General features: G+C 35.1%; 4 protein-coding genes across 9 annotated transcripts; 1 reads left to right on the top strand and 3 right to left on the bottom strand.

Moving 5' to 3' along the window:
- Positions 1–2,092: 2,092 nt before the first annotated feature.
- LOC142618474 (peptidyl-prolyl cis-trans isomerase PASTICCINO1-like) lies at positions 2,093–17,351 on the bottom strand. Its single transcript, XM_075791418.1, has 21 exons — positions 17,212–17,351; positions 16,895–16,983; positions 16,434–16,518; positions 16,082–16,151; positions 15,463–15,560; positions 14,973–15,095; positions 14,477–14,509; positions 13,320–13,378; positions 13,110–13,194; positions 12,638–12,796; positions 11,253–11,310; positions 10,826–10,974; positions 10,343–10,440; positions 10,097–10,166; positions 8,675–8,734; positions 5,994–6,050; positions 4,254–4,322; positions 4,024–4,101; positions 2,833–2,934; positions 2,682–2,753; positions 2,093–2,587 (listed from the first exon to the last, which is right to left on the bottom strand). The coding sequence occupies exons 2-21, from the start codon at positions 16,966–16,968 to the stop codon at positions 2,318–2,320; spliced, it is 1,869 nt and encodes a 622-aa protein (XP_075647533.1). The 5' UTR covers positions 16,969–16,983; positions 17,212–17,351; the 3' UTR covers positions 2,093–2,317.
- A 14,595-nt stretch (positions 17,352–31,946) lies between these two features.
- LOC142620065 (uncharacterized) lies at positions 31,947–39,585 on the top strand. Of its 4 annotated transcripts, XM_075793500.1 has the most exons (9): positions 31,947–32,131; positions 32,312–33,278; positions 33,509–33,882; positions 35,814–36,959; positions 37,054–37,212; positions 37,351–37,702; positions 37,834–37,904; positions 38,008–38,130; positions 38,847–39,585. In XM_075793500.1, the coding sequence occupies exons 2-9, from the start codon at positions 32,381–32,383 to the stop codon at positions 39,192–39,194; spliced, it is 3,471 nt and encodes a 1,156-aa protein (XP_075649615.1). In that variant the 5' UTR covers positions 31,947–32,131; positions 32,312–32,380; the 3' UTR covers positions 39,195–39,585. The 4 variants fall into 4 exon arrangements, 3 of the variants coding, with proteins under 3 accessions (XP_075649615.1, XP_075649620.1, XP_075649627.1); XM_075793505.1 differs by having other exon boundaries at positions 31,949–33,278; positions 33,554–33,882; XR_012841630.1 differs by lacking the exons at positions 37,054–37,212; positions 37,351–37,702; positions 37,834–37,904; positions 38,008–38,130; positions 38,847–39,585 and having other exon boundaries at positions 31,949–33,278; positions 33,738–33,882; positions 35,814–35,982.
- A 577-nt stretch (positions 39,586–40,162) lies between these two features.
- LOC142620084 (glucan endo-1,3-beta-glucosidase 11-like) lies at positions 40,163–44,424 on the bottom strand. 2 transcript variants are annotated; one of them, XR_012841631.1, is made up of 5 exons: positions 43,996–44,424; positions 43,350–43,877; positions 41,986–42,569; positions 40,676–40,843; positions 40,163–40,369 (listed from the first exon to the last, which is right to left on the bottom strand). XR_012841631.1 is itself a non-coding variant. In XM_075793520.1 (4 exons), exons 1-4 carry the CDS (start codon positions 44,045–44,047, stop codon positions 40,772–40,774), a joined length of 1,236 nt encoding a protein of 411 aa, XP_075649635.1. In that variant the 5' UTR covers positions 44,048–44,424; the 3' UTR covers positions 40,675–40,771. The 2 variants fall into 2 exon arrangements, 1 of the variants encoding a protein (XP_075649635.1); XM_075793520.1 differs by lacking the exon at positions 40,163–40,369 and having other exon boundaries at positions 40,675–40,843.
- An 8,111-nt stretch (positions 44,425–52,535) lies between these two features.
- On the bottom strand, positions 52,536–57,953 carry LOC142617716 (granule-bound starch synthase 1, chloroplastic/amyloplastic-like). 2 transcript variants are annotated; one of them, XM_075790671.1, is made up of 14 exons: positions 57,814–57,953; positions 56,384–56,744; positions 55,992–56,072; positions 55,783–55,881; positions 55,599–55,688; positions 54,875–54,938; positions 54,682–54,782; positions 54,474–54,583; positions 54,118–54,361; positions 53,860–54,036; positions 53,585–53,776; positions 53,386–53,472; positions 53,142–53,270; positions 52,536–52,981 (listed from the first exon to the last, which is right to left on the bottom strand). In XM_075790671.1, exons 2-14 carry the CDS (start codon positions 56,726–56,728, stop codon positions 52,865–52,867), a joined length of 1,836 nt encoding a protein of 611 aa, XP_075646786.1. In that variant the 5' UTR covers positions 56,729–56,744; positions 57,814–57,953; the 3' UTR covers positions 52,536–52,864. The 2 variants fall into 2 exon arrangements, with proteins under 2 accessions (XP_075646786.1, XP_075646792.1); XM_075790677.1 differs by lacking the exon at positions 57,814–57,953 and adding an exon at positions 57,501–57,628.
- Between the last annotated feature and the right edge of the window lie 13,887 nt (positions 57,954–71,840).

Here is a 71,840-nt window from a genome sequence, read left to right as displayed (position 1 = left end):
GTGCCACTTCTAACAAGAGTAAAAGGGTTTTCTCTTGTACATGTTCACTAAACCGGGTAGAGCACAAGGCCATAATAGTGCTAACAACTTGGATTTCTAAATGTGTTGTGGATGTTCTCATGTGTGTGTTGTTTCCGATTTCAACACATAAGAGTTTTGGTTTAAGCACCAAGCCACCATTAACTCTGTTGATTTCTTGAGCAATTACACTAAAGAGAGGTTTAAGTTGAAAGACACCTTCTATTATGCATGATGGGATATCAATCAAGTGAGACATATATTATTACAATCTAGTGGGGGATTGTTGTATATATATAGGTATATACAAGGATAGGTTGTAATAATGATATTTGAGTTTGGAGAATATGATGTTCATAAAGTTAAAATTCAAGTTCTGAAATTTTCTAAGTGAAAATTCGAAAATCTAAATTTTCTAGAATTTTCTATAGAATTTTCTAGTGACTATTTAGAAAGGTTGAAGAGGTTTCAATCTTTTTTAACCGTTTTATGAGAAAATAACTAACTCTCCATATGTGCATTTTCATGAAATATACGTGCCTTTTTCATGAATAGAGGCTTATGTTCACTTGAAAAATAACTGACTCTCCATATGTGCTTTTTCATGAAACATAACTCTATGGATATAAATAGAGGCTTATGTTCACTTGAAAAATAACACAAGAAACACAAGAAATCTTGTGGTCGTTCTCTAGAATTGCTATCTGTAGAACCCAACATCTTGGTTGTATCGTGGGGACAAATTTGTGGTAACCCTTTAGCAACAAAAGTGTGGGGGGCAAATATTGTCTAAGGAAAACGATATAGTACCTCCAAGTTATCTATTTTTTGTTTGTCTTTTGTATTAACCTTATTTTTCTATTATTACTTTGTGTAATATCCCAACAAATATAAGAGGATTCAAAACAGGATTGGCTGAACCCCTAGGCCATTTTGGCAATGGCCTGGAGCCCTTAAAGGGAAAAGGAACCCATATCTTACGGTGTTGCAACAAAAAAGATTAAAGCCCCTCATTTGGCAAATATATATATATATATATATATATATATATATATTAAGCCCCCCCTCTATTAGGCAATAAAACGTATTTTCTATTTATCTCAGTGTAAAAATTTTAATCAGTAAATATTATTTTAAAGAATTAACATTTTCAAATGTTGTGCACTATGTTAATAGGTTTTGCTTTATTTTTGGAAGTTTTAAGAGTGTAAATTTTCCAATCTCCCAAACACATGGAAGGTGAACAATGCTTTGTCTCTCTAGCAAAATTAGTAGTTTTCTAATCAAATTTATTATCCAAGTTCATTACCTGAAAAACATTTACAAGAGAGAGAGACAATGACTATCTCTATAAAAAAAATGCCAAAAAAAAATTGAAGGAAAAAAAAAACACTTTCTCTCCCTCTTGGTTTTTGAACTCAAATTCTTTGTTTTCCTGAACACCACTCTAGTTGCTGCTCTCCATTTTATAATCCTATTTAAGGTTAACTATGTCATAAGATTATGTGGATTGATCATAATATCAATTGAAAAGTGTTAAGTGAACTTGAATACAAAAACTTCATTAGCTATTTTGTATCTTAAAAAACAAGAAAACTAGATTTTAAATGGTAAAAAAATCAATTGAAAAGTGTTAGTGAACTTGAATACAAAACTTCATTAGCAATTTTGTATCTCAAAAAACAAGAAAACTAGATTTTAAATAGTAAAAATATTAAGATATTAAAAGATAAGTAAATACTGTTTAATTATTATATATTTGTAAAAAAAAAAACGACTCACATAAAGTTACCACTTTAGATCCCAAAATACATTAAGCGGGCCTAATTCTGACCAATATTTATGACAATGAAAATTCCAACATTGGTAGAGGAGAGTTAACAATCTCTGCTTCAAAATCCCTTTTTAAAGTATTTTTGGGTAGACATGATTGTGTAATTGTTGAAAATGTTGTTAGGGTATTTTAGCCCATGTCAAAAAATTGTACGGAGTAATTTACTAATTTACAAATTCAAGGTATCTGGTATTTAGGAGTTTAATAAGAATTCTTAAACTAGTAGAAGACGAAGAAATCTGTCACCCAGCTCTGAAATCTATCTACCACTACCAGTTCTTATTCGAATACATAAATCTAAAAAGTGCCAAAGACGGATAGGATAATCATTTATTTGCTACTTTCTATTTCTTGGTATATATATGGTAACTACACTATGATATTTCTTGTACTATCCCCAGCTCCACTGTAGCCAATGGATCACAAGTAAGATGTCCTAACCCCAGGATTAGTTTGCTACAAAAATCATAATATAGAACATCTTTGCAGCCCAAGAGCTGAAAATAGTCTTCCACCAGTAGGCCAGATGCGGGAGAACCAACCCATTTGATCAGCCTCAGCTTCAGCTTCACGTGATTCCTCTGAATTATTTTCATCCGAATCCTCCTTATCAAAATTGTTAGGGTTTTCACCTGTGTCATTATCTTCTCTCTCTTCGGATCCAGCAATAGCAATTTCCCCTGGTTTCTTGTCAAATAATCCTTTAAATTGTTTCCGAGCCTTCTTCTCAACTTCCTGCATATCAATTATGATGACATATAGTACGGTATAAAGCATTTAAACTCCATATCAATTTGTAAATAGGAAATTTGATGGTGTTTCAACCCACCTGCTCCTTCTGCTTTAGTTTAAGAAGAGCAGCTGTTGCATCAGCTTCAGATAACTTGTCGACTTTCATCATCTAGTAGCATCCAGAAACAACTTTTATAATAGGGTCCAGAATTTAATGCTCAACTACAAAGGTAAATAATAAGCATTACCATTTTGAAATCACCCCTTGCTTCCTCAAAATCTCCAGCTGCCATGTAGGCCATTCCACGACGGTAAAGAGCCTTTACGTGTGCAGGGTTTGCATCTAAGACCTACGTCGTTCCATCAGGAAAATATATCAAAAACAAAACTCAAGATAATCAACCTTGGCCTGTGAGAGCAGTTACAAAAACCAGTTAAACATCTACAACACAACGACAGTTTAATACTTATAAGCATGCTAAGTTTCTTTGAAATTCAGATGGAAGAATTTTCTAATTAATTACAACTCATCAGATACTGTTTCCATTCATTCACCAATCAATTAAAGCTACCAAGGTTAATTGTCATGTATAACATTAGAGGGTGATAAAGCGAAAGCTAAAGTATTTCTTGTTTGCAGCCCAAGCACTTAATTGTTAACAACTTATATATAATTATCCGTTAGGAAATGAGAAACCTAACTTGATATCTGTGAGGAGCAAACAACAAAAATAAAATCAAAAGAAAAGATCAAAGCACACACAAGAAGACCAGATTTACATGGTTCACCCAAAACTTTTCATTCTTAGAAAGTGTGGTCCCAAGGGGAGGGCGAAAGGAGAGGTTCAAATTAATGACCTCCGCTTCATAAGACGTGATCCCCGACCAATTGTGTGTTTCACCCAAACTAAGGTTACATAGAAGGAGTTGGTCCAGTTTTTTATTATGATGGTTTACCAAAATAAGTTATAGTGATCATAGGTATATATAACACCCTATTCCGCTGTTACTAGGGCATACACGAGTAAAACTACTGAAGTACTAGGGATTCTAATGCGCTCTTAAATCAAGAAATACCCCCCAAAATTGTATGGACACCCCCACAGACGGCAGTATCAATATATTTTCTTATCAAAATTGTACGGACATCATTGGGCTGGGGGACCAATTTAACCGAGACAGTAGATCAAGCTCCACACACATCTTATCACTGTCTTCCCAAAAGGGAGACGAATGGATGCAGGACTCTTTTTCTTGCCCCAAACTTATATGCAATGGTTTATTTGTTCAATAAATGGTGACTCCTTTTTTTTTTGATAGGTAACATAAGAAATTTTATACTCCTTTATTATAATTGCACATGCTAAGCTCTGGTTTCATCACAGTTTTCCCCGATAAAACAAACATGCCTACTCACATCTTGAAGCGACTACACATACCTTATTGCAGGTCTCGATGGACTTTCTGCATTCTCCCACTTTCAGTTGGCATGCAGCCACATTCAAATGTAATAGATTCTTCAAAAAAATACAAAAGGACAATTGATCTCAGATACAAAGTTAACCAACTTGAACATAGAGTGCTAAAGTGGTAGAAAATGAGAAAATCAAGAATCAAACAATCGCAGCTCCATTACATCTTAAATGGAAGGAACAAAAAAGAAACTTACTCTGGCATTTACAAACTCCTTCCCTTCGTCATCATCTTGTGGATTGACATGGTTAAATTCCCGAAGTACCTGTATAGCAACTAACATACAGTAATATATGACAACTTGAAAGCACAATTGATATGTTTTAAATATATTAGAGCAGAAATTCTAGTTCTTGATTCAGAGGAATATGTTTACTATTAACAGAATCTACAAATTTTCTTAATTTATAAGAAAAATTAGTTAAGAACTTTTGTTGATAAAGACATGCAAAATCAACTGTTTCCAAGGCATTAAATGCCAGGACATAGATCCCCTGAAAGCCTTAAATATTCTAGGTCACACAAACCAAATTATCACATAAAAGTTTCTTTGACCACAGAATAAATACTAGCCAAACTGGGAAACAGGATTGCTAGCTATCAACAATTATGGTAACTAAAATGATTATTAAAATAGCTTGTAACCCCTATATATGCACAGGTGCATTGTAATTTTTAATTTTATTATGAAAGTTTCTTAATGTAGTTTTTTAAATTGTCATGCAATGAATTATATTAATTTTTATTACATCATTCATGACACAGAAAAATATCATTGGCTTGTCAAATTATCTACGAGCTATGAAAAGGATTCTATACTTTTATATTTGCTATATTTAAATTATATACACATTTCCATGTTCTAGGATTCTTTATCATTTCTTTGAATCATCAGGTTTAGAGTTTACTTTGGTGATTTTTAATTGTTTCAAAAACGTCAACAACATACCCTTTTTGTGATCTCTTTCTATCAAAGAATCGTACAAATGGTTGATTTGATTCCTGAGTGATATAGTTTTGATCTTACCAATATTCGGGGGTTCCTCAATTTTCTCTCCCCCATAGAGGAAATAAGGTAATTAGATTGCATGCTATATTTATATGCATCAAGAACAACCATTCATCCTACATGCTTATTTTTTATTTTCCAATGGATTTACATCTTTCATTAATGGAATTTTTTTGATGTAGTGAGTACTAGCTCTGGTTGTTCACTGTTCAAGAATTCTTGTTTAGGCAGTTCAGATCATTCACACATAAGTTCCATATAATCCCTTGCGTGCAACAGATCCTGGGAGAAAAGTGTTACTAATCCACCACTTTGGTATCTTATTGAACAAAAATGGTGATATTGTTCCTTTGTTGATCAAGAATTTCAATTTCTGGGAAGTATCATGATCATCCAATAAGTAATGAAATTTAGTCATTAAGAGAATCTATTGAAAAGGCATAGTTGGTTATATGGAACATGCTAAATTTTTCATTGAAGTTTATACTTGAGTCCATGATAAGTTTTGGTCTTGAATTTGTATTAGTTTCAAACAGTTGAAAGTGACTTTGAATTGCTTGAAATAGTTTCAAATGGGTTGGAAGTACCTATAAATGGACTTGAAGTAGTCATAAATGGTATAAAAATAGTTTCAAAATGGGTTAAAGAAGTTTTAAATTGGAGATATAATTGGCAAAAAATTAAAGGGGACTCGAATTCTAATTTGGGGTACTTGGCACAAAATTAGAGTGAATTATCTTAATCCTTTATTATTGAGCTTCCACGTTAATACATTATATAGATTTCAACATGAAAAAACAATTTCATCCCAAAAAGTTGGATGAGACTAATGCAAGTTTCCCTTTTGAAAGATTATGTCTACCAAAAGCATGGAACAGAATGGTCAATCCAACAAAATTACTCAATATAAGGGGAAGAACATAATACCTTCTCATACTTTGCCTTAGCAAGTTCAAATTTTCCTTCTTTGAATAGCCTGTTCCCCTGACAATGAACAATAGCATCAAAGATCTAACTTGCCTTCGTCCTATTGTCCTAAGAAAAATGCTCACCAAACAATATTTAATGGGATTCGTCATCACAGAACAAGGATTAAACATGGGGTTCTATCGAAAACATGGGGCTCTATCGATAGACAACTGGGCACACATGTGCAACCATTGAACATATGCAAGTTTGGTGTGGTAATGACATAGGACAAAACCAGAACTTGATGCAAAGCCAAAATTGAAAATAAAATAAAAATTCAACTAGGAGTCAGCAACACCAAAATGTTGCATTATAAATCAAGAAAATAGTAAATTGTCTCCATAAAAGTACAATACCATGCTTATACAGACTACTTAAACTAAACCTAATTCTAGTTAGTAAACCCTAATTCTAATTGACTTGGGAAGTCTCAATTAATAAATTTGCGCTTCACCTATCATTCTCCCATACTTATTAAAAAAAAAGTTTTGAAGTCTTGAATGTTAAGGATTATGGCTCTAGATACTTGCTTTAGTTCTGGAATCACCTTTGATAGCACTGAGAAAAAAGAAGGCTTATCTTCCACCAAATCATTGAATTCTTCTAGAATTACAAAACAATATGTGGAATAAGCATTGCAACCATTAGAGCCTTATCTTGAACCACAAAAGGCAACATTGTATCTAAGTTTCCACTTCATCCAGCTTTTTATCTTCATGCACCTTAGAGGATTGATCAATAACAAAGGATTGATCAATAACAAATGCATCAAACTCATATTCCATATGTGCACCCTTGCGGAACTTTCTCCTCATCAAGTAGTGAGAAATCTTCCTTCACTGTGATAAGTGATTTATCTTTCTCTTCAACAGGCTTTATTATATCTGCTACACATTTAGTTCAAATATTTCACCTTACAGTTTAGTCTTTAGCACTAAAGTTAAAGCAACATTTGCTTGTACTTCTATTTCAGCAAAAAGTTTTGGTGGCCCATCATCATTGTCTCAATTTATGAAACTTCACCTTCAAGGTTATTGGGCAGCCCTTGGATGGAAGCTATCATTATGTCTAATCAGATATTCTGTTGGTCATACCTTCTAATGTGCTTATCTAACTTTGCAAATATGTTCTAGACAATTTTCACGAGCTTCTCTAGGGTTTGGTCCATGGTAGATTTATCAAAAGTGGCAACTGGTGGTGTGTTTGGGTTCGGCTAGGTCAGGTAAAAGGGTTTTTTTAATGGTTTTAAGTTTTTTTTTTTTTTTTTTAATTTTATTATCAGGTCAAGCAAAACTACGCTTGACATGGCTTATTTATATATGAGTCAGATTTAAGGGCTTTTAAGTTTTCTGTTTAAGTGGGTCAGGCCCAGAGACAAGGTTTTCATATAGGTCAAGTCTTTGTCCAAGGGGTATGTGTGACTTCGGAGGTTTATACCCTAGTGACAACAATTCTTGGACATAGCAAGTTGGAACTGGGAAGCACAGGGATGTTGGAAGTGGTGCAAAGCAATCTGGCGAAGTTTTAACAAGGCAATGTGCGTGGACCAAGGGTAACAACGATGGGACAATACTAGCAGATTCGTGTTGTGGTGGTCCTTGAAGTGGCGTGGTTTGGCAACAATGGGCAACATGGCTTCCAGGGGAAACTTGGTGGCAATGAAAATTTCTGATGGGACAGTAATGGACCAGGGGCAATGACCAAAACATGAGAAATCTTTGTCACCAATCAATGTTGAGGGAAGGGGGTTCGCAACAGGCATTAGGAGTGGTGGTTGTACTGGGGATGATGAAAACAAGTTGCCGGATTGAAGGAAGCTTGAGATTGTTATTTTGGGGTCTTCAAAGATTGTTGATTTTGCTTTTTGGTGGATTGCGCTGTAAGGGATTTGGTGGTTGAACAGGTTTCGGCCTGGGCGTGAATTGATGATCAAGCTTGTGGTGATTAGGTTGCGACGGCTAGATGGTGATTGTTTTAGGTTTTGTTGATGGTGGCAGAATGGTTAAGGAAGAAGACAGTTGGTGTCAGATAGGGTGGGTGATTTTTTCTTTTGCAATTCTAGCTGTGACCCACAGCGATACTTCAAATGGTACAGAATTTTGCCCTGATACCAAATTGTGAGGCAAAACAAAAACAAAACTTTGATGCTACACAAAAATTGAAAAACATAAAACAATAAAAATATATCCTAGGAGTTGGCACCAAGGGTTGGCTGAGGTAAACCCTAAACTGTTGGAAAACTTCCAAGATAGTTTTTTTATTAATCAAGCAAACTGTAAACTAACTCCATAGGAGTAGAATACTCTTTTTATATAAACTACTAAAACCAAACCCTAACTCTAGTTGACTTAGGAAGCCCTAATTCTCATTTACTTGAGAAATTCCAATTATTGAATTACAAAAATATCTTTACTCTAGAAAATTAAGTACGAATAACATAATTAACTAAGACCAAGAACAACCTATCAAAAAAAAAACTAAGACCAAGAACAAAATCCAATTGACCAATAAAAACATAACTGACTTCCAAAAAATTAAATAATACTTATTTCAATCAATATTTCTTTGCGCTTCAAGCATCAAATAAGTTGTGTTAGCTAGATAGCTAAATGCAGCAAAATTACAAGTTAACAACATACTGTGAGTCTTATCTTCTCTGCATCATCCATTATACTTTTGAAGTTCAAACCAGTCCAATCCTGCAATGTGGATTCAAATCATGTAAATGGTATAAAATTGACGCAATATAAGTATCAGATGCTTCATCAATTAACCCAGATAAAGATCCCGAAACACTCATGTGGCATTTGGTACGAGGGAATCCACATTACTCTTGGCATCCAGATTCCTAGGAACGTGATTCCTAGGAATCACATTCCTAAGAACGTAGCTATTCCTATGTTTGGTTTCATTGGGAATCTCTTAAAATTCCTAGGAATGTGAGATGATAATGTTTGGTTTATTCCCAGGAATCCTAAATGAATAATTTATTTTTCCCATTCTATCCTTAGATTTTAATGTTAACTACCAAGTCTTCTTAAAAAAAACTTCCTCTAAATAAACAATGAAAAACCAAATATAAACTATTAATTATGACAAATTCATTAAAATTATAGTCTAACATTTCAAAATGACAAGTACAATAAAAAAATAAATATTTAAATTCTCAAATGCTTTTATTCTTAATAATAATTTTTAAAAGAGTTTAATCCAAAATAATTTGCTTTATATTTTATCTCAATTGCTTAATCTTAAAAGGGTTAAAATTATCAATTTATAAAAAATACAATTTCCTTTAAACTTGAGAATTTGGATTCCCACTTGTTTTAAAAGGAATCCACATTCCTACTGAGAGGGGTTTAAGGGGGAATCTAGATTCCCTTAGCATCAGATTCTTTAGCGTGATTTGCAACCAAACATGGGAATCTTTAATCATTCCTGGGAATCCTAAAACATTACCCAGTACCAAACGCCACATCATGGTTCAATCAGGAAAGAACCTCAAAACTCATAGCAGCAACCATAATTAGATTATAGGTCCAACTCTCTTAAAGCAACTTAAAAGTGATAATTAACACTCAATATGCACCTACTTCCAAAGAATTTTAAAGGCAAAAGCACATTCGAAGAACAAAATCTAATAGGAATTTCCTGTCGTGAATAGTTTCTATATATGATGAAAAAGACAACTTAAAATTAGATAGATTCCCCTCTACTATCTGTATTGATTGTAATGTTCCCTAGCCTGTTTGTTTTTGTTCTTCCTCTTGCGGTAACAAAAAAAAAAAATCAAATAGATTCATATTTTGGATATCCAAGATTCCAAATGACCACTCAACAAGTTCACATCCGTAAGTAAAAACTAGTCTGATAGTCAACGATAGCACTTCCACAGCCATCTTAGAATATATGCAACAATGACAACCATTTCAAAAAGATTTTGAATCAAGTGCATTTCTTTATTTATTTATTTATTTTTAAAGGAAGATATCTCACATTCTTAACCAACCACCCCCCCCCCCCCCCCAACAACAAAAAAAAGAGGGTATTTTATAGATTACCTTTGGCATCTCAAAACCAAGAAGTTCAATTTCCCATTGAACATGAGCACCTTCAGGAACATTAGCTGGCCTGGTTGCATAGGGAAAAAAGTTGGTCATAAAATTTGAAGTGGAAGAAAGAAGAAGACGGACATGATGAATTGAGGATAAAAACAATAATCACACTCTCAATCTGCTTTACTCTAAATACATTTTTTGGCAAAACAGTAACTATCAAAGAAGGTAAACTAGATTTTTGAAAGTAACCTTGGGAACTTGTCGTATGCATAATCAGGTGGACATGTGACAAGAGCTATCTCACCAGGCAGCATCAAACGAACACACATTTCAAAGCCCTCGGGTACCTGGCATACAAAACTAGATTTTCATTCAATTGAATTGAATTGCAGAAGCAAGGGCTTAGAACAACTTTGTGAAATTTGTGTGATGGGGCATTGGTGGTTGGTTGATTGATATGATAATTTGATCATCAATGCTTTGAAAAAGACAATATATATATATATTCGATGTGAATAGATTCACCACTTGAAAAAAAAAATATATATATATAGAATTATCTATACACTCACAAGCCCTTCTCCAGAACTGAACTCCAAAGGCTGATCATTGTTATCAACTCTTGTATCATAGAAGACACTCCTTTCTTCATCATATATATATATTCGATGTGAATAGATTCACCACTTGGAAAAAAAAAAGAAAAAAAGATAGAATTATCTATACACTCACAAGCCCTTCTCCAGAACTGAACTCCAAAGGCTGATCATTGTTATCAACTCTTGTATCATAGAAGACACTCCTTTCTTCATCAAGAAGCATGCCCTTGTAATGGACACGTAATAGACTGTCATGAAGAGGGCAATCCATCGGAAAGTCACCTAATTGTTCCAAACAATTAAGAAAAGCATCATGTTATGATTCATAAAATAATAAATATAAATAGTACAGGCATGTATTAGATCGTAGAAGAGTACTACTAGAAAATGAAATATAGAGAGAAAAGGGAAAGAAGCTCAAATGAAAGCAGTAAATGGAACCTAAACTATGTAAAAATAGAAAAATCATGTAGATCCCTTAGTCGTACTTATCAACAACAAAAAAATGTTACCAACAAATACTAATCCTAATGGGAAAAGAGAAAATTCTGAAACCCAACCTTTCCCATCACGAATTCGGCGTTTTATTAGGCGCCCATCTCCAAGCATGTCCCGCACCTGTCAATGCATAAACAAAATCACCTTTTTCATTACAAATCCAGCTAGGTTCTTTTGCCTGATATCTGGGGGTGAACTTGATAAATACTGAATCAAACTACATGACATGTGATATAGAAATAGAACAGTAAGATAAATAAATAAAGCATCATAAAATAAGACTTCAGACTGAAAGAAAGAACCTAAGAACTTGTTTGGTAATGTTTTCCAAAAAAAGAAAAAAAAACACTGACCTCAGAAATCTGTGTTTTGGAATAAAAATGAACAACAGTTTTCTAATGTTTTTAAGTCAAAATACAACAGGAAAACAGTGTTCAGAGGACCAAAAACAAAGAACATGTTTGGAATAATTGTAATTAGTGTTCAACTCTCCTAATGGTGGACTGCATAACAACTGATTCAATTGAAATTGAGAATTTATGAAACTTAACTTAGAGAATCAATCTACAATTGTAACACCTTTGCTTCATTATCAATCTTCTGGTAACAAACCGATTCAAGAATTACAACCATTTAAACAAAGGAATACAACGGACTAAAGGATATGGCAAACTGTTCTGAACAACTGGATACCATCGAAATGAAAATGGAGAAGATATTGAAATGATTAATTGAGCAGAAAAGGGGAAAAAGGAAGGGGGTTAAATCAATTTAAAACTAGATAATGGAGAAAGAGGAGAAGATATTAAAAAATAAATTAAGGAAAATCGCTAGGAGTGTAAAAGACTATGAAGGTGAAATCAACAGGAGCAGCTTCACCTTTGTTGATTACTTGATTAGGGCAAGAAGATAGGGAAAGAGCATTTTCATATGACCCGTGGTAAATTGCACTGGACACTCAAGTGAGCAGTTTTCTCAGTGTTTTCAGGTGTTCCCAAACCAACTTTCTTGGAAACAATCAAAAAGATGTTCACTATTTTCCCCTGATATTGCATCTTTGCTTTCTGAAATTTGTTTGCAAAGAACATCTAAGCCAAACATGTTTTTTAAAGCACAAAGAGTTTTTGTTTTTAAAACCAGAACAGTTACCAAACGATGCCTAATATTTCACCTTAAATGGGGATATTTATCATTTAATTTTTCACCTTGAAGCACATGACAAAATATTCTGAACGACTCATTAGATTCAGGAAAGAAGAGAACAAGTTGTTCCTGTTAAAACATGTGATACACCTTTGCAAGAAAAGACATCATCTCTAATCCACTAAACTATTAAGTAGTTGCAAATTAAAGACTTGTAAGTTCAAGACCTCACTTGTTACAACAAAGATTTACATACAGATAGATTAAGGAACTCTATGATTTGCAAGGAGGAAGAAACTCAGACCTGAATGAAGTGGACAAGCTCCACCTCAAAGTGTACTTCTTCAAAACTTTCTATCACAGGGATCAATGGGGATTGAGTTAGGTACTGACTGGTGACATATACTACTGCCTTCTCTCCACGTGCCATTGTTCCAATTCCCATCTCAAGACCTTTAGGTACCTAATTTATACATGAACAATGATGAAAACCATATAAAAAAGGAGCATAAATTACAGGACAGGAAAAAATAGTAGTTCCCTCTAAAGCTATGCCAAATGGAGATAGTTTTCTATTCGGCTAAAAAATTAAATATTTTCCCAAGTTTATCTCAACAAATAAGTACAGTATGTTGAATTAAAACAGAGATAGAAAATATAAAACTCAGCAAATATTACACATGTCAGAAAATTCTAATAATGCACATTATTTCACTAAGAAAATTAAGCACACCAAGCAAATCGAAGAAGTAAATTACAAGAGATGTCTTACTCACCTCAGATTTTCCAAAAGTAAAGAAATATGGTTCTCCTTCCATATGTGACAGAATCAATTTGCCATCACCAGTCTTTGCAGAAATCCTGGAAACAATCATACTCAACTAGATACTTCAAGCATTCCAATTGGCAGTTTAACAAAAATACAGCAGCGAATACATACACAAATATATATATATATATATATATGAGCAAGAATAAGTTCCTACCAAGCTTTTACTTCATAAGGTTCCCTTGGTGATTCCCAACCCTGCCCTTCATTTATTACCTGTTCATGTAGGATTCTCTTAACACTATAGTTATTGCATTACTTACCCAAAAAAAAAAAAAGTGATACCGACATCACATTTATTTTTATGGACAAGGGATTAAAATCATGAATATTACAAGATACAGAACATCCACTCACGTGTAATTTTATTTCCATTTGGTGCAAAACATGTATTAAAATAACTAATGAAAAACTTGTTCACCATATTGAATTTTTGTTCCCTCAATTCTACGATCTAACAAGAAAATATTCAAAAATATTATCCTAGACCCAATAATATAGCAGATGAGAATGTCCTCAGGATTCTTCTTTCAGTTCAATATAAGAATAATGAGGCAATTTAACAATTCAGAACAGATACTCATTAGTGAACCAAAAAAGGAAGTTAAAAAACACAAACAAATTTAAAAGCTCTGTGAGCATCCAACAGAATAGAAACAGCCTTCTTATGCAGACAAAATAGTGTAGGAGATTAATCATGATAAAATTTTCACTGTTTTCATCATTTAGAAGCATATCAGATTCACAATATAACTCCCTAAGGGGTCATTTGGTTGGGGTGATTATCGGAGGAGGATGGATAAGTGCAAGGGGAAAATAGGGAGGATTTTGGTTTTGAGGGTTGTTTGGTTGGGAGGGGGAAGGGGGTGATTATGGTGGGGCCCATGTGTTTTCTCCCTAGGCCCACCAAAATTGCATCTCCCCCTGATTTGGGGAGAACATGGGGGGAGGAGAGGGTGTAGATGGGAAATTACCCATCTACTGTGCACCTTTTTTTTTTTAACCCACTGTATGTTTTTTATTTAACCTCCATGTTAAGTTTTTTTTTTTCTTATAAACTATTCATTTTTTTATGCCAGTGAGAGTAAATTTATACAAACTAAATTTTATATCCTCTATTTTTTTTCTCTCAACCAAATAAAAGAGATTTCCATCTCTTTACTTTTCATCCTCCCAACCAAACACGTTAGGGAAAACAAAATTTATTTTTCTATCCCCCACTTTTCCATCCCCCAACCAAAAAGAACTTAACATAATAAGAAAATGTTCCTATCAAAATTACAGTAATGCAACAATTCATACAGTTGCCAATACCTTCTTTACAACTCCCAAATCATCACTTACAACCTGAAAATCAACACATTAATGAAAATCATGATTAGATCTAAATTTTAAGAGAAGATGCATGCAATTTTTTTTTTCTTCAAAAGTAGAATATGATGGAAAGACAGAAAATGGGGTTGTGGGGAAACACTGTGTGTGTTGTTAGAGAGGTAACACCAGAAGGAATCTTCATGAAAGTTGGATACCATTATTAAACTACTCCTTAGATCTAAAATATCAAAATTAGGTATAATGTTGGTCAAAATATACCAATGTTGGATTTCAGATATTAAGGCCCACCAATTTTGGAGGTCAGTGATCTTGAATAAATTCTAATGAACAGGATTGAAATTGAAAATAATAACCCCATGTAATAATGAAATCAAAACGTGTGGCATGCCAGAAGTACAGTTCAACATGTTATGATTTTAAAGAATAATAACATGCATCATGCCTATGATAAAGAATTGAAAGTGGACACTCTTGCCTTGGCTTTGAAGAAATCTATCATCTCAATCTCAAAATGAAGTTCATCATCCTTCGGAAATTCATTGACAACCGAAACTGGACAATCATCCTCACCATAGTGCACTTGAGGTTTCATCTTGAACTGAGACAACATTACCACCTTGAAGTAAGTTATGTATACAAGAATAATTTTTTTTGATTTTGATAAAGTAAAATATACCAGCATAATCAAACCATCAATAAAATTAATTTTCACCCCCAAACAAATTCTGTATTTTTCTTTTATTTATTTTTATTAAACTTGTCCGTTGTAGAAGGTCTTTTTCCAGGAAAATTGTCAGATATGCCAGCTAAAAATGAAAAATTAATGGATTAAAAAAAGCCACATGCTTTTCTTTAAATATGCAATGTGTAAATAACATAATGACTAATTTGCTCCATTCTTTGTCATATCTTTTGCCAATTCTTTTGTGCTATAAAGAGAGTTCAGGAAACTAAGAAAGCATTACCATTGCCACTTCACCCTTTAACATTGTTGGCATTCCTTCTAGCAATCCCACTATCATCTTGCTTTTGCCCAAAACATGTCTTATTGGGGTACCCCTGCCTGTCACATAGAAGTAAATATTTAATCCAGACAATAACTGTAGCAGAAGGCATTTTAACATTGAAATTAATTTAGTCAAGGCCAAATTATTAAAGTAGGAATTCTCGATATTGTGTAGGAGGCCAAGGTACAACTTTCCTCCACAACTTCAGTACATCCATTACAGGCTAAATGAGAAGTAACAAACACAATTATATAAAGTTAACTAGAAATATGTTGGAGGCGCCTTTGGAGAGGAAGGGGGGGGGGGGGGGGGGGGGGAACCCTAACACATGGAGCAAAGAACTCAAATGCAAGGGTTAAAGCCATCATTAACCATGTGTTTTGTACACTGATCACAAGAGTATAGAGCAGCCTAAGCGAGATGATACAAAAATAGCTGATCATGTTGGCATCAGTGGGCATAGGATAAAAAGGCAATAAATTTTGAAAATAAATATACCATATAACCAGGAAAATAGATAAAAAGTGTTTTTTCTAGTTTTGCCAGAATGTGCTTAGATGCATAAAATCATACTGACCTCCATTTTCTGATCTAGTAGATTCAACAACAACTCCATCCAATGTTCGAATGGTGCAATGATATATGACCTGAAAAATTTATAAACCAACTTAGATTTTTCTGGCTTCACTTCCCAACTATGACCACCAATAGCCCAAGTTCCCAATGATAATACAGCCACTCGAGTAGTATAAGACATCATTTCAATTGCAAGAATGTCCATTAAACAGGCTTTAAATATATAAATTAAATCATTTACTGTCACTGAGATTCCCAAATTGAGCATATATAGTACTGCCAGTTAAACGGGTCACAAACGTTTAAGATTAAAAAGAGCAATCAAGCAGAACTAGAGCAAAATAAATGAATACCTGATCACCATCTGAAGGCCTTGAATCACCCCCACCAGGTCTTATCAAAGCTTTCATCAAACTTCCAGGCACAATTTTCTTTCTCCTTTCCATCGCAAAATAAAAACAAGTTTAAAATAGCATTTCACTCAAAATAACGAGGTTAGGATCAAGTTATACATGGTGCAAGTAACTCTTTGCAATGTCACACCAGTCCATAGCTTCTTTATAGGATTAATATTTTGAAAACCCAACGATTCTTATCCATTCTACAAACTCACCGTTTTTTACTTCAAATTTAAACATTTTATAATGAGAAAGTTATTAATTTCCGATCATCACGATACTTGGCAAGCATGAAAGGCACAATGAGATAATGCAATTCCAGCAACAGATTTCTCAAAAGTACTTCAGTGAAAATATATGGAGTAATGTAACATCGCATAGAATTACACTCACACACACACACACACACAATGTACCTCTTCTCATCCTCAGTAGGTGGTTTCTTGTTCTGTGGTGCAACCTCCTGTTCTGCATCTTCGGCTACTGCCATAGCTAATCACCGTGGCTGCAAAATTGCAAAGCGATTGATCAGAAACAACACGAAACCCTAAGTGTTCCACTTGCTGAGAAAGCTAAACAGAAGCCATTTTTTCAGTATTACATTAGGATGTCACAATTTTTCATATAGCATAATTCAAATGGTCGGTGATTTGGTTGGTTTTCTCGGTAACCAAACAGAAAGAAGGGAGAATTCAACAGAGAGAAAGAATTCAAAATCGGAGATGAGAATTACCTGAAACGAAATTTGGAAAGTTGAAGAAGAAAGAAGAAGACAAATCATCGGGACCGATTGTCGACGCAAAATCGTAAACTCCAAACTATCCAATAGCGTCTGCGTCAGTTTGTTTTATAAAAGGAATAGTATTCATCACCGTTCATTTTAGTGATGGATCCTTGGGCGTATCGATTGACTCAGTAGTTGGTTGCCCACCATATTACATCCCCGGACACGTGGTGAGTCATTACTATTTCATCTCCAACTGATCTGTTTATTGCGCGTAAAATGTAAATAGACTTTCTGAAAAAAAAATAATAATAATAATAATAATAATCCAAACAAATATCAAAAACTCCAAGACTTAACTTCAAAATTTAAAGAATCTTTAAATTCTACTTCAAAACTAAATCAAATTCAACAAATTTATATATAACATACCAAATAGAAATTTATCGTTCTCTAAGTTGAAAGACATAGGTTGCATTTTTTATTTTTCTCAAAAAAAAATAAAGATGCTTTATCTGCCACGATTATCAACATGAGTTTTTTTTGTTTTTTTGAGTCCTATCATAATTTTTTGTTTTTATATAAATTATTAACGTTTAAACTTGAGTTTAAGTTAGACTTATTAGAGATATAGAGTTTCACCCTTTGTTAAGTTTTGATTATAAAAATAATTTTAATGTAAAAAAATGATAATGATGAGTTTGAGTTTAAGTTGGACTTATTAAAGAGATAAAATTTCACTCATGGTTAAGTTTGAACTAAAAATAATAATTTTATTTAAATATTGTGCTGACCTGGAAAATTGTGAGAGTTTCAGAAGTTTTGGTTTTATATATATATATTAAGATTCCAATCAGTTTCTAATGATAATTCTTTATCATCATATTAAGACACCAATCAGTTTCTAGTATAAGCGAAGATTGAATCTCAGATCTCTTATTCAACCATCAAAAATTTTATCAATTAATCTAACTAGAACTCACTTATATTTACTATTTTAAACATACAATTCTTTCACTTCTACTATAATATGCAAATAGTATATAATCAATGCATATGCACAGTACAATTAAAAATAATTACAATCACACACATATATATGGGTTTAAATTATACATGGTGCAAGAGTTATATATATAAGTCAAAGATAAGTTTTACTCTCTCTCTTTTTTTACTAGCATTATTCATGTGCGATTCACAGATTGATGAAGATTCATATGTAAGCTAATTTAAAAAAAAATAAAAATAAAAACTAAATTATAAAATAAGTAGTAATTGTATGGGATAAAAACCGAGCACCCCGCTTGAGTTGAGCCTTTATCCGAGACAATTAATTTGTCAGAGTTGGGTTTTTGAACTAACAATTAAGAACTAAAAATAAGTCTCTTATAAAGAAAATGAACTTTAGGACGGCCTCAAATTGTAGACAAGAAATTTCTCTTTGTTTATTACACTTACCTCGTAATATATGAGGAGGGTTACTATTAAGCGAAAAATACAAGTTAAGCCTTTCTTAAGTATTATAATGATCTTGATCTCACTCTATCTTTTTTCTCCCAAAAAATTGATCCCATAACATGATGGATCTTTTCCTATTTATAGTCCTAGTGCCCTTATCTCAGGCGACCACTTGTAGAGTGGATGATCCTTTTGGCAAGATACTTGTCTTGTTCTTCTCATTCCCTTTTTTTGAGACTGTGATGAGTAAGCTGTTGGGACACTATTTAGAGGGGTCATTCAGTCATTAATGCTAATGCAACATATTTGTTTGATACCATGCATTTAATGCGAAGGGGACGGTAGCTTCGTCATGAAACTTCTTCCAAACCTTGCTTGGATTAGTTACTTTTACTTCCATCAATCATCATCCTAGGCATAGCTTAATAGTTCCCAATCCTCTTCTTAAGATTCCTAACCTCTTTCCTTCCTTGGCTTCTTCCTCAAATTCACACTTTCCTTGGATTACTTTGGCCCAATTCTTTTATAGGAACATCTTGATGGGCCATTTCTGATTCCAACCTATGCGCATTCTCCTCTAACTCATCTTGACCCATATAAGTAATAATAAATTATAAAATAAGTAAATAATTTTAATAAAAAATTACTTTAAGTTCTAATTTTTTAGAAAATATTTTATCAATGGTTATCTATTTTTATATTTGAAAATTATCTATGTTTTGTGTTAATTTCTTAATATAAGATGTGATATAAGTTTGATCATTCCTATTTGGACTATGTTTAATCTATGCCCTAGTCAGTACAAATAATAATAAATAAAATAGTTTGTCAATACCAATTTTTTTTCTTAGTGATAGTCTAATTAAAAAAACCAACACAATTAGAAATTAAATACTGTAGGGGCATGATTTGGATCCTAAGCCCAAGAAGTAACTGGATTAGGGCCTAAAGAGCCAAGACAATGAATTTGTAGAGAGTAGGCTTAAAAACTAGGTTTCAATGGATTGAGCAACGAGCATGGTGGATTAAAGACACTAAGAAAACAAAGAAAAACAAGTTTTATACAAAGAAATCCTTCCTCGGCAAAGTCCAAGGTGAGTAGTCCTTGAGTATATTTCTTTTAGACTTGAATACAATTTCAGTTCTTGTTGCTACAGTGTTTACTCCACAGATTCTCCGATCATGCCCCTCCTCTAAAGGATCTCTTACATTATATAGCATTTTTTGACTAATCTTGGCCTTCCACTTGTTGATTGTGCAGGACGCTACTTGAGTGCTAGTCCCATCAGACGCAGTTCCCAAATCTTTTGTGAGTTACGGCAACCAAGGCAGCACTATTTAGGGGTCTTCTCCAGATAAATGCGGCCAGGGGGTTTGGTGGGGTGCATTAAATGTGGTGGCAGCTATCATCTCTCTAGTCATGTCACGGTTAATCCCCTCTCCGAAGTTCTTCCTCTACCGTGAGGCCTCCATTGGTGATATGCCATTGACGTGGCCATGGCTCACCTCCCTAGCCTTGCTGTCCGAGGATATGACCTTCTCGGAACTGCACCGGCCTCTTCAGCATTAGGTATGACACATGGCATTATTACCATATTAAATTTCTGTATCCCACAAATAAAATAACCAAAACACAAAATCAAAATATACACAAAAAGAGTTCAAAATTTGAGAATATAAAAAAATAATTAAAAACATACATAAGAGAACCAAGAACTTAAATGGGTGTCCACTGTTTTACTTTTTTATAGTAAATTTCCTCTGGCATAATATTTTGCACGCATATTCAGAAGCAAGGAACAATAAGTAAGATGAAAATTTATTAGATTAAAACATAAGCGTAAATTGCATCTTGGGGAAAAAATGCAAATTGTGTGGGATTTAAGTTTAGAAAATTTTGATGATAGACTTTTAGTTTTATTTAAATTAAACAATTATTAAATGTTATCCTTTAATTATATTAAATGTTATCATAACAAATAATATAAAATTAATTTACTATTTTTTTTTGAGAAACAAATTAATTTACTAATTAGTTGTTCTTAAAATATTGATAATAGCTTTTAGTTGGAATAGAAATTAAAATGTTTTTTTTTTTTTGAAAAAAAAAACGTGGGTTGTTGTCTAGGATTTAACTTTATAATTTTTTAGAATAGACTTTCAGTTTGTATATAGTTTAAATTTGTTTGAATATTAAAGTTTAAAATTTTTTGATAATAGACTTATAGTTTGAATAGAATTTAAATTTGCAAAGTTTAAATGTATCAAATTAGTTTACTAATTAGTTGTTCTTAAAATATTGATAGTAGACTTTTAGTTGGAATTGAAGTCAAAAGGTGGTTTTTTTTTTGAGAAAGAAAACATGGGTTGTTGTTTGGGATTTAAGTTTAGAATTTATTCAATAGACTTTAAATTTGTTGAAATTTAAATGATAAATTTTTACCTAAATTAAACAATTGTTAAATATTATCTTTTAATTTGAAGAAATATATCTTAACAAATAATATAAAATTAATTCTACTAATTAGTGAGAGTAAAAAAATTGTATAATAGGCTTTTAGTTTGGATATAGTTTAAATTTGTTTAAATATTTAAGTCTAAAATTTTTTGATAATAGACTTTTAGTTTGAATAGAATTTAAATTTGTGAAGCTTATATGTATAAAATTAGTTATTCTTAAAATATTGATAGTAGAATTTTAGTTGGAGTAAAAGTTAAAACGTGGATTTGTTTTTTTTGTTTTTTTTTTAGAAAGAAAACGTGGATTATTGTTTGAAATTTAAGTTTATAATTTAGAGTAAATTTCACTAACTACCCCTGAGGCTTGGGTAATACCAAGCAGGTCCACAACTTCTCAAAGCTAACTAATTTAGTCCCAAGTACACCTTAAACTCTAAACAGACTTAACAGATGTTATTTTTTAACTCTCCCTTCTCTCTCTTCTCCTCTCTGACCCAAACACCACCACAAACGTTTCTTCTCTCTTCTCTTCTTTGACTCAAAGCTCTTTTCTCTCTCAAATCACCACTATAACCACCGAGACATAATCGGCGAGACCTACAGCAGAAGGTTCGGAATGGGCTTTTTCTTCTTGATTTTTTTTTCCCGGTATGCCGCTTCGTGAGCAAGGAGTGCCATGCATAAGCTTCCTCTGACTCACCGATCCGGTCGGTGATGTCAAGTTTTGCCAAGGATGTGGGCGAATCTTAGCGGTGAATCTTGGTTGCAAGGTTTGATTTGGTATTTTCTGTGTGGGTTGGATTTTTTTTTTTTTTGAATTGGTGGTGGTGGTTTTTTGTTTGTGGGTCTCATTGACTATGGGTTTGGGTTTGAGTTTGAGAAGAGGTGGGTTTTGTTGAATTTTCTGGTGTTTTTGGGGTGGGGTTTGTGAACCTTGAGTTTGGGTTTGTGGGTATTTTCTGTGTATGTGAACCGTGGTGCGTGGTTTTAGTGGTTTAGGTGGCTGAAATTGGTTTGATTCAGCCGTGGGTTTTTGAATTGGTTTGATTTGGGTGGCTGTGACTGTAAATCTGTGGTGGTTGGGCTCCTATTTATGGTGTTGGATTATGGTGTTGGGCTTTGTGACGATGGTGGTGAGGCGGTGGTTTTGGTCTCAACGAGTGGATTTGTGGGTTGTGGTGGTGTTTTTTTCTTTTGGGTGCGATTTGAGTTCGGACTTGTGGGTTTGTGGCATGAATCGGCGGCGTATGTGGGTTGTGGACCTGTGGTGTTGTGGTTTGGTGCTTGGGTTCTTGGTGGTGGTTTGAGATAGAGTGAGAAGAGAGAAGGAACGTTTGTGGTGGTGTTTGGGTCAGAGAGGAGAAGATAGAGAAGGGGGAGTTAAAAAATAACGTCTGTTAAGTCTGTTTAGAGTCTACAGTGTACTTGGGACTAAATTGGTTAGTTTTGAGAAGTTGTGGAACTGCTTGATATTACCCCAAACCTCAGGGGATAATTAGTGAAATTTACCCTATAATTTAATATAGCAAACTTTTCGTTTCAATAGAATTTAAATTTATTGAAATTTAAATGATAAAGTTTTACTTAAGTTAAACAGTTGTTAAATATTATCTTTTAATTTGAGGAAATATATTTTAACAAATAATATAAAATTAATTTGCTAATTAGTGAGAGTAAAATAATTTAAAACTTACATAAGAGAACCAATAACTGAAATGAGTGTCCATTTTTTTACTTCTTTGTAGTAAACTTCATTTGCATAATATTCTGCATGCAAATTCAAAAGTAAAAAATAATAAGTAATATGAATTTGTTAGATTAAAACATAAGTGTAAGTTGCATCTTGGGAGAAAAAGGTGGAAAAAAAATACAACAATGTGGAGTATATTGTGTGAGATTTAATTACATGGATGATTTTATTGGTTAAAAGAGATTACATTGAAAAGTCATGGCTTATATATATATTATTAAGCTACAAGACTCTTGACTAAGAGATAAGATTTAACAATAATTTAATTTAGATAAAATTTTATCATTTAAATTATACTCCATCTAATAGTCTACTCAAATTTTGAGAAGTTTCAACTGACAAATTATACTACACATTATACTTTCTTAAGCAATGTGAGACAATTATTATTTTTTTTAAGAGACAAATACACACACACACATACACACAAGGGAGAGAGAATGAAGTTCTAATACAAAATCACACCACAAATTTACTCAAAAACCCTAGTAATTTTTAATGGAGAGTGGAGCAAGTTATACTTTTAATTAGAAAGAGAAAATTTAGAGATTAACATTTTTCTTGACTAGTTATATTTTGCTTAAAATACAATATTTTATTTATTAAATATTTATTTGTCTCTCCTATAAATTTTTATATAATTATTTTAGCTGCATTGATTTTAAAAAATAGAACTAAAAGTCATCCTTATTGAAATATTATCAACTATGAGTCCGTTCGGATAGAACTTATTGCTGAAAACTGAAAACACTGTAGCAAAATAATTTTTTAATGGGTAAAAAAACACTGTTCACTCTTTTTTTACTGTTTATATGCCTTGGTGCACTGTTCATGTCCCATGAACAGTGCACCAAGCGCTGGTCTTTAAAAAATAAAAAAAATAAAAAACGCAAACGCAGCCTGTAAAACGGGGATCCAAACGGGCAATATTTAATTCAGTTGGTTCTCATAAAGTTTCTATATATGTCATTTGAACTTGGATCAAGCTTTGATTATGCTTTGGACCCCATGCATTACAAATTACATGTCAATTTGAAACTATCACAAAAAATGTTATTGAACTTTAATAAGATCTTGTTCAATTAGTCTAGCTAATCACAGTTGATGCTCATTAATTAATGTAATTGTTTTAAAGTACAAATATCCAACTAATTTGAGACACCGCCCAACCATTTATCAAACCAAAACTAAATTTGATGTCCATTGTTTACTTGCCAAGTTGCCATTGGAGGCCATCAAGAAGAAAATTTCTTCCCAACAGAATAGCTCTCGAAGAAGGAGAGATACAGGCTACAGGTCTCACGCTGGACATGCAAAAACGAATTGTTAGGACAATGAATAACCTGCTTCGGACATACGAGGGTTCCTATTCAACGGTTGCTCAACGAACCAACCAACCAACCCACTTTCACACCTATCTTTTGGACTAATATGCATTGTGAACTGATGATTCTATTTGACAGTGAGTTGATGTTGGCAGATTAATAGCTAGTTTGCTTTCAGCGAAGGCAGCACTATATTAGAGTACTCGGTTTTCTTTCTCATATTATCCTCTCATGTATATTTTTTTTAAGAGAAGCTCGAACCATTTCATATTAAGGAGATTGTAGTTTAATGTATTAAATATTTTTTGTGTAAAGAAAATTAAGAATTAAATCTCTCCATTCTCATTACTGTAACCATCTAATTATAAAAGAAAATTACCCTCACATTTATTATAAGAAAATAATAATAAGTATTATGTATTAAAAGAGATCTTATAAGTTGTATTTGTGTCAAATTGTTAATTTCTCTCTACGTTAAGTTGTTATACTCTTTTTATGTCATGGTCAAACGGTTGCCCTTTATTAAAAGTGTTTGTAAATTACATAATTTTAAGTCACACTTCCAAGGAACAAAAAATATCATGGGAAATTAAAACAAGTATTAATTAAAACCCATCTAAATGCCAAAAAAAACAACCCCATTCTATGTGAAATAATAAAACCTCTAGTAAACTACATGAGATTTGTGAAATTATATAATACATAATCAGTGATTTAGTTATTATCATTGATATATTTTCAATATAATTGATGTTGTATATTGGGAAAAATTCTTAGGTACTTCCGGAGTATGGATAAGTGGTGATTCCTCCTCTCACATTTATGGTGAACTCTACTATGAATTTAATGAATGGACCCTGTCATGAATGTGAGAGGGGGCACCATTCTGCATGTTCCGAAAGTACCTAAGAATTACTCACATACTCATATCTAAACCATATCATATTAAGTGTCTGTTTTGCATGATTAATTTTATCAGCTTATTTTACTATTCAGCTTATTTTTGTTATTATTTATAGGTCCCACTGCACTTTTTGGTACTATTTATCAGTCCTACGGTACTATTTCAGCTAATTTTTACTTTTATTTACAGTACTTTTAGTAAACAATTTTCAATTTCAGCAAAATAAGCAAATTTCAAATAAACCCTAAATGGACCCTACGCATTATAGTTAGCATCGTAGATGCTCTTTTCCTTTTTATTTAGGACCCCTTTTTTCTCGTTACATTACGTAGTTGTAGTCCATTATAAACACATTAAAATTAGGGTGTGGCTTGTGTCCAGTGGAAGTTTCCACTGGACACGTTGGATGGTGGACACGTGTCCACTTTTGGACACGTATCCGAATCCGAACGTGTCCAGTGGAAATTTTCACTAGACACAAGCCTTACCCTTAAAATTAATATAGTTGCTTTAAGTGAAACTTTTTTTTTTTTGATGGAGAAACTACTCTAAGTGAAACTTGATTGGCTATGTTTCAAACGAATTTCAAGAATAATAGTACTTCACTTAAGGTTCATTATTTGTTTTATATTATTATTGGCAAAAATGCACTTTTGATCCCTATATTTTGGGACAATTTCCATTTTGGTTCCAAAATTGATTTCGTTACTGATATAGTTCCTAAAAAAAGAAAATCATTTTTAAAATGGTCCTTGCCATCAACTCACTAACGGAAGCCTCCTACATGGCAGATGGAGTGCCCTGCTTGCTGACATGGTGCTGATGTGACCATTAATATAAATGAATTGGCATTTTTAAATACCATTTCCATTTTGGGACAATTTCCATTTCGGTCCCAATGTAGTCCCTAAAAAAAGAAAATCATTTTTAAAAATGGTCCTTGCCGTCAACTCACTAACGGAAACCTACTACGTGGCAGATGGAGTGTCCTGCTTGTCGACATGGTGCTGACGTGACTATTAAAATATTATTAAAAAATGAATTGGCATTTTTAAATACCATATTAGCATTTTAATTAATAAAAAACTAAAAAAAAAAGCAAGATTTCTCAATTTTAATTTTAATTAAAAAAATAAAAAACAAACAAAAAAAATTAATTTTTTTTAAGCTGTAAAGATTGAACCTCAAGCTCCATCGTGTTCTCATTGAGCAAAAAAAAAGCTCTCATCGTGTTCTCATCTCTCACACACACTGAACCCAAGCTCTCCTATCCATTCCTAACAAGAATTCCTCTCTCGGTCTCAAGAGCCAAACAGCATGACCACTTAAAATCAAGATCAAGAGAACCCACAATCTCATGATCCCTAATCTGACAAACCCTAACCCTTTTAAATTGAAGACCCACAAAACCCATCCCATAATCAAACCCCAGTAACCTAAGACGAATCAAGTCGGTTTGTATTAATCTCAATCGTGCCGATCTAGCTCAAGCGTTGAGGTTGCCTTTTCCGGTGAAGAAGAGCATCGCCGCTTCGGTGGTTTTGGTGAACTCGCTAGGGTTGGCAAAGGAGATTGGGTTTGTGAACGATTTGGAGACCAATTGGATTCGTCTCCACCACACACTGCCGATTTGACGCTAAACTCTCTAATCTCAAAATCTCATCTCCGCTCAAAACCTTACACCCAATATTGACCAACAGCTAGCAAATCAAGAGGTTGATCTTTGAGGTTTTGATCATGGAGTCCATGGGGTCTTGATGCTGTGAAAACAATAGGAAAAATTTGGAGTCTTGCATGTGGGTGTTATGAACACGGATCGGTGGTTGGATCTGCTGATGATTTTGGTTTGGGTTGTGATCTGGGTTTTGTTTGTGTTTGATCTCTATTTGTGGTCTGGGTCTGTGTTTGTGTTTGATCTCCATTTCTTTTTTCTTTTTCTTTTTTTCTTTTTCTTTTTTTCGTTTGTGTTGTTGTGATTTGAGTTTGAGTTATTAGTTGCTGGGTTTGTGTTCTTGTACCTAGGTTTGATTGGGAAGAGAACATGAAGAACAAGTTGTAACGTTCTTATGAAAAATAATAATGATAAGTAATAATTTTTTTAATTAAATTAGATTTAAGGTTTTTTTATAAAAAAATTTAATATCTTTTTTTATATAAATTTTATGACATGGTTTTGTTTAAAAAAATTAAAATGCTGATGTGGTATTTAAAAATTCCAAATAAATATTTTTAATAATATTTTAATGGTCACGTCAGTAGTATGTTAGCAAGCATAGGACTTCGTCTGCCACGTAGGAGGTTTCTGTTAGTAGGTTGACGGTAGGGACCATTTTAAAAACAATTTTCTTTTTTTAAGGACTACATTAGTAACAAAGTCAATTTTTGGACCAAAATGAGAATTGACCCAAAATGTAGAGACCAAAAGTGCATTTTCGTCATTGTTATTTTAATAATCAACCATAATTTTGTTGCTCATCTTTTGTACGTGGGACAAATACTCACTTCTTAGAAATATGGGATTTTGTTATGTTCGAAGATGTCCACGCACATCAATTTGAAGTTTGAAGTGAAGTGGGAAGAGAGAAATAAATATGATATTAGAAGCAACTTGAATTCTATATTAAGATTAGATTAGTTTATCACCAGATTGCTATTTATTTTTAAATTGCTTCAACAAATTTGCTGATATTTAAGTACGTTGAGTGTGATTAAAAAAGAAAACTACGCAAAATTTAAACCCAAATTTTTATGTTTCTCTCATGTTATATGAGGCTAGTCACCTCTCTTACAACGTTTTAAAATTAGGGTAATTTTTTTTGTGAGAAAGATCTTAATATTAGGGTATTAATTCTCTCATACTCATTAATGTGTTTAGTCCGTATAAATCACAAATTTAACGTTTTAAATGTAAATATCAATAAAAAAAAAGGATAATTACACTAAACCCACCTATGGTTTGGCCCGAAATCACTTTGCCTACCCGTAGTTTAAAAAGCGTCACTTTACCCACCTGAGGTATGCTCCGTTTGTTTTCCGTAACCCACCTCTGTTAAAATCAGGGGTAAATAGGTATTTTTGCTCAAATTATAATCTCTCTCCTCCCGAAACAAAAAATAACACAAAAATGCAAGAGAAACAAGATCAAAAAGTGGTACTGGTCTCTTTCTCAATTCACATAAATCTTGAATATGAAGAACATACCCAAAAAAATAAAACCCAGATCAACCTACACAAATAACCGAACAATACAATATTGTCCTTTAATCCACCGAACAATACACTATGACTTGTCTCAATCAAATATATTATATATACACGATTTTCTAATCTCATTTGTGGGTTTAGTGCAGCTTACATCGTTGAAGGAGATCTTGTACATAAAATGATGTTGATGAAATTCATAATTCAAATGGAAAGCTGTACCGAGCTCTATTGAACAAAGAAGCTTAGTATGTCGTAGTTTTGAATGCATTGATGATGAAGTGAGATAAGGTAATCGAAAGCTATGGTGGTGATATTCTATTCACTTATCCCTTTCCCTAAGTCTCTCTCTTCCTCTTCTGGCTTTCTTTGATTCGGATTAGAAGAAGATAAAAAAAAAATGAAGAACATGACTTTGCTCAGTGGAGAAAAAAAAAAAAAAACTTGAATGAAACCCAACGACAAATGATCACCGACAACTGACCATCAATAAAATCCACGAACCCAGAACCACTGTCAACAAACCATTGACCACATACCATCAACAAAAGCCATAAACCCATCAACAAAACAACGACATTGACATTAGCATTGGCATCAGTACACAAATCCAGAACTTTGTAACCATCTGCCACCAATAAACCCAGAATCAGTGATTCAAACCAAAACCCAAGATCAATGATTCAAACCAAAACCTAAAACCAATGATTCAAGCCAAAACCAAACCTAGAACTAGTGATTCAAAACAAAATCCACATAACCAAAACCCATAAACCTCCAAAGCTGACCCATAACAAAACCAAAATCCTCTAACACTGATCCTAACTAAAACCCATAAACCACTGCGAACCCGCCACTATAAAGGCGAAGAGAGGAGAAATTTGCAAAGTGAACCCTCCAAATCAAATATTAATTTTCACAAAACCCTCATTTTTGATCTTGTTTCTCTTGTATTTTTGTGTTATTTTTTGTTTTGGGAGGAGAGAGACATAAAATTTGAGCAAAAATACTTATTTACCCCTGATTTTAACAGAGGTGGGTTACGAAAAACAAACGGAACATACCTCAAGTGGGTAAAGTGACACTTTTTAAACCACGAGTAGGCAAAGTGATTTCGAGCCAAACCACATGTGAGTTTAGTGTAATTACCCCTAAAAAAAATGTGAACATTGCATGTGAAATTATAAATATTGTATGTACAAATATACAAAATGATATTTTTCTCAAAATTATCGCCATGCAACAAAAAAGTAGAGAAAGCTACACTCTCATTGCCAACCACTAACGAAAAGAGAGTAAGGTGCCAATGTAATTGGGCAAAGGATTAATGACTTAATTGTATAAGGTTGTAGTGTGCAGTGCAGGGCTCATTTGGAATTGAGTGATCCTAATTCTATTACAAATTTTATTTACTATAATTGAAGTGATAATTTTAGCTTAAATATATTGTTGATCCGTAAAATTTAGTACATGAGTGGTTTTATTCCCTAGAGTTTAAAGTAATCACTTTAATCTATTAGATGATGTGACAAAACTAAAATCTGACACATAATCACTCAATTACTAAAAGTAATCATTTTAATTATATTAGGAACTAAAATAAACTAATGTAGGTTTTTTAAGGACTAAATGTGATCACTTTAAATTTTTTATGGATAAAAAACAATTACTTTGAAATTATGGATAATTTATTATTAACAATATTTTCAATCAAGTTGTTAATACTTTATAGCATTTTCTTTTGTGATTTTACTAGTGTGTTTGAGATTAACTTATAAGCTAACTTTTTTATTTTTAACTTTTATATATAATCTTTAAAATCTTATTTTTCTTACTTTTTAAAATACAAATATATTTTAACACACTTTCAACAAACAGTTTTATGCAAAAATCTAAACAAGATGTTTCTAAATGGACACATGTTCGAAGTCTATGGACTTTCAAGATGATGATTCCTGGAACATTTGTAGCACACTTTCAACAAACTGTTTTAAACAAAAAACTAAATAAACTGTTTTCAAATAAATATATGTCTGAGGATCTACAGACTTTCAAGATGAAGATCCCCCGAACATTTGTAAGGAAGAGGACAGGAATTTTAACCTTTTCCCAACTCCGAAGCTGCCTCTCTTAAGGTCTTCTATCCTCTACATATGTGGTATAATTTCCCTTTTCTACTTGGCATTAGTTATAATAACTATAAGAAATTTGGAGCCCTCAGCTCTTCAACTTATAAAGAGGACCAAGTTTATCATAAACTTAAACAAGTGTTGTGTAATCTGAGAGAGGTTAAAAATTATAATTACAGGAAACAAAGTGCCTTGGCATACAAACACAGAGAATAAATTTATACGGTTGCAAATTAACCAAACCGACTGATGAAAAAGACACTAAAACTTTCAGAAGCAGTGTATTATAAGTACCTGAAATGAGCAGCTGAGTGTGTCAGTGAGAGTTTCTCTCACTCTCACAACTAATTAACACTGAAAGGTGCTGCTACAGGCTGAGTCAGAGACAGAAAATGATAGAGATGCAATGCATCCAGTGCAGAATATAGTCATATATAGCACGAATGAAGTTGGGAATGCAGTACTTGTTGAAACTGTCTGATAATTTTAAGGTGTGTGTGTGTGTGTACGTGAAACCTTGATTGATAGATAGCATTTCATGGTATTTAGCTATCACTACCAGTAGCTCGTTTTATCGTTTTCCAAATGTGCAAGTGGTTTGTGTCATTGTGTTTTGTGTGTCTGATTGATTTTTATGAGGTACTGGTGTGTAGGTTTGTGTTTGTGGGGGTCCAACTTTAGTGTTCCCCGACAAACTTCACATGGCAACCATTCCCATCAAATCTTAAATTATAAAGCCTTTTGGGTTGGCAACTAACAAGTTTTAATTGTTATTTGCCCAACTTTTTTTTAATGCATGTTTTTATATTTGAAGAGAAGAAAAATCTTTAAAATGAATCATTTCAAATAAAACAGATTCTAATACAGAAAAAATATAGTACTAATTAGTAATTACATGACTTGATTAAAGTGCATTATGGTGATATTACTTTATCATTGTCAACCAAAATTATAAATATTATTAATGTCTATATTCACGAGATTATTCACAAACACATTGTTTTGTTTGAGCTTAACTTGTTTAATAATTGAGTCTAAAATTAAGCTTGAACTTTGTTTGTTTATTAAATAAACAGAAAAAATGTTTTTTTTATATATTTATTTCTTGAGTCAAGCTCGAGTTATTTGTAAATAACTTGATTTATTTACTGTCTTAAAAATGAATAAACGATACACAATTTTCACAAGATATACTTATGTTTATTTGGGGAGCTTAATTTTAAAAAACTTATTGGGCTTTTAAAAAAAAATTAAACAAAAAGTATAATTGTACCTACATAAAAAATAAATAAAAAACTATTCCTATAGCAAGCAGATTTAGCAGAATATACTAAAAAAAAGTGTGTGTGACTGTGAGCTCTTAAATACTAGTCAAGCAACACCAAAACCAGACTCTGACACTCTCATTTATTTGAAACAGATACAGCAGCCTTTAACGTATAGTGGGCCTGCCTGTGCCTCCACCATGGCCCACCACACATTTTCTTATTTCGATTCCGACCCATTTTCACCGAGTCAAACCTACACTACACTACACTACACTACACGGACGCCAAATCCAAATCCCTCTTCTCCAAATTTCACTTTCAATTCCGGGAATTCGTTTTCCTCCCCCTGTGGATATAGAGAGAGAGAGAGAGACTCTCACAAATCACTCATTCACGGAATTTCACAACAATTTCTCATCTTCTAAGCTCTCCAGGTACTCATAATTCTTATTTAATTTAGATTCTTTGTCGCATATGTTTTGGATTTCCAAACTTCAATTGCTCCACAAAATAGGAAAACTTTGTGAATTGGGATTTAGGTTTTAGTTTCAGTTTCTATTCTAGTCATTGTTTTTGAATTTTCGATTATGGTTTTGGTTTTGGTTTTGGTTTAGGGCTTGGTGTTGTTGTTAGGGGGGTTTTTCTGAATTGAATAGAGGGAGAGAGGGGGGGTTAGGTTAGGTATGACGGGTCGGTCACAGCGGTGTAAGAGTACGGACCCACCGGACGATTGGGTTGACGAGTCATGGACTGTAGATTGTGTGTGCGGTGTCAATTTCGACGACGGGGAGGAGATGGTGAATTGTGATGAGTGTGGCGTGTGGGTGCACACGCGGTGCTCGCGGTATGTGAAGGGGGATGATATATTTGTGTGTGATAAATGTAAGATTAAGAATAATAGGAATGTTAGCGAGGAGACTGAGGTTGCTCAGTTGTTGGTTGAGCTTCCTACTAAGACTATGAGAATGGAGAATTCTTTTGCGACTAATGGGCCACCTCGCCGCCCTTTTAGGCTTTGGACTGATATTCCCATTGAGGAGAGGGTACATGTTCAGGGGATTCCGGGTGGTGATCCCGGATTGTTTAGTGGGTTGTCGTCCGTTTTTACTCCTGAGTTGTGGAAATGTACCGGGTGTGTGCCCAAGAAGTTTAATTTTCAGTATAGGGAGTTTCCTTGTTGGGATGAGAAGAACGAGGGTGATTCTAGGATTGAGGATGAAAATGAAAATCCTGTTGATAAGGGGGCTGGGGTCTTGTTCTCCTTGTCGAAAGAGAGAGTTTTGGCTACTGCACCTGTTACAGCTTTCATTGGCTTGAGAGGCAGGGGTGAGGAAGGTGGTGGGGATAGGAAGGCCCCTTTGAAGGAGATGAAGAAGTGGGAGAGTGAGGAATTTGATGCTAGACGTGTGCAGAATGGTGCGAAGAAGGAGAGGAGCTTACTTCGACCTGTTGTAGTACAAGCCAATAAGCGGAAGAAAGAAGATTTGGGGCCATCTAAAGATCGGAACGGGAAGAAGAAAGTTAGAATTTCTGAGAAAGAGGCAGATGCAAGGAAGAGAGGCTCACATTCTTCTAAAACAGGTGATTTTATGTACCTTGCAATGCTTTGGAAATCATTTGTAATCAATCTATGCTTTAATTATATTCATTCTTTACTTCGTATTTAATCTCTAATTTGTACTACAAACTGGTGTTTATCAATTCTTGTCTAGCTATATATTAGTGGCAAAATATTAGATGGTGCACCACATGTAGCACTAGTTGACATGCGCTTGTTGACTCCAACTTTCTGTTTTCATTTCTATTACTAGCGTTTACACCCACAAGTGATGCAAAACAATTGGAATTTTATGAAGACAGAGGTCCGAAGTTTATTAAAGATGAAAGTAAGAGTATTAAGAACAAGAATTTGAAGGTTTCTGTGGTTCCAGAGCATGTACCTGATGGTAATCTTGCAGTAGACAATAATGTGGAACAGCTCAAGAACAACTTAGCTACTATTGCTCACTCTTCAGAAGCCTTACCTTCTGACTTTCCTAGGTGTGTGTCCTCTGCTGGAGCTGGTCTCAAGGGAGAAAAAGATAGCGATCAAGTACCTATAGCAGTGGAGAGCTCTCCAAAAATTGTTGATGGTGTTGCATCATTGTTAGAAAGCAATGTGGCTGGTGTTCCGATTAAAGAGGAGGTATGGTTGTAGTAAATAATAGTTTCACCTTGTACTTAGGTTAATTTTGAGTCTTTCGCCATAATATCGCAAATCAAGGCAGCCTTGAAATTTGCTCTATATTGCTATACTCCACTGCACCCACTGTGACACCACTATTGGTCCATGATTAATGTTGTCCTTATCACCATTTCTCCCCCTGTTACCCACAGAAGATAATCATTCAGAATCTGACTAGCCAGAATGTATTTGAAGGATGGCCGTATTATTCTGCAAAGTAAAAAAATTGTCTTCAAGGCTTCTTCATGCTGGGTCTAAATTAGGTTTAACAACTTTCTTTAATAACTACAAAGTCAAAGGGAACAAGATGATAATGGCCTGAAGATTTATAAAACTTGAGTTGATAACATATTTATAGGCTGTCATTGATGCAATTAAAGCATGAGTTTGCTAAGAAGTTAAAGAAGGTCAAAGAAGAATAAATACGAGATAGAGTGAGGAAGCTATAGGCAATTTGGAGAAGGTCAATCACAAACACGAGGGAATGCATTCACATTCTTTTGCTAGTACTTAGTTTCAATTATATTAACACTTCACTTATAAGGGTTTGCTGTCTTGCAAAGCAATGAAACCAAGTAAATTTGGAAGATAAACAAGTAAAGACCATATATTTGTGACTGCTGTTGAATATAGACCCAAATTAATGAATAGGACTTCATTTGTGCACCATAAGTATTCAATAATAATTAACCACAATGTAGCCTCAAAACATTAATAAGCCCTTAACCTGGCAAAGGTCAAAGCTCAAAACCAAAAATTCTGCCCTCTAAGCTAACAACAACAACAACCAAGCTTTAGGCCAAAATTTTCATACTCATAGTTACTTCTGAAATTGACATGTCCTTTTTTACTACTTCTATTAAAGTTACTTTTGGTCTTCCTATACCTTATTTCATTCTCTCAACTTGAATAAATTCATTTCTCATTGGTGCATTAATTGCTTTCCTTTGAACATGACCTAGCCATCTCATATTTTCATCAATAGGGGCCACCCTTATCTTTAAGCGAATTTCCTCATTTCAAATTCTATCTCTCTAAGCTGTATTTGTTAATAATAAAAAAAATAGTAATAAAATTCATTAAAGAAGTGCCAAAAGGGTCTAAACATCGCATACAGGATGTGTACAACAAGTAGACAACCCTATTAGCTTCTTATAACTTATGAATTTATGTACTTTCAGACTAGAGGCTTTCCCTGTCCTAAAAGTTGTAGCTTTATTATTGTTGTGAAAACCTTGGAATCCTCTCATTCATAGGCAATTAACTGTTGAAATGGGTCCTGAATCTAATACATCTGTTAGGTTGGTATGCATGTATGTCTCAGTGAGTAACACATCACCTATTCTGTTGGAATATATCTCTAACAATAGAGAGCCATGTCACCTAAGGTTATTAGTCTGCTTCCACTATCTGAACCCTAGGGTATAGGATTGCTAAAATTGGATACGGTACTTGGGCTTGCTGTATTTTGTTTTATGTAATTGGTTTACTTTAAGTGCATCCTATTCCGCCCTTAGTTTACAAGATTTTGCTTAACCCACTAAAGTTTATTTATCTATCACATGTTTCGGTGGATGTAGCAACTCTGTCACAAACAACATTAGCTTAGTATTTGTCACATTGTATGCTTCTAGAAAACTCAGCTATTCTGTTTAAGTGACATTTTTGTTTCTTAAAATAGGGAACTAGCAGGTCAAATGATAACATAGAAAATATTGCTGCCCTTACTTTACAAGATTTTGCTTAACCTACTAAAGTTTATTTATCTATCACATGCTTTAGTGGATGTAGCAACTCTGGCACAAGCAGCATTTACTTAGTATGTGGCATATTGTATGCTTCTAGAAAGTTCAGCTATTCTGTTTAAGTGACACTTTTGTTTCTCAAAATAGGGAGCTAGTGGGTCAAATGATAACATAGAAAATAGTGCAGAAGTTTCTGCTAGAAACGATGTGAAGCCACCTATTGAAGATCTGGCTAGCAGCGCACCAGAAATTAAAGACGATCAGATTCTTCAAGATTTTAACAGTGATGCGTCACTGAGCTCTGTTCAGCCAAATGTTAAAGTGAAAAATGAAGAAGATGATGAGAATTCTAGGGGTCTTTCGAATACACGTTCTTCTCCTCTAGGTGATGCAAAAGAGACAGGGATATCTTCTGAGCAAATGTCTGAAAATTCTAAAATGACTGATGCAGTGGTAACCAGTTCACAATCCAGAGACCATAAGGCACAAGATGCTGAAAGAAGTTTAGATGGACTTATTGATCACCATACAGATAAATTTGATGAATTGTCTGGTGGTCCTTGTCAGCTTAAACGAGAATTGGTGGGCTCAGAAGGTTCTGCAGCTGCAAAAAATATTCCTTTGGATGCCAAACATGGATTGGTGTCTGCTGAAGAGCGTCCGAGATCTGGTGGAGCTATCTTAAATGCTCCAGTGCTATCCAACCAGCGTAAAATGGTTGTATGTGTTGGAAAATCTTCTTCCACCTCATCCACCATCATGATTTCCAAACCATCCTCTACCGACGACTCCAAACCTGTGGATGCTCAGAATCTCAATCCTATCACCAAGCAACGAGTAACGCCTGACTCCAATCTTAGCAATAAGAAAGATCGTGCTTTAAGTGATGTGGTCAAGGATGAAGAAAAGGATGACTTGCCTAGGAATGCAGAAAAAGAGCGTCCAAAATCTTCTGAAAATTCTGCTTTAAAAGCATCGCACTCTAGCAGGGTTTCACATGATTCTGTTCCAAAGCGAACTGTATCAGATTCTAAAGATAACTCATCTTCTAAAGATAAAGTGTCTTCAGCACAGAATATTTCTGCTGCTACAGGCCCAGGTGAGCCAGCTGTATCGCTGCATCAGCAGAAGTCTTTACATGCACAAAATAAGACTCACTCTTCAGGTCTACCTCAAAGAGGTGAGAAGTTTAACCAGGCAAATTTCCAGCTGTCATCTAAGATGAATCAAAATCATGGACCTTCCACGCATCCTCCACCTTCAAATTCTCCTGCAATTCTCAGTGATGAAGAGGTTTGAGCAGAATGTTCTCTTTTTTTTTTTTTTTTAAATATTAAAAATTTTCCCTTATTTTGTGTTTGATGTGATCTGTATTTGTTTTTGGCAGCTTGCTTTACTTTTGCATCAACAACTAAATAGTTCTCCTAGAGTACCTCGTGTGCCACGAATGCGCCATGCGGGTACCTTACCTCAGTTGTCATCTTCAAGTGCGACAAGCATCCTAATAAAGCGCTCATCTAGTTCTGCAGGAAAAGATCATAATTTGGTAAGATGTGTGGTGTTCTTGAAATTTTATGACACTATGTCAGTATTCTCTTCATATTTAGTTGCTGTCTTTGGCAACATAAGTGTTTAACAGGGGGTTGGCTCTAGTAACTGAGCTCATTATTGGTACATTTTATAGGTTTCTAGAAGAAAATACAAAGACGCATCCAAAGATGGGTTCCGCAGTTCTCGTGAGCATGATGATGAAGCTAAAAGGACGGACAGAGTGCCATCTTCTTCTGATCAGAGGAGACAAGACATGGTACACACAGCAGATGCTTCCACCAAGAGTGAGGAAAATGGATCCCCAACGGTGTTCCATTCTGTTAAGAAGAATATCCCTCCTGCTTCCACAGCAACTACAAACAGTGGCCCGTCTTCCTCTACCGAAGCTAATGAACGTAATTTGTCATCTATACGCAATTCACCCAGGAATACCTCTGATGATGATACAGGAGCAGATGGGGTTCCTGTTCATCGCACTTTACCTGGTAAGTTCCCGTCAGGAGCATTATATATGCACAGTGTTCTCCGCTGCAAAAGGATCAATTCAAAAAGAAAAGCAGCGTATCCTATTTCTTTCACCTTTTCATTGTTCTCTAATCCTTTTTATTATGTGTAGGCTTGATCAATGAGATTATGAGCAAAGGCAGGCGCATGACTTATGAGGAACTCTGTAATGCAGTCCTCCCAGTATGTCTCTTCTTTCACTGACTAATTTTCTATAGATTTGTTAGTTTCCCTTTGTGAATGTAGAAATTTGATTCTCATTTTTCTGCTGTATTTCACTTCACAGCACTGGCATAACTTGAGGAAGCATAATGGAGAGCGTTATGCATATTCAAGTCATTCTCAGGCTGTTCTTGATTGCCTGAGGAACCGTCATGAGTGGGCTCGGTTGGTTGACCGTGGTCCCAAGGTATGCGTGTGAAATTTTTTGCCAGTAATATTTACGTTCCTGTTCGTGTAGCAATGTATATTCAAAACATGTCATCCTTGCCACTGTTGAGTGCACTAGTTCAATTGGAAAACTCTGACCCAAACTTTTACTGAATGTTGATTTGAAAGAAAAAAAATTGCCTAATTGGTTCTCACCACTGTGACTTGAGCAGTTAAAGTGAGTAAAAAACAAAAAAGAGGATCTAGAAGGACAAATGGACAAAATAATGGTTGACTGAAAATAACAAGCAAATATGGACCCTCAATGACTAGTTAGCTTTTCATGTCATCTATTTTCCCTGAAAATCATAACATGGTTACAACCATTGTAGTGAACTTGTAGCTTAAGTAGTACTAAGACAACTTCCCATGTTGAGGATTTTTAGGTCTTTCTAAAGGCTGACTAGGTGTAGCTTGGTGATAACGATGATGATGATGTTAGTCTCTCAGAAAGTGGTTGGAAGAATTCGGTAGTTATGTAGAAATTGTGTATTTAAAACTTGTCTGGACCATCAGTGGTTTTGATTCCGGTACCTTTATTGGAAAGTAGAATTTGCTAGACTAGCACTCTTTTGAAAAATATATAGTTGCATATTTATCTGCTTGGAATTTTTAGCCTATGTTACTATTGCCATTGAACTGATTTTACTTGGTATCCTCTGAACAAAAATCTTGATTTACACTATTTTATACTAGACAAATTCAAGTAGAAAAAAGCGGAAGTCTGATGCGGATGAATCAGAGGATAACGAATATGGCAAAAGCAGGACGGCAAAGGAGGTAGATGGTAAGAGCCTGGACTCACAAAGGGAAGAGTATCCCAAGGGCAAGCGGAAAGCACGAAAACGCAGGCGATTGGCCCTCCAGGGGAGGGGAATAAAGGATATTAGAAAGACAAGGAAGGCTGATATGATCTCCGATGAGGATGTTGGACAATTTTCTGATTCTAGTGAAGAGAGCACATTCAGTGAGGATGAGATTCAGGGAGGTGGATCATGTCCATTAGGAAGTGAGGCCTCTGCTAGTTTAGATGAGACAGGGTAAAAGGACCATGTAATTCTAGATTGTAGAACATTTAGTTTTTTATATGATTTCTTCTGGAAGAGGCTATGCAATGATCTGATACGAGTAGTCCAGCATCCTCCCATGTAAATTTCTAGCAAGACAGTTAGTTAGTCATGGTCTGGAAATCTGATTGAGGTCGCTGTAGATTTACGATGAGTTCATATCAGGTCACTGTGGCTAGACAGTAGGCTTAATGTTGTTGGGCAAGGGTTGGGTGGATACTTTCTGCCAAGCTCTGATGTGAATAATGAATTCTAGTGTACATATGAAATGTATTTTTGTAAAACCATGTGTAAGAAGCATTTTTGTTTTGAGGCATAGCCCATTCAAGTAGATTCGCATGGAATTTGGACAAGAAGCATTTGGATCACTTTCTGAGCTGATAAACTTGCGGATAGATTGTCGTGACGGTTGGAGTGGTTTTTTTTTTTTTGAAGAAGGTTAGTGGAATTGGTTAAAGCAAATTCAAAGAAAAAAATATAGATTACTTATTATAGCGAGCGGTCTTCTTTGTTATCATATGCAGTGTGGGAAAGATGGATACATACGGTTCATAATATCTCTCTTTTTTTGTACCTTTCTATTGGGATGTTTGGTCATTCACTCCATGTCTCCATTGAAAATTATTCATAATTTTAAGGTTTTATATGATCATATCTAGAATGTAGTGGCATTGCCGTGTAATGTAATCAGGCAAAGATTTTGTTCTGATTTGTCACGCTTGCAGTAGGTTTTAAGGCAAAAGCCCAAAGAAAAGACAAAAATGAAAAGCATGCATAATGTTATGTTTCAACAGCTCTTGTTATGATTATTCAATCATTAAACCAGTGTAGTCCCCATCAACATGACGAAAGTGCACACTGAAAATGGCTCTAGACCAACCAAAATACCCACTACTTAAGTTTTTTCTGTCCATTACCCACTACTTAAGTTACTTGTACACCAAATTGATCTAAAAGAACATTATCATTAATAATAATAAAGATAATAACACCCTGTTCACAGCGATGAAAAAGGAGATACAACAAACAACAAATTGATAAACCTAAACTACACTCTAATAGAATTGTGGGTCCACCTCTTTAAAACTATCAAACTCTTCATCAACAAACCTAACGCCCCTTTAAAATTATTGCGACACTGAAATATCTTTCCTGCAATAACAAACAACAAAAAAGAGAAAGTTAACAGCTTAGTGCCAACTAAAAAGAAAAAAGTAGTGACACCTACCTACACTCCCTTATTGATCATCAAAAGAAAGAAAATTTTGTAAATGGGCCCAATTGTCTATTGCGAATTTACATGTACACAGGAGAAAGATGCACCTTCTTGGTGTCAAATTTAATTAAGTTTAATAATAAATAAAGTGATGGTTGTTGATGAAGATGATGATTCATTGATTCCTAGAACATTTTAGGTCGCGTACAAGAAAGAAAAGAAATAGAACAAGAATTTTTCACCTTTTCGTGACTCTGAAGCTGCCTCTTTATTCTCTTTTACTCTCTCCTTTCCATTGCTTTTAACAGTAGTCTAGTCTCTCCTTTATTTTCCGACGCTCAGCTAATCAGCAACAATTTGATCATAAACATAAAGAAAAAGGATACTGGGCCAACCAATGGGTATCTTTTCTGAAATCAATAAAGCACCGTTTGTGTTAGTTTAATAAATTAAAAACAATTACCAAAACTCAAAATATTAATATGACCGACCATAAAATTTAATAAATGCACGATTCTTAATATAAAGTTTTTTTTTTTGGTTAATTTCTATTCTAGAACAAATTATCATTAATATGTTTCGGACAACTAAAGAGATAGTTTATAGTTCTTGCCAAAACTTTTGACCATTCTATAAATGCGGAACGGTAACATTTTGTGAGGCTTTCAATAATAACAAATGTGCCTCGAGATTCCAAGACCTTTAGATCTGTACACCACAATACCACATGTCCCCTATCAATTATGACTCGGGACCACGTCATCAACGTTCTCAAAAAGTTCATTCATTCATTCACTGATTAACATAACATAAAATTTTGGTAAAATCCTGATTAGATTTTAGTAATGCAGAATATGATCAACAGGTGAAAAGTATTGGACCACTAAACAGTGCAAATGGTACGTCACCATCCCCCCCAAACATGACTCCCCACGGTAACAGAAATTGATTAAGACTGACAAAAAGGTCTATAGGTCTATCCTTCCATAAATTCCTCCAACGGTCCAACTCAACCAACTAATTATGCGCTGATCGCGGTGATCATGTGTATGTTTATCAAATGGCTATCGAATAAATAATCTTAAAATACAAGTTTTCTCAATTTTTGATGGGACATATTATATGATTGTTTTTTAGGTACAAAAAAAAAAAAGGGGGGTAATTGATTTTGCAGAGGGAAATTGAATAGTGCCAATACCTATGGTTCATAATTTTACTTCAACCCACGACTCACCACTTTATTAATACCAATCAAAACATGTCTCCTTCAAGTTATTGTTAGGTGTGTGGCTAGTATAAATGACAATATTTGATCCAAAATTATACATTAATTGAGACAGTCAATTTTCTATTCAACTTATGTGTCAAATTATGATTCGCGCGCATAATAAAAATAGTTCTATGCATATAAAAATGACGCTTCTCTCATCATAAGTAGACAAAATGTGAAATTAAGTATGTGCATAAGATTGTTGGAAATTAATCTATGCCGCCCAAACAAATTTGGGGGTATCATGTAATTTGCCCCAAAGCAAAATGAACAAAAACTCACCGTATTAGCAGACGAAATGGTCAAATAACCAGTGGAAGAACTGCCTTGTGACGAGGCTGGCGTGTCAGAACTCCCACTAGATCCACCGAAACTTGTAGTGTTACTAAATGTACTGTTGCTTAAGGCAATTCCAAGCGAGTACACAGGTGTTCCATCAGGCTTAAATAACCCGTAATTCCTTTCTGAAGTTGGACCAGGCTTCATGTTCTCGTTGAACATAGCAAACACATAAATGTTGAGGTCTGAGTCAGGTTTCATAGGTGTCCCTTTCTTTTGGCTCATAAGCTTCATCAAATTCCCATTGTACTTCTTTGCGTTATCTGGGGTTGCACCGGCCTCGTCTTCATCACCTTTGGATGGCCAACCCGTCTCCGAAATATGAACGGGTAGTTTCTTGTAACCCAAGGCAGCTAGTGCTGCATAAACTGCGTCTATTTGTGCGAACAACATGTTGTCATAGTGGAGATTTGTTGATGGATCTATAATTCCTTGGTTTTGTTGGAACAAAACAAAGTCCAACGACACTTGTTTTGGGCTTGCCTTGTATGCGAAGTATGGGTATGCGTTGATGAGGAATGGTGAACCTATTGAAAGACAAGATAAATACAAAATACGTTTATAGAAAGAAAAAAAAAATCCAACATGACGGCATCACATTGACTTGAAATGGAGAGGACCCGGTTTATGATTTATAATTAATTTCAAGAGTAATACTATATACATAATAATTTTCACAGCAAACTAACTTGACAAGTTTTTATTGAGTACTCTTGTCTATTGTCTGAATCTACCACTACATCACTTCTTTACTTATCAATATCAACTTGACACATCATTGTGAAATTTTTTGCAATTCTAAGACTTAATTGTAATTTTAAAGAATTCTCTAGACTTAACTGTAATTTTAAGGAATTTACATGGTAGCATGTACTTTAAAATCATATTTCACTAGAAGCACTGTATTACTGTTTCTCCTGTGTCGTGTGTGTTGAACTATTTGTGGAGCAATTTACTGCACAACAGTCAGCTCCACTAGTAGAGCTAGGGACGACCGTTTGGTACTGGATGTCAAAACTACAGTATTTTATTCTATGCCAAAAACAATTCAATTAACAATTAAGAATACCCCATAATTATTCATTTTAAAATAAAATAAAAAAGCATTTTTCACAATTGGCAATTTTTTTTTTTTACTAGAATTACTAATTAGTAATTCGTAAAAATGGTGTCGATGAATCCACACCCAGATCAATTACAACTTACTAATTGGCAAGTTGTGAAGAAAGTTCGTCCTAAAATTACTCAACAATTAGAGCTGTTAATATGATTAGAACTACAGCAACAATGGAGTCGGGACAGTGTACCTGTTTTGGCATGGAAGTTCAAGATCGGGGTTATGCAGCTGGTCAAATCGCGTCGAAAAGCTCCGGAAGAGGGAGGATATGACGTTTCAAGAATAGCTAAGGAGTGAGCAGTAGTGACACTAACTTGCTTGTCTAGCCCAAGATTAACAAGTGCAGTGTGTACGCTTTGCATTGCAGGGACAAGACAACCAGTGAGAGTGGTATCATTGAAGGTTAAGACTTCATTACCAACAAAAATGGAGGAGATTTTGGTAGCTGGGAGGTAGGCTTGGACGTTGGTCTTGACCCAAGTTTGAGCTTTGTCTACATCTTTCATTTTGCCCAACAAGTCATTGCCCAAACCCACTATGAATTCCACACCAGTGTTAGCAAACGCTTGGAGAACTCTTGGATCTGCATCGTAAAGCTTGACTTTGGTGGCACCAATTGATTTCACTAGAGGTACTACGTTTTCTGGTAATGGTAGATTGTTTGCAATTTGTCCATAGTTTACTCCAATTGAAGCAACCATTACAGGAAACACAATGCCTTGTACACAAACACACGCACCCAAAAGCAAAAAATGGAATAAAGTTAGAAAATTTACCAAACCCAGATAAAAATTTTTAAAAAAAGCTGCAAAATTTGTAATGGTAAGAGGGAGTACCTGAGAAGAAAATGATTCCTGAAAAGCAGTAGTGAAATCTACAGAGGTCCATGGATGTGTAGCAGAGACAAAATGAGAGCAATGACTGGTGGTGAACAATGAGAGGCCTATCTAAAGAGGATATTAAAAAAGAGTAAAGGTATGACTGGAGCAAGTTTAATGCGTTATTACAATGCAAATTGCAAAAAGAAATTCAGATATGGGGACCCTTTTGTGAAACGGCAAACTGTGATGGGTGAGGGGTGAGGAGTGGGAGGCTCTCTCTCTCACTCTCACTCTCACAGCTACAGGACAATGTGGGCACGCAACTGTGAAAGTTAGAGCCCTGAGACTCGAGAGGCAGAGAGAAAATGATGGGAGGAAGTTGAGTGTGCAGACGGTGCAGAATAGCGGAAAGTAGAGCAGAATTTGTTGAAACTTGAGAGTGCTATAAGCCTATAACTGATCTCATCTTATATAGCGTGTGTTTTATATTATAACCCTGCCGGGATACAGAGCTTTTGTTCTTATTTTGTAAAAATAATATATTTATGTTTTTGTTTTAAAATTATTTAGATATGAGTTATAAGTAGGACTCGTCTTTGTTAAAGTCGAGTTTCAATTAAAATTTTATATATAACTCGATTTTGAAAAAGTCGAGTTTTATACTGAATTCAATTTTGTTAAAATTGAATTTCAAGAATAAGAATACGGACTTAAATAATTTCAAAACAAGAATATATTACTACTAGTTTTGCAAAATAAGTGCAAAATCTCAATATCCCCATAACCCTGCACTTCTAGTATAATGGCGGCACTATTTTTATTTTTTTTTAAAAAGAAACCGGTCTAATATGTAAAAAAAAATAAACGGCTCACTATTTTATTTCCACCGCTTATGAGTTGTCACGTAGCAAAAATGAAGTAAACTTGTGAAGATTTTGTAACACTAAATTTACTCAAAAAAAAAAAAAAAAATCAATGAGAGAAATTTTTTAAAAGTCAAGAGCCCCTTTCCACCCCCTTCCATCCGCCCTTGGGAATTATGATATTTTCAAGTTTCAGATTATTTTCTCAGATATAAATTTAATAGTCTTTACCTTGCACGTACGATGTTATTATAAAGAGAAATTTTTTTTTTAAAGACCCTAAAATGCTAGGAAGAGGTGTAACTAGTTCACTTATTGTCAATTATTGACATCCATTTAAAAAATACTTAAAAAATATATATATTTTTATCAGTATTAAAACTTTTTTCACTAACAAACGCCGACGGGTTAAAACTTTTTTTCTTTTACAGAGGAGGCGGCTGTTATTAATGGTCTGTTTGGATGTTTAAAAAAGGAGGGGAGTAGAGTAGAGGGAAGGGGAGTAATTCAATTACCTTGTTTGGGAATTTTTTAAGGAAGGAGGGGGAGGGGTTTGAAGGGGTTTGAAGGGGTTTCAACTACCTCCAACCCCCTCATTTTTAATTCCCCCAAGTTGGAGAGATTTGGAGAGAGAGTAGAGCACATAAAATTATTAATAAAGTAAATTACCTAATTTACCCTTATTATATTTATAAAATTACAATGTTAAAAATAAGGGGAAGGGCTAATTACTCCCTTCTCCCTTACTAATTATAAAAACATCCAAACAAGGTGGAGGATAATCATTCTCCTCTACTCTTCTCCCCACTACTCCCCTCCCCTCTACTCTCCTCCCTCTTTAAACTCCCAAACAGGCCATAAAGGGTAAAGATGCGTGCTGGCTCACAGTCACAGATTCACCATAGTCATTCTTTTAATTAATACTTTTTAGATGACTTTATTAACGACTATCTTTGACAAACATGGACATAATTTTCAAAAATAAAATAAAATAATGTATTTTTATTATATATAATTATAGTAAGGACCTGAAATTTAAATCTTAAATTTCACGTTAAAAACAGTAATAAATACCTATTAAATTACAAAAACTCTAAGAAAATAGTAAGGAGTGAGATTTAGATCCAGTGCATAGGTTTAAAAGTAGACAATTGTTATAATTTTAACGGGCCCAATACAAATGAACACTATACCCGAACCTCACCTAATAATAGAAACACCATGTGATTACGGGAGTTGCCGAATTAAACAAGAACAAAATTTATATAGTATTTTAGGTGCTTTTTTTTATGTTATTCTCTTAAAATTCAATCATGTGACTATTTAACTAAAAAATACATTTTTTCTGTGTAAAAAAAAAAATTATATGACAAAATTTTAAGAAAAAAAAATCTAAATAATAATACTTAATATATATATATATATAAAAGATAAAAATTATACTTTAGTATAATCTAAGTATATTTGTGTTTGAAAATTCTTTTTGGAAGCTTGAACCCGAATTCTAACCCTTACCCCCACTGGTGGAGCCAGAGGGGGGGCGAGGGAGGGCACTTGCCCCCTCTGACTCTTAATTTTTTTTTGTATTAGTAGTCACATGAAAAAAAAAAAAAAACTTCTACTTGTTGAAACTTGAAAGTGACCAAACCACCTATTTCACTATTTTTTTTATATCATTATTTACACAATTTTTACTATTTATGATACTTTTCACAGCATTTTATCTTTGAATGATGCTAGAGATATTACAAATTTTACTATTTATATCTTACAAATTGGCATGTCACCAATCACAAAAAATAATTTCAAACATTTATTTATTATATTTTTTAAGTAACACTAATCATATTTTTACTCCATCAGTTTGTAAATTTTTTAGTAACTATAAATTGGTTGTTTTTATTTATTTATTTTAATAATATGAAATATATTCATATTTACTTACAATGTTTATTTATTTTGTTATTATTGTTGATTAATATTTTTTATATAAATTTCACTTTTAATATAGTTTTTTAATTTTGCCCCCTCTAGACTAAAATCCTAGCTCTGTCATTGCTTATCCCTCATACCTCGTATCTCATATTCTACAAGCACTTATATTTGTAGAGTGACTATCGCCCGGTGTGAGAAACTTATATATATATATATATATATATATATTTTTTTTTTTTTTTTTTTTTTGGGGGGTGTAAACAAACTTATATTTGAAGCAATGGAAATGTAGTGTGTGTGAGATCAGATTGATGAGGATTCAGTTGTGAAGGACAGTTACGATAAAGGGAAACTGTTGGCTGATGGGCCCCAAAAACTGTTCTCCGACATCCTTCACGTGATCACCATTCCCAATTGATGAAAGCTTTTTTTAGGAGAACAACTTTTTCTTAACTTTGATTGATGTTCTCTCTTTTCAGTGTATACGAACACATTATATATATGTTCTTTGTTTTTCTGAGAAATACGTGGCATACATGCACATAAACATAAGACATATTGTTATTGGGTCCATGTGGTTAAATGTTAATTAACCAGAAAGTTTTGATTCCATTTAAGGCATATGTAGATGGTTTAGGGAATATTTTTAGAAATCTTTTATAAAAAAAAAAAGAAAGATAAAATTAATTATATTTTATAATTTTTTATAAAAATTGTGTCAAAATTTTTTAAAAATGTTTTATTAATAATTGTCCTAAGGGTACTTGTTAACAAGACCCTCAATTATTTTAGAAAAATTTTAATACCATTTTATGATAAATATAAAATACTGTCACAAAATTAATAAATTTTTTCTTTTCTCATTATTTTTTGTAATAAGTACTCCCTAAACTAATATTTGTGGGGGATCAATTAACTTCTCCCTTATAAGAATACCTGCGGGTGATTTTGCTCATCACTCTTTTGGGTCAAATCCCATCCATTGATTTAAAAGGCTAACACAAAATACATGTAGTTTTGTTGTAGCCTATAGGTAAACCTATCTTGGTGTTAAAATTATATATATATATTTCTTAAACCAATTCTCTTTGAACATAAATTAACTTTTCTCTTATTAGAATACCCTTGTATGATTTTGCTCGTCACTCTAATTGGACAAATCTCAGCCATTGATTTAAAGGCTAACACAATTTGCGATAGTCTTGCTTAGGGGTGTCAATTCGGGTTAGCGTGTCGGGTTTGTGTCGTGTCGAGATAGAGGTATTCAACTAAATGGTCAAACCCTAACCCGACCCATTTAATAATCGTGTCATGATCCTTCAACCCTAACCCGATCTGTTAATAAGGCGAGTTGACCTGACCCAACCCATTTGACACGCTTATTAAATAAGTTGTGTTGGGTTGACATGAATGTAACACAACCCATTTCAATCTGCATAATATTAAATATAACATCCATCTAAAAATAGTTTTTTTTGCATCCTAAAAAGCAATGCATACACTTCAAGTCTTCAACCCACATTCAAAATAATATAGTTCAACAAAAATATAATATATATTTAAAAATAAGTTCTTTACACTCCAAAAGAAGTGCAATACTTCAACCCAAATTCAAAATAACATAGTTTAACAAAAATAAAATAATATAGTTCAACAAAAATATAATATCTTTATAACTCGGCTAAAATTAAAAATAAATAAATATTTATAAGAATATTTAGAGGTTTAGGGTTTGTAGGGTTTAGAAATCCTAGGGTTTGTAAAGTTTCAATTTTCAATTACATCCTTTGTAAATTTTTGTAATTACTCACTTTTCTTTTTAAATTTAAAATATATATTTGGATATAAAAGGTATTTGACAAATCTAAAATAAAATAAATATTTATTTGTTATATGAGTTAAATGGGTTCTGTTAATTGGGTCATTTCGGGTTGACACAAATAAATTGGCGTGTTAAACGTGTCTATTCCGAGTTATGTGGGTTGACCCACTTATGACACGTTTCTTATCGTGTCATTTTCGGGTCGACCCATTTTTGACCCAAACTTATTAAGGTCCAATCATAACCCGAAAAAACCTATGTCGGGTTCGTGTCGTGTTCGCGGGTTGGGCCGAACATTGACACTTCTAGTCTTGCTGCAAATTACAGGTAAACCTTAGGGTTATTTTTTTTTATAATAAAAAAGTACTTTTTAAACTAATGCACTTAGGACATTAATTAACTTTTCTCTTATTAGAATACCTATGGGCGATTATGTTCATCATTCTGATTGGACAAATCCTGGCCATTGATATAAAAGACTAACATGTTGCAAGAAATACATGTAGTTTGGTTGTAGGCTACAAGTAAACCTCAGCATTGAGTTTGCCTTATCTTGGACATTTATTCGAATTTAAGCTTATAACGTTGTTTTATGATGATTGTTTTTAACATTTGGTCAAAATATCTATTAATTTTTAGTGTAAATAGAATTTTGAATTTCTGTTATAAATTAATTGAGTTAACTGGAAACAAAAAACATCATCTTCCCTACTTGAAGTGGTTCAGGCAGTTGTCTTTAGTTGTTTAAGATGCTCAATCTTCTTAGCAAAAAAATCAACTTGTCCATAATTCATGGTTAACCCATTAGATTGAAACACCACTTTAAAACTCATGGTTCAAACAATAAAGACTGAATTAAACATAACTCCTTAAGAAATACTCCGTACTAACTTCTTTATTAAGGTAGGTTATTGGGAATTTAATACCCAACAAACTTTTCTTGTCTAGAGAAAATCAAACACATAAGGAATTTAATACGCAACAAACTTTTCTTGCCTTGAGAAAATCAAACACATAAAGCAAACTTACCTCTAATTAAATTTATACGAATATACATGATATTTATATATATATATATATATATATATATATATATATAATCAGAAAAGTTAATAAATGATCTAAGGAATGGGTTTAGAAAATATCTTTAAAAATTTGAAAGGAAAATTAAAAAAATAATTAATTTTTTTTGACAATTTTTTATATTTTTTTTTAAAAAAGTGGTATAAATTTTTTTCTAAAATAATTTATTAACAGACCCTAAGAGTTCTTGTTAAAAGGAGGCTATAAATATATGGCATATGTTGTATATTAATATAAATTTAAAGATAAAGTTTATCTACAAAATTGGTTGTAACCTCAATCTATAACCTTACTTAATATCTTTTTTTATTGGATTTGAATTTTAATAAATCCACTATTGGATTACATCTTTTTCTTATATTTCTATGCTTGCAAAATTTCTAAAAATTAAAGATTAATATTTATGTCATCGATAAATTGTTTAAATTACAAGTTTTTGTAGTTTAAAATTATGTATAAAATATAAGTTTATAGATCATACAATAAATATCATCTGATTGACACAAAATTTGACATATGTATTAAGAGTGTAAAGAACATGTAACTTAATGGTTAAATTTTTAAAATATATAGTAATATTTATTTATTGTGTAAGGTTATAGCCTTATACTATACCTAATTATAAATTATAATGGGACAAATGGCATAAAGAGTTTCAAATCATTTTAAAACTATTCTTCGTCAGCACAAATTAAAAAAGAAAGAAAGAAAGAACATTAGTAATCTTCTTTACAATATACTATTCTTTCTATTTCGTCAGTTGATAGAATTTTGATTCGCGATTTATTCTCGCCGCCTGCTTGTTCGGCCTTTTAGCACTTTTTTTTGGGTGGGAATATGGCTTTTGGGCTGATAATTAAGCTTTCGGGTAATTCCACCCATTAAAGTGAGCTATCTCTTCTGGGCTTTTCATTTATATTATATAATATTGTTCTCTTTTTCTTAATCAACTACCAATGATTCTAAACTTATATAGACTAGGGAATTTTCCTTTCTTTTTATTTTTAGTTGCAGCTAGTCCTCATCTTCTTCTTCTTTTTTCCACAGTGTTTCTCAAAGTTTTCAACCAGATAGTAATCACTGTTCGAGCAGGGTGGGCCCACGAAGGGGTAAAGCGCTGGCTCAGGAAATTCTTTTCAAAGTGCAGGTAGCAGAACTCGAACTAGGGAGCACACCCAGTTGAGCCCAGTACAAGCACCTTAAGACTGAGAGCCCAACCAACTCGGCCAACCCCTGAGTCCTCATCTTCTATCTGTATATTTGTGTAACTGTTTTGCATTTGTAAATTTCTCTATTGGAGGTTATTATTGTGGGCTATGTCAAAGAAAGTAGTAGCTATAGGAAGATAAAATGTGGTTGAAAAGAGGACCATCTTTTTTAGCTAATGAATAAGAATTTTAATGAAAAACAAGGGACACCCCCCAAATCATCAACAACTTCAAGGACAAGAACCCAAGACGGAAGATAGGAGACGAAGATAGGCCAATCCCAATTACAATGGGTAGTTCAACGGGCAACATTGTGAGACACAATTTTTATTCTGAGGAACAAAAATGAAATCCCAACAAGAGAGAGAGAGTAAAGCGGCTTTCATATTTTAGAATAAAGAAGCTAGAATTTGACGAATAGAATATAAATTCAATGAGGATTCAATGACACCTTTGGAGTCCACTTCAAAAATAACATCTTGGAACTTGTGGAACACTACAAGTTTGATAGTTTGGAATGCAGTTCAGGCTACTCCTTGAGTTGGATTCGTAGTAGGGAAGTGGTTAGAGTGAACAAAGACCATATCTCCCTGTGAGATGAAATCCAAAAACTCCTCATCAAATCCCTCATTTCCCTTTGGTTAAAAGATTTGATTCCCTATACCATCACTGATAAGGAAAATGGTTTTCTTTTCAGAGTCCCAAAACCCAATTGAAAAAAAAGAAAGAAAAAAAAAGTCTTATTCAGTCTTGGCTTCTACAAAGCTCCTGCACCAGATGATATGTATTTTATCTTCTATAAACTATTCCCTTATTTCCACCAATGTGATTAGTGAAGTAACTAGCTTTTTTGAAGAACAAGGTTATTCCCCATTTTGTTATGCTTCTCGTATCAACATTAACCATCAAGCAGAAGAATTATGGATCCAAGATTTTTCTAGTAACAACTTACGAGCACACCAAACTTATCGCACCTTGGATACTATTCCATTTTCCAAGTGGTACAATAGTCTCACATTAAGTTTTAAGGAATCTTTTCAGGCTATGTATGACTTAAGTACAAGTTTTCTATGTCTCGCTTTTCTAAAATCTTTAGCTGGATGCTGGAAAGACTTTGCATTCCGTAACAAAAATGTTGCATAGAACACAGCATCTCAAAAATGTTGAATCTACTACAGCAATTTCAAGCATTTACAACTTATTTGAATTAGTATGTTTGCTCTGGCAATAACAACTTTTGTTTACAACACAGCATCTCAAAATGTGGTAGACCAAGGAATAAGCTGAGCTGACGAATTAGAAATCCTCTCTCTTATACTACATTACCAATTCATTCCTAACTTTATACATGAAATGGAATGTAATTAGAACAGTCATCTATAATTCAATAATCAGTAAAAGTACAGTGACAACGCATACTTAAAAGAATGATATTTCTTGTATCATACTCAAAGCATGCAGTGTCTTGCTATATACTATTCTTGGATTTTCATCCGACTCGCTCCAAAGTTTTGTAGTAGATTTCATTATTAAGAGAAGGCAACTAAAAAAGCAAAGATATTTGAGTGAAGACATCACGTACAAAATTGCACAAAATTGCAAGAGCATTGAAGCATATCAGTCACTTGCAGGAGAGGCAGGCACTTAAGGAGCAAACACTAATTTTATTTACTTACATATTGCTTAAAACTATATAGCAAGAACAGCAAAAACAGGTTCTATAGTGGTTCATAACAACACATGTTTGGTTTGTACTTTGTGACACTTCTCTACTCAGCTTGAAAACCATTAACCTTCTAAAAAGAAAAATGCAAAATAGCTCCAAATTCTTCACCAGGCTCGCTGCTCACATGAACTGAACCTTGAATGAGGTGAAGAGCCAACAGTTGTTACTACCTACATACCATGCATACTTAACCAGATCTGTTGGCGTACTTATTCATGCTGATACCATAAGATATCAGTTGCAGTGCTCAAGGAGTGGCAACATTTTCCTTGGCAAGAGGAGCAATCTCCTCCCTTTCAATTCCAGGTTCACTGCCAGCAACATCCAGGCTCAGCAGCATCTTTTCCCATTGTCTGGCTGGTCCCTGCGTTACATTGATGCACATTATCAGTTAAACTCATGGATCAGAGAAACATTTACTTTAAATCAATTTTTTGTCACTTATGCAATTGAAATATTCTCAAAGAAATGCAAGCAAACTTTCTAGATTGGACATCTCCTTACTGGCTGAATGTCATACTAACCTTCCATGAAAAATCTTGGGCCATGCAATTCTGGATCATCTCTTTCAAAACAGGGGTACCGAAAGTTGCAAGAGCTCTCTTGACATTAGTGGCTACTGCAGTTACATCAGCTGGATCAACTGCATCACACTGAAAGCAATCCAGCGACACAAAATCATTATTTTCCATACACAGTAGAGCAAATGAATAGAGAAAGTGGTGCACTTGTGTGTCACAGAGAAGCAGAAAAAATTCATTTTCTTACTTCAACATTGAAAGCTCCCATATGGAATCCTGTAAATCCTTCTTTGACAGTATCAACAAGTCCACCGGTTGAGGCAACAATAGGTACCTGTTGTGAAGTCACACAGAAAAGTAATGATCAGTTAAAGCAACGTATAATTTGTCAGGTTAGATCATAGTGGTAGCCATATAGAGAGAGGAAGAAGGTGTGAGGCCTTTACCGTTCCATATCGCATGGCATGTAACTGAATGAGACCACAGGGTTCAAATCTACTTGGGATCAGCATAAAATCAGCCCCAGCAATCATCATATGAGCTAAGGGGACGTTAAATTTTGCCACACCCCGGGCACTGTTGGGATATAGTACCTCCAGCTGTTCAATTTGCTTCTCCATGGGCTTTTTGCCAGTTCCCTGAGGAAAACAATGTCATTATAAAAATCCCTGTTGCAACAGCTATAATTTGGAGGGGAGAACAATTAAGAGTTGATACTTACAAGGATTATAATTTGAACATCCTGCCCAATGAACTTTGAAATAGCTTCTACTAGAATATCTGAACCTTTCTGCTCTTCTAGTCTTCCAATGAAGCCTATCAAAGGGATGTTTTGGTCAACAGGCAACCCAACTTCTGCTTGAAGGGCTTCCTTCAATAGAGGCTTTGCATCCATAACCTGAAAATCACTATACCAATAAGTACTGATCTTTACAACCAGAAATTTTGGGAAGCAACAAGTTCATTAAAAGTTACTTACAGTTGTGGAATCATATTTAATATCAATGTATTTGTCCCTGGAAGGATTCCACTCTTGAACATCCATCCCATTCACAATACCAGTGATGCCAGTCTTACGAATGATGTTATCCAATTCCACACCCTTGTCAATTCCAGAAACAAGTTCCTGGGCATAGTATGGGCTCACAGTCAGGACCCTGTCCGATTCTATTATTCCACCCTTCATCCAATTGATTTTCCTTCCTTTCACTGGCTTCTCATAGCTGCACAACAGAAATACTCAAAATACTTAGCAAGAGGAATTGTTCATCAAATTCCTATCAATTTGAAAGTCCTTGTTCAAATGGAAATATGAATAGCTCAAAAAGATCTTACCCATCAATAAAGTCAAAAGAACTCTTGAATTGATCAGGCAAATTGAGAAGTGAAAAGTCTGAGAAGGGGAATCTTCCCTGGTAAGCTATGTTATGAATGCAGAAAGCAACCTGCCATCATTTGTGAAGCTGTGTTAGATCCTAATGAATAGAAATTCCCAAGTTGAACACAATTCTATAGTATGGACATCGGCGCAAGGACACCTTACCTTGGCATTTTTATAAAGTCCCCTTGATTTGTACATTGTTTTTAGGTAGCATGGAAGAAGAGCAGTGTGCCAATCATTGGCAATGAAGATAACATCCTCCCCTGCAAGAAGCAGAAAAGAACATCCTTAATGAAGCTATTTATTTAAAGGCACTTCAAGTTTAAGAAACAGAAAATGGTTCCACTGTCCACACCATATGGTCCGGAGAAATATTCACTGCTTTTCAACTTCAGAACCCTTGGTGCCTCCAGAGCAGCCTGAAATTTATAAGAGGGGAAAAAGGTGTATTTCAGCTATCTACTCAATGTCTGAAAATGTTAATAACTATGAGGTTGATGAGCTGTTAGGCTACAAGTACACACTATAGTGAGATGGGAGACAATTTATATCCTGGATCTTTTCCTGGTTTAAAAATGCCATTCGAATGAACTCAATTGTAGCAATCAATTAATCACTAGTAGATTAAGCAACTTAATTGACCCACCAAGTAAGCTTAAATATGCAATAACTCATAGCATATAAGCTCTATGCCAGTTTGTCACAAGAATACAAACAAAAGGTGTTTTTGGTTTAAATTGTGAAAACAAGCATTTTCTTTTCACCTATAGCTTAAGAGTTGATAGATAATTCAGAAAAATTTTACATTTCTTGCATACACTTTGCTTGGCTTCTCAGTTAACCCTGTCATGGAAAAATTCTACCATTTAATACCATGATCACTTTGCTGCTTAAAATTCAAATTTAATGTTTTCTTCAAATTGTTTCCCTAATCAACTGGCTATAAAGATTTTTTAAAAAAAAATTTTGAATTAAGGAAGTGTCTTTTGAGCTAGAGCTCATTGGCTAATTGGCTGAAGATTGGAAATAGTAAATGGAAGTACGAAACTAATGGGAAGATTGAAGAAAGGATAAGTTACCTGGCACAACAAGCTGAATCGCAGCTGGTTATCCTTGTAATCCAGACCAGCCCTAGGGCCATAGATTTTGGATCCAGTTTTTCCCCATACCTTAAATATTAAGAAAGTTATGCATCAGATATACATTCCACAATTTTAACACTACGGCTTAGAACCTTGATTTAGTTCTAATAAAAGTTTAAACCTTTTCGAGGAACATTGGGTGATCCACGAATACACGATCAACTCCTCGTTTATAGCAGTGGAAGAAGCGAACGGTTTCAATTCTATCCCCAACTTTCATCTGCATAAGAGAAGAAAATCAGGGAAATTGCCAAGGTACAAACTTGGCTGGTGAATTATATCCACAAAAGGAAGATTATCATAATCCATAAGAGTACTATGAAAATTTACCTCAACTAGAACACTTGTGTCCCATGCATCTTTGTATTGGTCATAGCGTGGAGACACAGTCATAACACGGTGCCCCTTAGCCTAGATATTATTCAGGTAAAGATAATTAGTCAAATATACCTCATCCAACAAAACAGTCCAATCAGAACCAGAATAGCAGTCAATCAGGAATAATGAGTGATGCTAGGTATGCTACAAATTTTACTACATAAGCCTTTAAAACTGATGCATTGCCAATCAAAAAATATATAATTTTCAAATCTTTATTTATTATGTTATTGAAGCGGCACTAATTACATTCATTGCCATGTTTGTTTGTAAGCCTTTTATGGTAAAATTTGGAGTCACATTAGTATTTTCCTAATAAAAATGTTATAGAGATCTGCACTTACTGCCATTGCAGGTGGAAGTCCTCCAAGAACATCACCAAGTCCACCAGTCTTGCTCCATGGACCTATCTCAGCTCCCACAAACACCAAGTTCATTCCTTGTTCACATACAATTTTCCCATTAGGTCTGTCCTTCTCAGTTTTACTCACTGTGCTTCTTGCTGGCCTAGCAATTGCTTTTGTTTGGGTTCTCATCTTTAGTATATCTAGCTTGTTCAACAACCTTAACCCATTATGAGTCATTGCTTGACTCCTTAGGCCAAAGTTTACTTTACTTTCTGATCCGGACGTTCCATGGCAATTGATATGTGAACTGGATACAAAGTGTGAGGTGGTCACAGTTGCCATTGGTAATATCCTTTGTCTGAAGCAACAACAACCAAACCTTAGTCCAAAAATTTTGAGGTCATCTAAGATCCTCAACAGAGTAAACAAGGTCAGCCAAAAAGTTGATAAAACATTACTACATAATAACGATATATCAATAAAATTTATTAAATCTACCAAATAAAAGAAATTTAGCAACAAATTCAGATGCTATAATCTGTTTCCAAGCTCCCCCTTAATCTCTGACTTTATTTATTCAGGTATACAACTAAAGCTATTCAACCATTCTAGCAGTGTAAGCACTATGTACTCGCAGCTAACCCCAACCCAGTTTATAAATCATCAAGAAATAGATAATTAGATTTTATTTTCCTTCTTTTGTTAAATGATTATAGTAAGTTATCACAGGAGTGAAGGCTCAGTTATAAATATATGCTTGATTAAAGGTTACATCTTTCAAGAACTTCAATAGAGCAGAGCTCAAAAGCAATAGTTTTCCAGGCACACAACAGGGTTTTGATCACCAATTAACAGTCAATACTGCAATAAAATCAATGACCATCCTATGTGGATGAAGCTTCAATATAAACACCATCATGGGTCCAATTCAACAACCTAGTTAATTCATGTATGTCACGCTAACTTTCTTGACTCTACGTACAACTACAACAAAAAACACACTTCAGTAGACGATGCATGCTACAAAAGTTGAAGTTGCAGAAACTAAAAAAAAAAAAAAATTGCAAATTCACACATAATAAAGAATCATGAACACAAGACACAGGTTACAAACCAGAGAAGAAGATGAGAATAGAGAGCCAAGAGACCAATGATCATCAAACGGTAACTATAATTGTTTGCTTTATAGTATAAACTAATAGTGTTTGAATTTATTTAGAAGATCAGAACTAACTGAGAAAATATCTCAAACTTGATTTTTAGTAACCATCAAGATTGAGCAAACATAGGAACTGACTTCGTAGAATGTTTCCTCTCAGTTAGTTACAACATTAAATTAAAGAAATAAATTAATAATAATAAAGCTGATCATGTTCTAGCAAAAAAAAAAAGTTCACTGCTAATAATAAAGCTGATCATGTACTTACTAAAAAGTTCACTGCTAGAGTGAGAGTGAGAGTGAGAGTGAGAGACGAGCAGAGAAGAGTACTAAGTCACACTGTGACACACTTCACACTCACTCAAAGGTTTATCAAAGATCTGGAATTTGTACTGTCCACCAAGATACCGTGTCAGACACGTGGCACCAAATGGGTTGCTGAGATTCATGGCCGTTCCTATTACCTCTAGTTTAGCTGCACGTAGGAAGATGGGCCCATGGGCCCGTGGCATCAGTGGGAACATACTACAAAATTTGAGGGTCAGTGATGTGGGGGAGCCCACCTCTTTGATGTTGAGCTTTGTAGATAGTTTTTTAACAACTAAAAATTAAAATTAAGCGGAGGAAACGATACCTCGAATGGTAGCATTCACGGTTCAGATTAATTGAATTGACCACCATGACATCACTTTGCCTCAGGAGGGTCCCATTAATTATATAGAGCCAACCTTTCAGTTTCAGATACGACATGCATGTATGTAGCTCGTGGAAGTTGCTTTCTTTGAGATTTATTTTAATGTTTTTATACTAGCATGTGTACAAACCGCTAGTGTAGTGTGTTTATTAAATTTTAAAATGGACGGTGGAGAAAGGAGAGAGTAAAGGTGGTGACGTCTCTTTACCAAGTCAATTACCAAAGTGGCATTACTGATTACTCTGCTGAACTTAGTACATTTTTGTTCTCAAACTTCTCACTTCTCATCTTTTACCAAGCACATTTTGTGAGATCTCTCATGTGCCTTGGTTCACGGGTTTCATTTTGCCACACAAATGGCGGGCAAAAATAAGTTGGTGCGGATCGCAATAGTTTTTTTTATGGCAATACTAGTGTTGGCTGTGCAACGCACGCGCTGCCCTAATAGTGAAAAAATTAATATAAATTTTATCGTGAATTTTGGTTCATTCAATTTAACTATATTAAAAAAAAAATCTGAAAACACAACAAATTATTACAATATTTTCACCATATTTTTATTTTTAGGATCCGGATAGATATTTTTTTATTTTATTTGAGAAAGATGCTACATTCATAACATTTTTAGAACAAATTCTAAATTGGTTTTAAACTGATAACATTGTTATTGTTATTCTCAAAACATTTATTTTTAGTTGTGGTTGGTCATAGTTTCATATTTTATTATTTTATTTCGACTTGTAAGAAATTGATACTTCAATATTTGTAAAAATATTGTGAAATTTGTTGTGTCGGTATAAAAATATATATATGCCAGCTTACATAAATATTTAAAAGAAAAAAAAATATAAACCGATTACTGGGGGAAAAAAAAACTTTAGGCACTGTAGAAATTAATGTTAAAATGTTGTGGATTTAGTATTTTTTTTTTTTGATCTATAAAAAACTGAGATCTCAACAATTGTGAAAATATTGTGATAATAATAAGTGTTGTAAAATTTTCTCAAAACATTTATTTTCAGTTGTGGTTAATGACAGTCTCATATTTTATTATTTTATTTTGACTTGTAAGAAATTGACACGTTAATAATTAGGAAAATATTGTGAAATTTGTTGTGTCAGTATAACAATATATGTGCTAGCTTGCATAAATATTTCAAAGAAAAAAAACACAAACCAATTACTGGAAAAAATAATAATAAATAAAAACTTTAGGCACTATAGCTATAGTGCCAGTTGAATAAACCAAAAGCATTATAGCTCCAGTGTTATCCATCAATAATAACTTACCTATGATTTGTTGTAAAATTAATGTTAAAATGTAGTGGATTTAGCAATTTTTTATTTGATATATAAGAAATTGAGATCTCAACAATTGTGAAAATATTGCGATAACAATAAATGTTGTAACATTTTCTCAAAACATTTATTTTCAATTGTGGTTGGTCACAGTCTCATATTTTATTTTTTTATTTCGACTTGTAAGAAATTGATACATCAATAATTGTAAAAATATTGTGAAATTTGTTATGTTAGTATAACAATATATATGCCAATTTATATAAATATTTAAAAGAAAAAAAAAACACAAACCAATTACTAAGAAAAAAAAAACTTTAGGCACTGTAGAAATTAATGTTAAAACTCTCCATTTTTACTCCAACCAAATGGGTAGATTCAAATGCCTAGTAGATACCGACGCCGGTATGGAGGGTTTCTGAGCCAAATATCGCATCCCTCAGGAAGTGGGTTTGAGATATTGCCCCCCAAAAGCCATAACTGACGATAGGAAAGAAGGGGAAATTGTCATTCCCATAATCACATTTTTGGAGGGTGGAATGACACTTCCCATGAAGAATGTAACCAGTGGATACTTGCATAATCATAGATTATGTCCAGACCAATGTACACCTAACATGTTTAGAATTTTAGGTTGTGTTGACGCTCTCAATGAGCAAATGAGTTTGAGTCTCACATGGCATGACGTTGCCCACATGTATGAGTGTCACAAACTTAAAGGCGTAAGGTATTACTTAAAGTCTAGGTCTAGCATCACTAGGCTTATATCATGTCTTCCCAAATCTAACAAAGGCATGAAGGACGACTATTTAGTCGCCTTTCGGAAGTGGTACAACGGTCCCCATTGTCCAGTCGAAGAGGGAAAACTAGGTGTGATTCCATAGGATTTAGGTCCCCTGGTCTAGGGTTTAGTTCTCCTAACTTTATCATTTAGATCTTTATTGTATCTTAGTTTCCTTTTTATTTGACGTTTATTGTTGATCTAACCATATTTAGTTCCTCGGACATTTTTTCAAATAAACAGCACGTATCGCCCCGCTTAAGCCTATCTAGTATCATAGACCTCAATAGAGTTTTAAGATCCAAGGTATTCGTGAATGAAGACCTGCAGGTGAGGGCAGCCCATCTCATCTTGGGATACGAACCGCTATCGGCTACCTTCCAAGATATTGGTAACGCGATCATTGCAGGTGACCGGAGACGTAGAAGGATAGGCATCTTGAAACTGGAGTTCCTTGCTCCATACGATTTACTAGACGACCTTTTCGTCATCCTATATGTACGCCCACTAAAAGCAGTCCCTCCTCCGGTGCAACTTGAGACAACAGCCATCCGAGAAAAGCCCACATCTCCTTGTTTGTCTCTTGAGGAGGAAATCGATCAGTTCCGACTCAAGGAAGCAGAGAAACCATCCAAGGGCTACGTTGTCAACATCTTGGACGAAGAAAACGAACCTGCCAAGAGCTTTGGTATCAAAGGCTTCATAGTTGCACGTGTGAATAACAGCTTCGAGGAAGAAGAAGAAGAAGAAGAAGAAGAAGAAGAAGAAGAAGAAATGTCTCGACAACCAAGGACAAGTTTGAGGGATCTGCTTACACAAAGGGGCACACAAGCCACTATGAAAGACGCTCCGGGATCCCAACCTCCTGCCAATCTCCCTCCCCCACCTCCTCCTCCAGGCTCTCTCATTACCGTACCCAACCTCAAGAAAAAGAAAAGAGCGGGTGAGGTTGAAGAAGAAGATTTGGCCCAGCAGAAGAAACAAAAACAATAAAAAGTGTCAAAGGGCCAGACACGAGCTTCCTCAGTAGAGAGTAGGGGGAGCCATGATTTGGCCGAGGTGCACCGCACTCAATCCCAGTGGTCACCTCCTTTGGAATTGGATGGGGCTCCTATTTCCCGCCATGCCTCCATAAAGGAGTTCCAAAAAGGGCATGCTCATTACCTGGCCGAGGCCTTGGAGCAACCTATCTTGCTGCCCAAGGACATAGAGGCCCTGATGGGGATGAGGCAGCCAAATCTCTTCCTGTCCCTGAAAATGGACCTAACTTTGGTACGTGCCATTATTAACAACATTAATTGCTAATTCATTTATTTTGTTATTGCATTTGATTTTCTTTCTATCCTTTCAATCATACACACTTTTGTATTACTCTCGTCACAATGAAGCTATTCATCACCTTTGCGCAGGCTATCCAAGAAGTTTTTGTGGCTGAAAAGTGGATAGAAATGCTCGGAATAAGGCTAAGGCAGAAGCCAGTATCAGTACCGAGACTGAAAAAGCTCTTGGCCTAGCCGAGTAGGAGAAGAAAAAACTTGCTGATAAACTGGTGGAAGAGGTAAAATTAAGAAGGAGCCCTGAGGCCGGACTTAATACTGCCAAAGCCCAGGCGGAGGATCAACGCAAGCAGCTCTAAAACAAAGGAGAGGAGATAGCCGCTGCCCAGCAAGACATTTTGCGCTTGAAGGGCGAGTTAGCACAAGCCAAGGAAGCGGCTTGTGCCATCAAAGAGATTGTGGATGCTGCATCGCTTGCTTCCTTCAATAAGGGGGTTGAAGAGATTGAAAGTCGGCTGGCCGAAGAACTCGTTGAGGTGTGTAGGGACTATTGCCAGAAGGTATGGGCAGAAGCCCTTAATGTGGCAGGAATCCATGCTACCTCGAAGTTGAGGAAGGTCGAAAACATGCGGTTGCCTCCAGACATCCGTGTAATTGAAGCCTTACCTCCTCCTCCAACTGCCCCCAAGTTAGTGCCTCCTACACAACTTTCAACTGTCTAGGGCTCTCTTCCACCCACGAAAGCATCTACAGGTTCTGACTAGGCCACAGACTAGGGCGCGAAGACTGATAAGGATCTGAGGAAGAAAGTTGGCCAAGGTGATCCTCCACTTGGGGCGAAAGACAAAGGAAAGCAAATTATGACCCTGTCTGAGACCAAATCCGCAAATACTCCCCTAGTCATCAAAGAAGTGGCTCCCAAATCCAAAGAAACTAGGCCCAAAGGGATGGAGGATAAAACAAAGGATACAGAAACAAAGTCCAAAGAAGATCCTTCTCCAAAAACCAAGACATGAACGGCCTAGGGCTCTCTTTCAATTTTTTGCCTAACTTCCAGATAGCTTTTTCTTAGTATAAACTTATTACCGTTGTTTTGTCCTATGTTTTTATTTCCAATGTAATCACGTATAGTTATAATGACAAGTTTGAGATTTTGATCTTTAGTTCTTTACAACTTTTATTTACTAGGAACATTTAACTCTTTATCTTAACACAATTTGTATACATAACATGAATGACTTGGTATGTAAATGAACATGGTGGGTCTTAACAATGCATTAGGTAATAACAGTAATCTTTCATGGAAATAATTTCATTTCATGGACCTATGCCTTCAGTAAATAACCTGTATGTTGGGATTATACTATTTAAAGTGCCACAGCAAACAGTTAAGTACATAAGAATGTACCTGAACCTAAAACAAGATGAATATGGTCTGAGGCTAGATCTTATGTGAAATTTAGGCACAAAAGTAAATCATCAATCTCACCAAGGTATGTGGTCCGAGAGCTAAGACATGGCAACAACTTTGCTTGATTCTTAGAAAAATGAACTGAAATGTTAATTTTTCCAAAGTAGATGGTCCGAAGACCAGACGTAACTAAAGTTCTGTTTAACACTTGTTAATAAAACTATCAATTTCCACAAGGTATATGGACCGAGAAACCAGGCATGACCAAGTTTCTGTTTGATACTTAGAAAAATGAACTAAAATGTTAATTTTCCCAAAGTAGATGATCTGAAGACCAGACGTAACTAAGGTTCTATTTAACACTTAATAAAAATATCAATTTCCACAAGGTATGTGGTCTGAGGAACCAGACATGACCAAGTTTCTGTTTGATACTTAGAAAAATGAACTGAAATGTTAATTTCCCCAAAATAGATGGTCCGAGGACCAGACGTAACTAAGGTTCTGTTTAACACTTAATAAAAATATCAATTTCCACAAGGTATGTGGTCCGAGGAATCAGGCATGACCAAGTTTCTGTTTGATACTTAGAAAAATAAACTGAAATGTTAATTTCTCCAAAGTAGATGGTCTGAGGACCAGATGTAACGAATGTTTAGTTTAACATTTAATAACAATATCAATTTCTACAAGGTATGTGGTCCGAGGAGCCAAACATGACCAAGTTTCTATTTGATACTTAAAAAAATGAACTGAAATGATAATTTTCCCAAAGTAGATGGTTCGAGGACCAGACGTAACTAAGGTTTTGTTTAACACCTAATAAAAATATCAATTTTCATAAGGTATGTGGTCCGAGGAGCCTGGCATGACCAAGTTTCTGTTTGATATTTAGAAAAATGAACTGAAATGTTAATTTTCCCAAAGTAGATGGTCCGAGGACCAAACGTAACTAAGGTTTTGTTTAACACCTAATAAAAATATCAATTTCCACAAGGTATGTGGTCCGAGGAGCTAGGCATGACCAAATTTTTGTTTGATACTTAGAAAAATGAACTGATAATCAACGCAACACAATATCAACAGAAATAAGATGGCAGACGTGCCTTTCATTAATAATAATACCTTCATAGGTTATTTACATTCCAGAGACGTGGTACAACCTTTTCATCTATGTTTGTAAGATAATACGCCCCTATGCCCGCTATTGAAGTAATACAATAAGGGTCTTCTCAGTTAGGTCCCAATTTTCCCCATGTTGGGTTTTTGGCAGTACCCAAGACCTTCCTTAACACCAAATCTCCAGGGGCAAATGGCCTTAACTTCACATAGGAATCATATCCCTGTTTGAGTTTTTGCTGATAATAAGCTAACTAAACCATGACATTTTCTCGCCGTTCCTCAACAAGGTCTAGGCTTTTTTCTAGTAAACTGTCATTATTGCTTGGGATGAAAGAGCTCGTTCTCAGTGTAGGAAACCCAGTTTCTAGAGGGATTACAGCCTCAGCCCCATAAGTCATAGAGAATGGCGTCTCTCCAATGGATCTTTGAGGTGTGGTTCGATACGTCCACAAAACATGTGGTAGTTCTTCCACCCATCTCCCTTTGGCATCATCCAGCCTCTTTTTGAGTCCACTGACTATAACTTTATTGACTGCCTCGACCTGCCCATTCCCTTGCGGATAAGCGGAATGGAATATCTATTAGTGATGCCTAGATCACAACAGTACCTCCTGAAGGCCTTACTATCGAATTGCAAGCCGTTATCGAAAATAAGAGTATGAGGGATACCGAACCTAGTGACAATGTTTTTCCAGACAAACTTCTTTGCATCCACATCTCTAATGTTTGATAATGTCTCAGCCTCAACCCATTTAGTGAAATAATCTGTTCCAATGAGCAACCATCTTATGTCCCCTGCTGACTTTGGGAAATGTCCAACAATGTCCAGGCCCCATTAAGCAAAAGGTCAAGGACTAGACAGAGGATTAAGGACACCCCCTAGTTGATGGATGTTAGGAGCAAATCTCTGGCATTGATCACACTTCTTTGCATACTCTTGTGCCTCTCTCTGCATATTGGGCCACCAATACGCCTAGGTGAGAGCTCTATGATCTAAAGACTTTCCTCCTGTGTGACTTCCACAAATCCCTTCATGCAACTCCTCCAAAAGTAATTCCGTTGCTTCAGGATGTATACACAACAAATATGGTCCAGAAAAAGAGCGTTTATACAACTTTTGGTTCTCGGATAGCCAAAATCGAGGTACTTTTCTACGTACTTTATCAGACTTCTCCTCGGGCAAGACATCATTCTTAAGGAAGGACACTATAAGATCCATCCAGCTAGGTCCCAATCTTACTTGATGAACCCGAATGGTGTCATTATTCATTCCAGAAGGCTTACACAAGTCTTCAACAAGGATAACCCGAGGTAGGCTTTGCGCCGAGGACGTTGTAAGGGTAGCTAGAGAATCAGCATGGGTATTCATACTCCTGGAGACATGCAACAAAGTAAAGGATTTAACTTTGATTGTAAATACCTGACCCGAGCTAGATATTCTTGCATTCTTGGATCTCTAGCCTCTAACTTCCCTTCTACATGGCCCACCACTAATTGTGAATCCGAGAACATTTGCACTGTTTTTCCACCCATTTTTTGAACCATATGCATCCCTACCAATAATGCTTCATATTCTGCCTCATTGTTGGTAGCCGAGAATCCTAGCCTCAAGGATTTCTCAAAAGTAAATCCCTCAAGAGGCACAAGAACTAACCCCACACCAGATCCTCTTTGGTTTGCTGCTCCATCAACATACACTCTCCACATCAAAGGTTCCTTACACGAGATCATGCCAACTAATTTTTAATCCATGGCCAAGCCTTTAGCATTCTCTTCTAACAAGGGCTCCACACATTCCGCCTCCAAATCAGTAAGGATCTGGCCCTTCATGGAAGTGCGAGGCATATACTTGATATCAAAAGCCCCCAAGATGGTACCCCATTTAGCAATCCTCCCCATGTAGTCAGTGCTTCGAAGTACAGACTTAAGAGGAAACTGAGTTAAAACAACAACTGTATGAGATTGAAAATAATGGGGAAGCTTATGTTGGAAAAACATGCGAAAATACTTGTTTGTATCTCATGCAAACATGCGCAGAAGAAAAAAAAATTAACGGCGGATCTACTTCATTCGCAATTGATAACATGTATTATGTAAGTTTCAAAATTAGAGAACAAGAAAGCGTACCTTGGTGCGGTGAAATTCAAAACCGAAGATCAGAAGCACTTGGGAAGACTTTCAATCTTCACTCCAACTCCACTTTATGCCCAAGATGTGTGATCTCTCAATCAGTTTTCATCAAAAAGAGGATAGGAGAGTGTCTCATGAAAACCTTTAATGAAATTCTGTATGTTTCTCTCCTTTTATAAAACTGATTATCTAATTGGGCTAGCCTTTTGGACCATTCCAATTGGGCTAGCTTTTTGGGCCATTCCAATTGGGCTCTTGTGTGTGGCTTGGAGTGGGACCAAAAGGGACCAATAAAACACTAGCTCCAATGAGCCTTGGACTTTTCTGCCAACTCTTGATAAGTCCAAAGTTACCATTAATTATATTTAATACCACTATATAAATATAGTTGCACTCTAGGCCTTATCTATAAATTATATTCCAAGACTTTATTGTACATGCAAATCCTTCATAAAATATTTGTAGTAATACAAAGTCATGAATATAGACTGCCACTTTGAAGATTACTACATCTTAATCCTTGACTATCCGATTTAATCCTTAAGTACTCGGTTTAACCATTTATGTTATTCATTATAGATTTATGAAATCCAATTCCATAAATATATACTTTAGTAACTCCTTACTAAAGTGGTTGGGCTCAACTCTCTAAATAACCAAACCCTATTAAACTTATCCCAAGGGAATATTTTGTATCTTCGCTAAGAGACTATGAATTCCATCTTGAAAATACATGTTCCATTAACACTGAATGTGGCTGCCCAACATACTGAGGTATTGACCGTAACTAATAGATCTCACTCTTGATATATCAAAGCAACCTACATCTCATGATCAGGTCCATTATTCTCTCAGGATTAATAGTTGATGTAAATAGAAGTCGTGAGATTTATAATTCATTTGACAGTCGTTAGGAGAATAATAAATCTCACAGCGGTCCAGTTCAATATGTCTTAACTCTTAAAACATATCAACATACCAACTAGAAATTTCCATTTCCATGATCAAGACAAATCATCTTAGTTGATATGTTAAAGTCTTCGCAGATGAAACACCCAATTTCATCACCGACTACGAACTAAACTTCTGAGTTTACAAAGAACTTGTGATTTATATCTTCTGTGATTTATATCTTCTGTGACTTCTCACATAAATCACATACTATGCATCTCATGGACTAAGATAATGTCCCATTAGTTCATTTATAAATAGTCTCATATAATTAAACAATTTAATTATTTATAACATGCCAATAAATTGGATTTTAGGGCATAAACCCCAACAGCTTACGTGTAGCATGCACTACCGCTAGGACAGCCTTTTCCAAAGGTAAATAGTGCACCTCGGCCTCATGTAAAGATTTGCCCACGTAATAAACCGGCCTCTGTACATTATTATCGACCCGAATCAAAACCAAGCTAACAGCATGATTAGCCACGGCAATGTACGCAAACAGAACTTCATCAACTTCTGGCCGAGACATAATGGGTGGTCGCGAAAGATAATCCTTGAGTTGTTGAAAAGCTAAAGCACATTCCTCGGTCCATTTAAACCTTTTCCACTTATTCAGTAACTGGAAGAAAGGCCTGCACCTATCTGCAGACCAAGAGATGAACCGGTTGAGAGCAGCAGTCATCCCAGTTAACCTCTGAACTTCTTTAGGATTCCGAGTTGGCTGTAAGCTATTAATTTCCTTGACCTATGCAGGATTGACCCCAATCCCCGATGAGTTACCATATAACGCAGAAACTTTCCAGACCCCACACCAAAAGAGCACTTGGAAGCATTAAGACGCAATTGATACTTCCTTAGTGTCTGAAAAGTATCTTTCAGATCTTCCACGTGCATGGAAACTGTTTTACTTTTCACCACCATATCATCCACATACACCTCAATAGTCTTCCCCAACTATGGTTCAAACATCTTGATCATCATCCTTTGATAAGTAGCCCCTGCGTTTTTCAAACCAAAAGGCATTACCTTATAATGATAATTCCTTATAGGAGTAACAAAGGCTGTCCTTTCTTGATCATCCAAAGCCAACGGTATTTAGTGGTAACCTTGGAAAGCATCCAAAAAACTCATCCGAGGATGCCCAACAGTAGCATCCACCAATTGATCTATACGAGGCATTGGAAATGAATCTTTAGGGCAAGTTTTATTCAAATCTGTGAAATCCACGCACATTCTCTATTTTCCACTCTTCTTCTTTACTACCACTGTATGAGCCAACTATTCTGGATAGAACACTTTTTTAATAGCACTAGCCTTTTTGAGCTTAAGCACCTCTTCCTTGACAGCCTCGAAATGCTCCTTAGAGGAACGCCGAGGTGGTTGCCTCCTCGGAACGATAGCTGGATTAACGTTCAAGTGATGACAAATGAAACTCGGATCAACCCTAGGGGCCTCATAAGCATCCCATGCAAATACATCTACATTCTTTCTTAAAAACATAACTAGCTCCAATTTTTCCTGAAGTGGCAACTGGACTCCCACTTGAAAGAATTTTTCTAGATCATCATCTATAGGAACCTTCTCTAACCCCTCACACACAGCTTCCTCTACTACCGCCGCATTGGGCGCAGTCAGAGACATTAATTTCTATGAGCCCCTCGTAGCCGAGGCCGAGGACTCTGGCCTAGGCTGATGCAGAATTGCAGCTACTATACATTGTCTAGCCACAAATTGGCTCCCAATAATTTCCTCAATCAGTCCTCCAGACGGGAACTTCACCTTGACGTGTAGAGTTGAGAAAACGGCACCTAGAGCATGCAGCCAAGGCCTTGCCACAATAGCCGTGTAGGGAGAATAAACGTCTACCACAATGAAATTTACATCTACAACCTCTGGACTTGATTGCACAGGTAACTGAATTTGCCCTTTTGGTATGACAGCTTTCCCCTCAAAGCTTATCAGCGGTGAATCGTAAGCTGTAAGATCCTTGAGTTTTAAGTTAAGCCCCCTGAACAAGTCAGGGTACATAATATTTGCACCACTACCCTGGTCAACCATTACCCTTCTCACGTCATAGCCCCCTATTCTCAGCGTAACAACCAAAGCATCATCATGCAATTGGATAGTCCCGATCTTGTCTTCTTCTGAGAAATCTAAAATAGGTGGAGTATTCCCCTTAATCCTCTTAGGCTCAGAGTTAGACTCCTTGGCAAGAGTTCGTGACACAAACATCACCCTGGTAGGACAAGAACCAGTCTTGCCAGGAGCAACAAAAATAACATTGATTGTTCCCAGAGGAGGCCTTGATGAATTGTTCCCTTGGCTCACCGAACCTAAATAACCTCCTTGCCCATTAGGATGATACAAAAATTGCTTCAACCTTCCCTCCTTAGCCAACTGCTCCAAATGATTCCACAGAGTCCTGCAATCTTCAGTGGTATGACCTTTGTCCTGATGATAGTGGCAGTCGAGATTCTGATTACGCCTTAGAGGATCCCCAGCCATCTTATTGGGTCATTTGAAGTATGGTTCATTTTGGATTTTCTCCAACACCTGATGCACCGGTCCTCGGAATACAGTGTTAACCACCTGTAGGACAATAGGACCAGATTGCCCAGCAAAATCTCTTCGGGGCCTGTTATTGTTGTATCTGTCCAACCTGAAATCCCTCCTCTCTTGAGGGATAACCTTCGCTTTTCCCTTACCCTGTTGTTGATCTTCCTCAACCCGTTTGTACTCATCAATTCGATCCATGAGCCGACGTACACTCCTTACAGGCTTTTTGGTTAGAGATGTCCGTAAGTCGTGCACAGTAGGGAGGCCAACCTTGAAAGTCTTTATCGCTACATCATCAAAATCACCATCAATCTCATTGAACATCTCTCAGTACCTATCAGAGTATGTTCTCAGGGTTTTCCCTTCTCTCATGGCCATGGACAATAACGAATCCAGAAGCCGAGGAACTCTACTGCAGGTGATGAAGCGAGACCTAAATTCCCTAGTGAGTTCCATGAAGGAATCAATAGAACCTGCCTTCAACCCATTAAACCATCTCATCGTAACAGGTCCCAAGCTAGAAGGGAAGACTTTGCACATCAAAGTTTCATTCTTCGAGTGTACCGCCATCCTTTGATTGAAATGACTCACGTGTTCCACAGGGTCTGTTCGGCCATTATAAATGGTGAACGTGGGTTGAGTGAACCGCCATGGAAGCTTCCCCTTCTCCACCCTATGTGTGAAAGGTGACTTGGAAATTTGGTGTAACGCCCTACTCATAACATCATTTCCTAAGCCCCTAGAGGAAGATTCCTTGCTCTGATGATCCTGAAGATGATCAGGAGGATTTCTTAACCTGGACCTGTAGCAACTGCCCTGCCTATCTTCAGAAGAAGGGCCATAAAAAGAGGGCATTCGCCTTCGCCTCTCGCGGTGCAACTTCTTCTTCAAATGGTCAATCTCCTTCTGCATGGCTTTTGCATGTTCCTCGTGAGGGATTCTGCTTCCATCTCGTGAACGACTCCCATCAGTGTGCTCTGTATGAACACTACCCTCTTGATCTTGTTCCTACTCAAGATGCCGGGAGTGATCCTCATGCTAGGACCCCATAGACTCTGCATGCTGTGGACCTACGCCTGTCATAATGTTCTAATTCCTAAAACACAAGATTTTTCACAGACGGCGCCAATTGTAAGGTCACAATTCACACCCAAACCCAACAGTATGAAGGATGCAGGCCCAAAAAGCCCTACACAATGAAATTTGTTGAGTGTGGGCTAGAAACCTAGGTTTTATGGATGTTGGATAACAAAAATGATGGGTTAGATCCCCAATTTATGTGCGACAAACTGATTATGTGATAGAAACTCTCCTCGGACGTAAGCTGAAGATGACTTGTATTGCTTTTCCTTCTTTTAAAAATATATTACAATTGAAGGTGATGTGTACAGTATTTTCTCTTTCTTCTCTGATCCCCCTCCTTGAATGCCTTTCTTTTCCTTTTATATCATCCTCCTTCTTTCTGCCATCTTCCACGTATGGACCAGATCACCCATCTAGATACTTGTCCCATCCAGCACCCTCTTGAAGTCTTCAAACAATAGCTGTAAGGCTGATCACTACTGTTCAGAGGTCATTTCTCCATTAATGCGGCCAGAGAGGTAGGTGCAGAGTCTTTAATGCGGTGGTAGCAGCTTTCTCTGAGATATTTCTTATTCACTCATTTTCTCGGTGTTCTTGTGGATGTGGGGGCAGAAGGGTTAGAATATGCTCTTGGGCCTTGGGCTTGATTCGAGGGTATTAACATGTCCGAGGAGGGTTTAGTGGTAATAATTGTACCGAATTTAAAAGCCCACAAGCAAACTATTGCGAAAGAGGTTGGTGGAAATAGTCCAAGGAGGGGGATCTCCTTGGCTATATGAAGTGAAGACTATACTATACACCAGGATGTTTATAAGGAAATTCTAGGAGGTCTAATGGATGAGGATGTGTTCTACAAGAACACAGAGAAAATGAATGAATAAGAAATATCTTAGAGAAAGCTGCTACCACCGCATTAAAGACTTTGCACCTACCTCTCTGACTGCATTAATGGGAAAATGACCTCTGAACAGTAGTGATCAGCCTTACA

This window comes from Castanea sativa, chromosome 1 (genome assembly GCF_040712315.1).
Source record: "Castanea sativa cultivar Marrone di Chiusa Pesio chromosome 1, ASM4071231v1".
Taxonomy (NCBI): domain Eukaryota; kingdom Viridiplantae; phylum Streptophyta; class Magnoliopsida; order Fagales; family Fagaceae; genus Castanea; species Castanea sativa.
Note: the sequence above shows the minus strand (reverse complement) of the source record. Positions and strands in the feature narration are given on the sequence as shown.

Bases quoted from the DNA above. Each gene is read 5' to 3' on its own strand.
- LOC142618474 (XM_075791418.1), bottom strand. From the start codon at position 16,968: ATGGCAGTAGCCGAAGATGCAGAACAGGAGGTTGCACCACAGAACAAG. The intron at 16,519-16,894 runs GTACATTGTGTG...TGCGATGGAAAG, and splicing joins CCTACTGAGGATGAGAAGAG to GAGAAAGAAAATTGTGCCTG. The intron at 6,051-8,674 runs GTATGTTGTTAA...GTTCATTGTCAG, and splicing joins CAGAGAAGATAAGACTCACA to GGGAACAGGCTATTCAAAGA.
- LOC142620065 (XM_075793500.1), top strand. From the start codon at position 32,381: ATGACGGGTCGGTCACAGCGGTGTAAGAGTACGGACCCACCGGACGAT. The intron at 33,279-33,508 runs GTGATTTTATGT...TTCTATTACTAG, and splicing joins CTCACATTCTTCTAAAACAG to CGTTTACACCCACAAGTGAT. The intron at 36,960-37,053 runs GTTTGAGCAGAA...TGTTTTTGGCAG, and splicing joins CAATTCTCAGTGATGAAGAG to CTTGCTTTACTTTTGCATCA.
- LOC142620084 (XM_075793520.1), bottom strand. From the start codon at position 44,047: ATGGACCTCTGTAGATTTCACTACTGCTTTTCAGGAATCATTTTCTTC. The intron at 43,878-43,995 runs GTACTCCCTCTT...TTTGTGTACAAG, and splicing joins AGGAATCATTTTCTTCTCAG to GCATTGTGTTTCCTGTAATG. The intron at 40,844-41,985 runs GTGAGTTTTTGT...TATTGATTTCAG, and splicing joins CCATTTCGTCTGCTAATACG to AAAAGATACCCATTGGTTGG.
- LOC142617716 (XM_075790671.1), bottom strand. From the start codon at position 56,728: ATGGCAACTGTGACCACCTCACACTTTGTATCCAGTTCACATATCAAT. The intron at 54,362-54,473 runs GTAAGATCTTTT...TCTGTTGTGCAG, and splicing joins TCTTTTGACTTTATTGATGG to CTATGAGAAGCCAGTGAAAG. The intron at 52,982-53,141 runs GTTAGTATGACA...AATGTAACGCAG, and splicing joins CCCAAGATTTTTCATGGAAG to GGACCAGCCAGACAATGGGA.